General features: G+C 34.3%; 2 protein-coding genes across 4 annotated transcripts; one reads left to right on the top strand and one right to left on the bottom strand.

The window, feature by feature from the left end:
• The first annotated feature begins 22,002 nt into the window (after positions 1-22,002).
• On the top strand, positions 22,003-25,396 carry LOC110666033 (uncharacterized). The gene is made up of 5 exons (XM_021826368.2): positions 22,003-22,451; positions 22,975-23,476; positions 23,580-23,781; positions 24,074-24,568; positions 24,767-25,396. The coding sequence occupies exons 1-5, from the start codon at positions 22,082-22,084 to the stop codon at positions 25,151-25,153; spliced, it is 1,956 nt and encodes a 651-aa protein (XP_021682060.2). The 5' UTR covers positions 22,003-22,081; the 3' UTR covers positions 25,154-25,396.
• Positions 24,189-57,570, bottom strand: LOC110666032 (probable inactive ATP-dependent zinc metalloprotease FTSHI 4, chloroplastic). 3 transcript variants are annotated; one of them, XR_002497087.2, is made up of 16 exons: positions 56,834-57,570; positions 55,688-56,063; positions 52,440-52,698; positions 31,685-31,816; positions 30,449-30,523; positions 30,248-30,373; positions 30,050-30,159; positions 29,892-29,970; positions 29,584-29,721; positions 29,374-29,485; positions 27,708-27,871; positions 27,496-27,601; positions 27,200-27,276; positions 26,604-26,747; positions 26,290-26,494; positions 24,189-24,554 (listed from the first exon to the last, which is right to left on the bottom strand). XR_002497087.2 is itself a non-coding variant. In XM_021826366.2 (15 exons), the coding sequence occupies exons 1-15, from the start codon at positions 57,357-57,359 to the stop codon at positions 26,351-26,353; spliced, it is 2,568 nt and encodes an 855-aa protein (XP_021682058.2). In that variant the 5' UTR covers positions 57,360-57,570; the 3' UTR covers positions 25,645-26,350. The 3 variants fall into 3 exon arrangements, 2 of the variants coding, with proteins under 2 accessions (XP_021682058.2, XP_021682059.2); XM_021826366.2 differs by lacking the exon at positions 24,189-24,554 and having other exon boundaries at positions 25,645-26,494; XM_021826367.2 differs by lacking the exons at positions 24,189-24,554; positions 31,685-31,816 and having other exon boundaries at positions 25,645-26,494.
• Positions 57,571-72,089: the final 14,519 nt, after the last annotated feature.

The following is a 72,089-nucleotide window of genomic DNA, read 5'->3' as shown; positions in this document are numbered from 1 at the left end:
TGGTGGCTGGGCGGAGGAGGAAGGTTGTCCCGGCTCACCTGACAATTACATTACAATTATTTAAGATAATTGACTCAATACAAGTTTAAAAAGAACCAAAGACACCCTAAGTTATGCCGAAAATTCGACAGAGTTCCCTCCTATATTTATGATCTACCCAACCTGCAAAAGGGCTCAAAAATACATTTCTATATCCACAAGTCACATAACCATATCTTAATCACATCACATGGCTCCTCCTAGGCTTATCCAAACAGTCAACAACCACAATTTTAAAAACTTATAATTTAGTCCCTATAACTAATACTTTTTGTAAAAACTACTTAAATGAGCTCTAAAAATTCTAAAATTTTGTCCCGTTGTCCTTAGCAATAATATTAAGCTAATACAAAAGTAATTATAATTTTCTAACTACCCATGAATATTTTTTAGATTTTTAATCTAAACCTGAAACTAAATAATTAAGGAAACTTAGAGTTCGGGCTTACCTATGCTGATCTTGATACTGGAAACATATCCGGGACGTTTGAAAATGGTGGAGTAGCCTATAATCTTGAATCGGTTTTGAAATAGTTTCGGTCGCCTGTCTATACTGCCCGAAAATGTAGACTTGATCGACAGTCGAATTTTCACGAATCAAATGTACTTATGTGAAGCCCATAACATGGGGGTTAGTACATAATTTTTACGAAATTTATTAATCTCATTTAATACCCGAAAAAATACTACGAAATTCTGTGGGACCCATCGAAAAACAGTATCAAAAAATTTTAAAATTTATATTGTCGCGAAGCTCTTATCAAATGGAGAGCATTGGTGGTCTCGAATTTTTGATCCGATGGTTGGATCGCCGGAAAAGTGGTTGAAAAGCTAAAAAAAAGTCGCACTTTCTCTCTCTTTGCCGAAGCCGAAAACGGCCACCAACTCTGGCATCGTGGGTCTCATCTGAAAGTACTTTTCATCAAGAGTCCATAGCAACTTGAATCACTTCAATCGGACATCGGGAATGCTAAATATGAGTATTCAAAGTTTGAGACCCATTTTTCTCTCTCCTCTTTTTGTGTCGCTGGAAAACCATGTGCCGCCGTTCTGGGTTCCTAGAGGTCATCGGAGTTGTGCCTGATTGCTGGTGGTGTCGCCGGCTAGTCACCGAAGAAAGGAAGAAGAAGAAGAGAGGGGAGGAGATGAGAGAGAAATTGGGGTGGGGGGGGGGGGGAATTCCTCTCGATTTTCTTTTGTAAAATTAAATTTGTTTTTTTTTCAACTGACAGTGGAAGTGAGTTCTACTGTCACTCCCACTGCCACACGTAAAGTCACCTCAAATCTCTTTTTTTTTTAAACATATATATTAAATTAAATTATAATATATTATAATATATAAAACTAATACTTTTAACATTTACATACATAATATTTGTTAAACACCTTTATTAAATTCTAGTCAAAATATAATTAAAATATTATTAGTATTTATAATAAACTATTACTTAATAAATTAAAATTAAAATAATAAAGAATATAAAATAAATAATATCAACAATATTGATAACAATGATAATAATCAAATTACTAACAATTAAATCAAATCTTAAAATCAATGTTAGAAATAATATAATGCTATATCTTGTAATTGATTAAATATTAATATTTAAAAGTAATCATTTCAATTAAATTAGACTATTAAATAATTTATAAAATATGTTTAGAAATAATATTAAGAATATATAAATGAGGGTTTTTACAAAAATTATAAATTAGTTAGATACTATTAAAATAATATTCAAATACCATATAAAGAAATATAAAATTTATATTTTTAAAATTCAGATTATTGCAATAATTTTGGTTTAAAGGTAAGTTTGTCTTAAACCATAAAAAAAAATTAATTTAATTTAAAAATATAATTTTGGTTAAACGACAAATTTGTCTCAAACCATTTTAAAATTTTAAAAATAATAATAATCGATTATCCTTGTTTAACAGAAAGCTTTCTTTAAATCATATAAAACTTTATGGTTTAACAAAAAGTTTCCTTTAAATCATTTCTTTGAAATGATAAAAAAAAATAATTTTTTTTTTAATAAAGATAGTGATATATAACTAGGAATTAAAAAATTAATTCTCCTTGAAACCTAGTCCCTCTTCTTAATAAAACTTAATGATGTATAAATTATATGTATAGGCCAAAATATTATTCTTTTATGCAGGAGTAAGGTTATTGAGTACGGCTTTAGGAAATCTCTATTGAAATATTGACAAGTATGTAAGTAATATGTGTGCTTATATTCATTCATTTGTCAATTTAGTCGTTAATCACATCTCATATTATTTGTCATATAAGACTCAGTTCACACATAACACCTTCTGTTATTTGGATATCGATGATGGGATTAGTGATATGCGGTTGAAAGTTTTTACTACTTATTAAAAATCTTTAGAAACTGAATGACATCTTTCTTAGACATAGAGTTCTAATATGAGTAATGGAGGAATCTAATAAAAAGAAGTAATAAGTTACATGCATGACATCCATGTTGAGATCCAAGCTCCATTTTAACAAAATTCATTAATATTTCCTAAAAGCAAACTGATGTGAAGACTTTCATAATAAACATGAAATTTTCAATTTTTTGTTTTTTTTTATCATAGACATTTCAATGAAATGATCAAAGTTATATACTTCATCACAAGTATTAATTTTTTCCTTTTAAATAAAATATGGCTTCTACTTTTGACAATGTGGCAATAAAAAAAGAAAAAATATATCTAATTTAGCAAAAATTTAAATTGTAAGTTTATTTTCCTACCGGCTCTTTTATTTTTAAGTAAAATTAATTTTGAGTAAATTTAATTTTTTTAGCAAAGGACTCAAGGTCCACATTTTATTTTTGCTTATTTTTAATGCAAATTTAATTTTTTTGCAAACGATTTAAGATTTACATTTTAATTACCTTATAGTTTTGGCCTACAAAATTTTTTAAATTAAAATTAAAATTTGTCTGTTGTTAAACTTAAAAGTCTCATTTTTTTAAAAAAGATTTTTTTTTCCTTATTTCAAAATTAATAATTTCAAACTGAGCATTTATTTTCTTTAAAATTTCTTAAAACCTAATTTTTAAAAAAACATTTAAAAAAATAGAGTTAAAATTCACTTTTAGGATCGCTTTACTTACTTTTGTATTTAACATATCCTAATAATGAGACATTTATTAGTTTCTACATCTATGCATTTTATCTTTTATAGAGCAAATATAATGAACTAATATCATAATTTAAACTCAATTTTAAGATTGTTGACATTAATTTATCGAGCACATTATTAAATCTACCTACCTTGTTAAAGGACGATGTGGGGTGTTTAACACCTTCCCAATACGTATACGGACTCTGGACCTTGAATCTTTGGATTAGAAGTGGTAAATAATTTTTCTAAAATTTTAAAAAATAAATAAATATATTTTTTTAATTTTCTACAAAATTAAAGTGGCAACTCCTCACTTTTCATTTCATTGAAAATTACTTGGTAACCATAAAACCCTTGCAATATCAATTCAAGAATCAATTGCAAAATTGGTTGTTATTAGCAACCAAATTATAATTGGATGTTGAATCGATTGCTAATCTATATTAGAAAAACTTTGAATATACGATTATCAATCGATTTTAAAATTGGTTTTTAATGACCTAACTGGGAGGCTATTACCGGTGCTAAGGAACATGTCAGCTTAAGGCTACTGAAATCCGTAGCAAGCTTAAAAACCTGTCAAAACATTACTTTATTCCACATAAATCAAAATCCAAGCAACTCGTAAGCAATTACACTTTAGCATTTTTCATCATAGCATAAAAATATTTCTTTTTTAAAATGGTTTAGATTTTTGAACCTTTTCATAACATTCATAAAGCGCTAAAGTGTAATTCATCTATTCATACATAATTATCAAATAATGCTTAGAGATTAAGGTAAAAATACAAACCAAGCTATTCTTGCATTTTTCATACAGTTTATACACTAAAACCAAGCACAATATCTAACCATTACAATTACATGTCCACTATTAAACCTCAAATCACACTTATGCATCATACTAAACCTTTGCTTGCTACTATCCTTTCTTGTAGAAGTCTCTCATCCTGCAACACTTCACCTGGTGTTAAGGGAAAGGTGTAATACCCACTATTTTTTAATGTCAGAATATATGTCCTCGATGAAATATTCTAGTGAAAAGTAAAAACTTCGCTAACAAGGGAGTGGCGGTAAGATGTTAAAGTATATTTATGTATATGTGATGTGTTCAAAATGTATTTAATAATGAAAAATGTTTTAAAGGTTTTATTTCCAAAAAGTTTTTAAGTAAGGGTTTCTGGCAAAAGAAGTTTCGACAACCGAAGTATGGATTTTCGCAATTGAAGTCCTTTTTCCTACCCACAATCTCTTTTGGAAAGAATAGACTCTAGCAGCAAAAAACTAAGCTTTCAGTAGCTGAAAGTCCCTCGATAGAGAGGGTATAAAAAGGATCCAAAGCTTATTTTGCTGGCAAAATAATTAGGGTTTTCTGCTTTCCTCTATCTCTCAACTTTGGGGTATACAAGGAGCTCTTTGAAGAGATTTTCTTGAGTTTTTGAAGACCTGGAGGTGGATTCTTCTATTTAGAAGTGTGGAAGAGTAGATTCAAGCTTGGAAGCTTTGGTTCTCTCACCTTCAAGCTCCAAGAAAAGAGGTAACCTTTTTTTCTTCTTGATCTAATAGGTAGATCTAAGAAAGTTGATGAGGGATTAGATTTCTATAACTTTAATTTCATGAAAAGTTATTTTAAGTTAAAATTTTGGAGAAATTTATGCATGTCAAGATTAGGGTTTTGTGATCTTCTATTGAAGTTACATGTTTTATGGTTAGAATAGTTATGTTTAAGTATTATGGGCCTTAAATGGCTAGTTTTCCTTGATGGATTTGAAAAAAATCTATGTATATGCTAAGTTAGGTTTGAGGGGAACCTAGGATTTGAGTTTTTAATTAATGTATATGGGTATTAAGAATGTTTTCAAATTATTTTAGGCCCCAAAGATGTATATATGTGACGGGATTATATTTTAGAACTTTGAAATGAGTTTAAGTGTTGATAGGAGAATGAATTTATAGGTTTTTTACTTAAGAATTCTGGAAATTCTCAGGTTTGACTGTCAAAAACTAGAGGTTTAGTAGCCAAAGCATGTAGTTTCTCAAAAAATCTGAAAAATTTCTAGGTTTGATAACCAAAGTCTAGGATTTTAGCAGTTGAAGTTAGCACTGGATAAAAGTGCTGTCCGAAGCCTAAGACTTCGACAGTTGAAGTTCAGGACTTTTGCAGCTGAAGTGAGTTTTGCCTGACTTTTTCTCCTTTCTTTTTTAAGGTTCCAAAACATGGTTCAGGATTCCTAAGAGCTTATAATAGGATGTTTATGATATGTATAGATTTTTAAAACCTTGTATAACACTTTAGGGTCAAATTTTATAGGATCGAGCTTAAAGAACTCAAAAGGGTAAGGATTTGAGGAGAGTTCTCATTCGAGTAACGTGGTTGATAGGCTGCAAGAGGTAAATAACACTAACCTTAATAAAATAAAGACTATTTATAGGTAATTAATGAGCATCTTAATGCATCATGTCATATTTATTTAGGATGTATGCATCTAGAACATGAATATGTTGCGTAATTGCATAATTTGTTGCTGGTGCATTGATGGATGTTGGATGACCCATGGACTTCCCCCATGTTATGACTGTGTAACATATGCCATTCAAGGGAGATCTATAAGTTGGCCTAGGGTACATAACACAGGTCATGTGTTAAAGGAAAGTTTGGAGAGTTACTGATGATAATGTCCATCTTACATGAAATGTTTATAATGTGAAAATCCATGTGAATAATGCATTGCACATGTGTGAATGAATGATATGATTAATGATGATTAGTTTACTCACTAAGCTTGTGTAAGTTTACCCCATTCCCTTAATCCCCAGATGCAGGGTTGTAGGACTAAAAGAGTTCTTTGAAGAGAGAGCATCAGAGGTAGCCTTACTCTTCTTTTATGTATGATGTATGGGTAGATAGACATGTAATTTATGAATGTATAATACTGTGCTGGTGATAAAAGAAAATTGAAAATATGTAATTTTTTTAAGTATGATGATATATATGTTGTCTTAACCCTTTTGAGGGTATGCATGTTGAACCATTATACTTTGGATCTTATGTATGTTAAGATTCGAATTATGAACCATTATTATGTTATGGATGTTTATGCATAGATGAAAAAGACTTTTGAAATATGTTTAAATGGTGAGATACAGGAATGTATATTTGTTTCTCAGGTTTTTAGGCTTACTATGGGTTCTGACAGTCTTAAGTTGACCCAATTCTTAGCACTAGTAATGGGCCCTAATTTGGTTTGTTACAAAGTTAGTATTAGAGCTCCAAATTAAATTAGTGGACCTAAATGCTAATAAAAGTATAGAAGAGAGATGAAAGGAAGTATGTCGACCAGCATAGTTAGGAAAATAAATGTCTAATAGGATTGAATCCCTGTATGTTATGTGATGAATGATTTGTGCATGTTAGGTTTCATGTTATGTTTGATTATTGTTGTGTGTTCATTTGAATGCTCATGAACTTTTTATATGCTCACCACTTCTTATTTGCTTTCAAAAATGCGAGGCTTAAGACGGTCCACCAGGTTGACCGGTGCTCCATTTGAGAATGAGGGTATTGGAGCACTACCCGTTAATCTTGTTGTCACGGAAAGAGCAAGTAGAGGTGGAAGGAAAGAATCTTCAAGAGGTCCTAGAAGGTCCTTTGAAGTTAGCAGGGAGATTGCACAGGCACCTAGAATGTCCATAGATGCATGAAGGAGTTCTTATGGCTTTTCCTAATAACATGAGAATCCCAAGCCTTTTAGTGTGGTTTATGGGCTACCCTTAATATCTTCTTTTTATGCCCTACCCATCTTACCTCCCACCATATGACCCATAGCCCATGTACCCCCCACAATTATACCCCCAAAGTTCTTCCACCACCATGGAAACTCAAAATCCCATGCAGGGAGTTACAAAAAAACAAGTACCACCATCACCCCCTGCAACTCTTGTAGTTCATATAAAAGAGACTAGGACAAATAGTCAAGGTAAAACAAAGATGACAGACTACTTAAAGTTGGATGCTCCTAAGTACAAGGAAGGAAATGATCCTTTCGAGTACATTAGGGTAGTTAAAATGATAGCCAATGAATTGGATGCCAGTGACACTAGAGCCATTCAGATGGCTAGCTTTATCTTAAAATGTAAGAAGGGGAAGGAATAGTACAGGTCCTATGTTATTAACAGGGCTGACAGTATGACCTGATCTTAATTTGTGATAGAGTTTACTAATTGGGCTTTCCCAAAAAGCTTTAGAGAATTGAAGGTGGTGGAGTTTGAGCAATTAAGACAGACTGCGGATATTAGTGTGGACTAGTATACAGACAAGTTTGTTGAGCTTTTGCAATATGTAAGGCAAGAGTATAATATGAATAAGAAGAAGGTGACGGCGTATGTTTAGAGGTTGCACTCCAGATACTTTTCATTGATTTTGGCTGCAGAAACCCACATCTCCCATTCCATAGTAGATGCTATGAGAAAGATGGAGGCTGGGGCTATCATTAAAGGGAGTCTAAAGTTGAAAAGTACAAAAGCTGAGCAATCTACAATTTCTCAGACTACTGATGCAAGAAGGTTTGATCATTTAACTAAGACTATTTCCTCATCTGAATCTAAGAAAGACAAAGGAGTGAAGTTTGACAAAAAATAAAAGAAGAATAAGTTCTAAAACAGAATCAAATCAGGCCTTGGGATGGGAAGCAGATCTAGTTCGGGTTCTGATACTTTGATTGTATTAGATGTGGGAAGCCTTATCGAGGAGTTTGCAAGTTTAGAACTTCCCAATGTTATAGGTGTGGTCAGGAGGGGCATATGTTTAGAAAGTGTCCTAACATGAAAATGGTGGCTTCATAATAGTAGATTTGGTAAGGTAGTGTGGCTCAACTGGCATCAAGATATACTTCTGAGGGTCCCTCATTAGGAATGGGATAAGGTAGAGGCGAGGTTTTTCTTCCTCTATGGTAGGCTCACAAGGGAGAGGTTTAACAGCATAGGTATGGATCTTTACCATAACACAATAGGAAGCCAATACCTTCAATATTGTGGTGTTAGGTAATCTTTGCATTAGAAGTTTCGAGGTGAATGTTTTGATTGATCCTGGTGCATCTCATTCTTTTGTTAAGCTCAAAACAATTCTAAGAATTTATTTAGTAGTTTTGAGTCTGCAATGTCTGTTGCTTATTAGTGGGCCTAAGTGTGATTCTTCAATAACAGAGATGATTTGTTATGCTTGTCTAGTGATGGTGGAGGATAAATGTTTTCTAGCTAACCTAGTGGTCTTAGAATTGATGGATTTTGATGTCATTCTATGGACGGATTGGCTCTTAGCCAATTAAGCCACCTTAGACTGTAGAAACAAAGTAGTAAGGTTCAGAGGATTAGATGGGTTGGAGGTAGTTTTCTAGGGAGATTAGACATTAGTAGTGAAGGTGATGATGTAACACCCCTATATGCATAGTCCTGGGCAAATCACTATTCCGGTGACCGATGTCGGTCTTGTAACGGCCCGGCCCACTAGTGATATTGTCCGCTCTGGGCCGAAGCCCTCACGGTTTTAAAACGCGTCACTAGGAGTTACGAACCACCAACTTATAAACCCAGCATCTCTCCCGTGTTTTGTCGATGTGGGATTTGCCTAGGGTGTTACAATCCACCCCCCTTATGGGACTCAGCGTCCTCGCTGAGGTTTGCCCCACCATCGCTCAAGGTTGCACGCGGAGCGGCTCTGATACCACAAATGTAATGGCCCAACCCACTAGTGATATTGTCCGCTCTGGGCCGAAGCCCTCACGGTTTTAAAACGCGTCACTAGGAGTTACGAACCACCAACTTATAAACCCAGCATCTCTCCCGTGTTTTGTCGATGTGGGATTTGCCTAGGGTGTTACAGGTCTGGACAATTAAGAGGATTAGAATCGTATTTAAGTTACTGAGAAAAGCCTGAATGAAAATAAATAGTGATTACCAGAAGGTCAAGTATAAATAAGAAAAATAAAGCATAAAAAGTTAAATGAGCTGGGGGTCACAACGATGGGTGACCATACCAGAAAATGATTGTGAGATTAGTCAAAACCCTAATTTAGTACAGAGCATTATGACACCGCAGTCCTAGGAAAAATTGTGAAGCTAGGGGAAATGTGAAAATCACAGAAAAAGGTTGAGAACTAGATCAAATAATTAGGTTAAGGTTCCAGAAGAAATATAGTATTATTGGCAAACCGGATCAGACAGGTAAGAGGCAAATTGGTCAATTCACCCCTAAAGGTGACTCATGACCTAATTGTCCAATAAAATCTGAAAAATTAAAATTATGAAATATATAATTAAATTAAAGAAGTGAGGAAAAAGAAAGGAAAAAGAAAAAGAAAAGAAACAAAAAAAAAGAATTATGACATCATCAATCATACATAAGCATGACTACATAATTAATCATCAATTTAAATTATTATTTGACTAAGTCAAATTAAAGGATAAAAAAAAATTAAAAAGCAATTTTTTTCACTCTTCTCCTACCTTGGCCGGCCACTCCTTTCTCACTCTCTCTCATTTTTCATCATTCCTCCATCAAAGCTTCACTTAAGCTTTCTAAACTAAAAAATTTATCCTAATTTTCCCAACTCACTTAATTAAACCTTGCTCTTGCAACTTGAAAAGAAGATTAAAGAAGGAAAAGGAAGAAGAAATTGAAGAAATTGGAGCTTTAGAAATTGAAGGAAGAGGTTAATAGTAAATCACTTAATTTCTCTTTAAATTCATGCTCACATACATGAGTTAACTTAGAAATTGTGTAAAAATCAAACAAAATCAAGCATGTTAGAATCCTAATGAATTTTGGCTGCCATGGTGGTTGTAAGAATTGATGTGTGTTGGTTTGATAAAACATGTATGTAAGCTTAATTAAGTGTGTAAATAGTGTTTATACACTTTAATTGCAAGAATTGAACAAAGTATAAAAAATTAGGGTTCTTGACCCTTAGGGTTTTGGGAGGAAATTTAAGAAATTGGTAAATTGATGTATTTTGACCTCAATGAGACTCAGAATGGTCAATTGAGACAAATTAGGATGTGTTTGAATGGTTAGAAGTAAAACCAAATTCATATAGGTAGGGGTCCAATTCTGGACAGCCTGACCTAGGTCCACTTAGGGGACCAAAATTGTAATTCTGCCAACCCAATTGGTGTGAGGCTAATTGGATATGAAAGTAGAAACATAATGGCATAATTTTTGTGTAGAAACTATGCCTAGAAAATGACTATAAAATAGTGAACAATTAGGTCAAATCTGGGTAATGTGCACTGCCACTGTACCAAAATGACTAAATAAATAATATTAGTTCATTTGGCCATAACTTAGTGTAGGAAGGTCCAAATGACCTGAATTTTATACCGATGGAAACCTGAGACATAGCACTACATGATGAACATAAACCGAAATTCTGACCATAACTCATCCAAAAAGTGAGCTACAGTCAGCACACAAAAACTGCCAGAACTAAGAAAGTGCCCAGAATTCTGGGTTTGGACCAATCTGGCCAGCTTTAGAAAAATAGACATAACTTGGGCTAAAAAACTCCAAATGGAGTGATTCAAGAAGGAAATTAAAGCTAAGACAATAAGGAACAACTTTGATGAAGGACACTTAGCCAAATTCTCACATTAACTAGACCAATGGAACAATAGAAAATAGGGGACTAAAACTGAAAAATTGTAATTTCTCTTAGGAGACTTAGAAATTGAATTTGCAATCAATGCCAACAAAATTGACACCTAAAATGTGATATATGAGTGCAATTAGAACTAATAAACCTATTAAGTATGAAAAAGTCGACATTTTGACTTGAATAGTGTCATGAATAGTGCCACCATACACAAAAATGTGAAAGACCTAAAATTTATAAACCGTAATAGGTAAGATAAGTCTACAAAGAAATTGTTGGAATTTAAGCGTTAGAAATGGATACTGAAGCACTTTAAATTTATATGTTTCAGTTGGAAAGGGATTTTAAGAAAAAATCGAAAGGTGGAGTAAATTAGTCAATAAAGAGGTTTGTGCACAACTAGTATTTTTATTGGTTATGTTTCTTCATATGTCTTTTGATTAAATGATTTTATTTCTTATTGGATTATGTTTTTCAAATATTGAATTTATCTCAACAATTATTGAAATGTGTTATGGTATGAATGAGTTTAGTTTTAGAAAATGAAATTAGTTATGATTTTATTTTGTCATAAATTGAATAAAGTTAGGTTTAGAAAAATTTTGATTGAAATATACTTGACATGGGAAATGAACAAAAATTGTTTTGAATTGTGATGAGCATAAAAATTATTGGATATTGGAATTGACATAGAAGATGGGCCACCTATGCTTGCATTGAAGGAGGAATTTCCTCCATTTGTGCCACTGCTACTGTTGCTCCGATCGATAGGCTACTCGCCGGTGTCACCAGGTGGTGGGACTCCTCGCCAGCCATCGTCACTGGCTAGTGGCTCACTAGCCATGAGAAGAAGAGGGGTGGTGAGAAGTGATGAGAGAGAGAGAGGAGAAAGAGGGAGGGGGAGAGAGAAAAGAAAGAGCTGTAGTTTTTTCTTTTTTTTTTAACTTTTAATTACACATTTAGTCCCTGAACTTTTTTGATATATTCAAATGGGTCCCAAAATTCTTTTCAATTGGGTCCCAAAATACAAATATATGTATAATTAAATAATAAAGAAAATACAAATAATAATATTGATAATAATAATAATAATAATAATCAAATTAATAATAATTAAATTAAATCTTATAACCAAGGTTAATAATAATGTAATAATATATCTTGTTAATTGATTTAATATTAATATTTAAAACTAATCATTTCAATTAAAATTAGACTATTAAATAATTTATAAAATATGTTTAGAAATAATATTAAGAATATATAAATGAGGGCTTTACAAAAATTATAAATTAGTTAGATACTATTAAAATAATATTTAAATACAATATAAAAATATAAAATTTATACTTTTAAAAATCAGGTTATTATATAATTGGCTCCCAAATTTAGCAACTGATTCGTAATTAGTTATAAAAATCAGTTGTTATTAGCAATCAATTTAAGTTGATTACAAAAATTGATTGCTGGTAGTAACTGATTGTGAATTGATTGCAAAATTGAGAGTTTTTCATAGAAGGCTTTAAATTTAGTAATCAATTCGTGAATTGATTGCTCTTATGATCGATTTTTAAAATCAATTGCGAATCGGTTACTAAATTTTAAGGGGAAAATTCTTGATTATTTTTTTTTAATTTACAACTGATTTTTGAAACCGCATGAAATCTATTGCTATTAGCAATTGATCTTGCCCTAAAAATTCTCACATAATTTTTTTTATTATTTATAACCGGTTTGAATTTTTGGAACCGAAAGAAATTAGTAGCTATTGGTAATCGATAGCGAATTAGTAGCAAAATCTTTCCCTAAAAATTTCTGCCTAATTATTTTTTGTCTTTTTTTTATCTGTAAATGATTTGTGAATTGGTTACTAATAGCAACCGATTTTTAGAGTCGAATAAAATCAAGTGCTATTAGCAACTAATTTTACAGTAAAAAACTAAATCGGTTGCAAAATTTTCCCCCCAAATTTTTTTTTCTAATTTTTAAAAATGATTAGCTACCAACTGGATTGCTTGCTGAAATTGATTGCTAATTTGCATGTATAAGCCACTTCTCTTTTTTTTTTTTTTTCACTACTCTTTTTTTTTTCCTCTTTCTTCTCTTTTTTCTCATTTCCTTCGTTATCTTTTTCATTTTCATCTATTTTACTCATCATCTTTTCCTTTCTAATCTATTTTCTTTATTATCTTTTTCTTTCCCATGTATTTTTTTCACTATTCTTTTCTCATCTATTTTCTTCTCCATCATTTTTTTGTTTCTCATCTATTTTCATTATATTTTTTATTTCTCATCGTTTTACTAAATTTTTTTTTTGACATAAAATAAAAATTTTCTACAAATATATTTTTTGTTAGTAAATTATTCGTAATATTAATTTTTAATTAATAAATTTTTATTGCAATATATATATATATATATATATATATATTAGCAATCGACTTTTCAGTTGCTAAATTTGTTTTAAATAGTAGTCTATTTACAAAAATAGTTTCAAAATTCTAAAATTAAAGGCATTGAATTTTTTACAATTTATTATTTTTCAGTTGTTATTAGTAACCGATTTCAGTTGTTAGTAGCAATCGATATATTTTTACCAAAAGTTTTATTTTTTTAAATTTAATTAATTTAACAACCGATTCAGTAGTCTGTTATTTTTTGTTATTAACTTTGTTGCAACTGACTTAATTAATTGCTAAATTGATTAGCAATTGATTCGGTTCGTTGATATATATATATATATATATATATATATATATATATATATATATATATATATATATTATTTTTCATTTGTTAGTAGCAACCGATATATTTTTATCAAAAGTTTTATTTTTTTAAAAATTTAATTAACTTAACAATCGTTTCAGTAGTCTGTTATTTTTTATTATTAACTTTGTTGCAACTGACTTAATTAATTACTAAATTGATTAGCAATTGATTCGGTTCGTTTATATATATATATAAGATGATGCAACTACTTATTGTGGTGTACTTTTTCCATGATAACAAGAACAACAAAGGTCATACATAACAATAACCAAGCTTCAAATCTTAGCTAATATATAGGCCAAAAATAGGTATGCTGTTCTGATTTATTTGGGGAGCATATCAGTAATTATTGTCAATACACTCTCCACGCAAATATAACTATTTAATTTCCGTGATTAATTTACATATGATTTGATGTGAATTTTACGATTTAATAATTACATTTTTATAAAATTATATGTTAAATAGGATGTAAGTAAAGATTAAAATGCTAAATGACTTTTTATGTAAAAATGAATGATTAAATAGTAACGCTTTTATAAAATTTAAAGTATTAAAATGAGATGTAATTAAAAATAAAGTGTCAAAATGATTTTTTCGAATAAAGACGAGGGCTTGCAGCCTTTAAATTTGTATCATGTAGATGTGATCAGAAACGCTTTATCCATACTATTAACAAATAATTATGCTTAAATGGGCATGCATGGGATGACCTTTAAACATTTAAATATATTTATTTAGAGTCAAATACGAAAAATTCAATGCCTGGCTAATTCATGATCGATTAGATTACATAATCTTGGTAATGAAAGAATAGAAAAACCTCAATAACTTTATTTTGTTTATTAAAAAAGTATTTAAAGATTATTTAAAAACTTTTAATAGACTAAATAATTATATAAAAATTTTCACTTAAATGTTATTTTTGAAAAAAAAAATAATATGAATAAGCTGATCTAAAAATAATTGACCATAAATTAAAAAAATTTTTAATAAATAATAAATCATATCTAAAAAATTTCCAATGATAATAATAATTGAGGATTTAAAGTTTGTAACTTAATCCTAAGACTTTTTTTTTTTTGAAATTATGAACCGATATAAAATAAAATTACTTTTAATCAAATCAAAAAGTGGATACAAATACAATGCATGAAATTTTATCTATGTCTTTTTCTGAGTTATATATATATGTAAAACTCAGAAAAGAAGGATTATCTTCTGCTCTAGAAGGGATCTACCATTTTAAGTTGGTAGTATCTCTTAGTATCCCTAGCCGAACTTAGTCCTTTAATGGCCGACCCTTATGGTTTGAGTTATCAGAAAAGCACTGCCATCATCACCTCAGTAGGGTGCCAGTTGTGGCTTGCGATGGCTTTTGATTAAATGGTCTGTGCTTACTTCTGTTCTTTGAAGATTTCCTACCTGTGGCTGAGCTCTTGAACAATGACTGATTTTCATGGCTTCTTTTAGACATCGATGAAGTGGTTTATGCTTGCCTACTCATTGCCAAGAAGAAGCCTTTACCATGCATTTCTGATATGAACCAAACAGAAATTAGAAGAGAACACAGAGAAAGAAAGGAAAACTCAGAGAAAGAGGAGAGAATTTGAAGAGAGATTAGAAAAGAATAATTTAGTCATGTAGTATCTTATTATTCATTAATTGCTCATTACAATCATTTATACTAATAGTTCATGTTCCCTCCCAAAGATCACAAGGAACCTGCCACTCCTAGATACCCGGAGAAGTTGAAGAGACCATTACATCTGAAGCAGAGCTATTAGAACTATCAATTTTCTCGCCTTCTTTAATTTCTCCATTTGTTCCATTGCACAGTGTTTCACTAATCACCATATGCACCCTTTTGTCTAGCTGGTTCATATCAATACTCCCCTCTTGAGTTTCCTTGTCCCCAAGAAAAATGATGGAAATTGCCGTTTTAAACCATTAGCAAATTCCCATATAGCATTCGCAGGTGAAGAATCTTTCTAGTGAACCGACACTTGTGTGGTTGTGGCATTACGTCGTTTAACCATACGACGGTCCATTATAGCTTAAGGAATTGTTGTAGTGCATTGAGACATAGGTGGGAGGTTCTGTGTCACAATAACACAGGTGGGAGTCTTGTGTCGCAATGCAAATGCAGAGGCAGGCTCGAGTAAAGTGACACAAAAAACATTATGGATTTATGCATCCAGAGCAATCCTAGTTCATAAGCCACTTTACCAATCTTCTCAATTACTGGAAATGGCCCAAAATACTTAAGTTATAGCTTAGGAGAACCTATGTGCATGGAGCGCTAAGCATAAGGAACTAGCTTCACAAAAAGCATATCCCCAACTTCAAATGAGCAATCTGCACGATGACTGTCAGCTTGTCATGCGATTCATAGCACAAGTGAGATGTGCTTAAGAAGAGCTATAGAAGCCTCTCTATTTCTGCAGTAAATATCAACAACTTGCATAGAAGAGTCACCCAAAATATACGAAATGTGAATTTATAGAGGTACCCCATATAAAGCTTCGAAGGGTAATTATCGAATAGAAGTGTGATAGCTCGTATTGTACCAAAATTCTACTAATGACAGCCAATCCACCCAGTTGTGAGGTGAATCTCCCACAGCACAACGCAAGTAAGTTTTTATTGCACGGTTCACCACTTTGGATTGACCATCCATTCGAGGGTGGTAAGTCATGGAATATTGGAGGCCCATTCCCTGTAAGGCAAAAATTTATTTCCAAAAAACATTGAGAAAAATAGTATCTCTATCTAATGTGATCGTTTGGGGCATGCCATGCAATTTAAATACCCTTTCCATGAAAGTCTTCGCAACTATAAAAGCGGTGCATGGGTGAGCTAAAGGGAAGAAGTGGGCGTATTTCACGAGACAATCGATAACCACCATAATTTAGGTAACCCAGAAGAACATTCTCGTATTTGAAGTGTTCGCACACTTCACATTCCCTTACAAAATTCTGAAACGATTTCCATGATCCAGGCCAATAAACTACTAAAGCTAGGTGTTGACAATTGTATGAGCACCCGAGGGTCCTCCCATTGAAGAATTAGGGAAAAAGACATGAGTTACTCTTGTAAGACCTGATCATTTCCCACCACCATTGTTCCTTTTCGACACAATTTACCTGAGAAGTAAGAATAAGATGGATGCAAAGTAGGGTCCCTTTGAACATCTTGAATAATCTGACCCAATGAAGGATCAGTTTCCTAACTCTACTTTATCTTTTCCAATAAGTCAGAGGATACAATCATGGTTGTAATAGCACAAAGGTTGTAGTTATGACATCTTAATAGTGCATCTGCTACTATATTTTCCTTTTCCTTCCTGTACCATATCTCATAGTCAAATTGGAGCAATTTAGCAAGCCAAGCTTGCTGTGTTGGAGTAGTCGACCATTGCTCCAAGAGATACTTTAATGGTTGATGATCGGTTTTAATGATGAAGTGCCTAGGTAAGAGGTAGCTCTCCTATTTTTTTAATTGCTAGCAGAATAACTAACATTTCATGATCATAAGTAGACCATTGTTGGTGTTTAGGAGACAATGCCTTGCTTATGTATGCTAGTGGACGTCCATTCTGAACAAGTACTGCTTTAATGCCACCATGAGATGCGTCTGGCTCCACAATAAACACTTTTGTGAATTTAGGTAATGCAAACACAGGGACAGACACCATTGCTTTCTTCAAGGTCTTGAAAGCCATTTGGGCTAAATCGTTCCACGAGAAGGAATCCTTCTTTAATAACTTTGTCAATGGCTGAGCTATGTGCCCATATCCCTTTACAAAACATCGATAATACCCATTGAGCCCTAAAAATCCATGCAATTGTTTGAGTGTAGTGGGTGCAGGCCATTGCGTGATGGCTTCCAACTTTGAAAGATCCTACTGTACTCCTTCTGCTGGTATCACATGACCAAGGTACTCTATTTTTTCACACCCAAAAGAACATTTACTGTGTTCAACAAACAATTGATTCTGACGTTCTGTAACACTTGTTCAAGATGTTGAACATGCTTTTCATGAGAGCTGTTATATATTAGAATGTCATTAAAGAAAACAAGCACAAATCCACGAAGAAAAGGTCTGAAAACATCATTCATCAATGCCTGGAATTCATAATGCCCCTTGTGTGTCTTGAATGCAGTTTTATGAATGTCCTCATCCTCCATTCGTATCTGCCAATATCCAAATTTTGAATCCAATTTAGAGAAGATAGTGGTATTTCCCAACTCATCTAACATCTTTTCTATAATTGGCAGCAGAAATCTTTCTTTGATAGTAAGGGAGTTTAAAGAGCGGGTAGTCAATACATAAACTCCACGAGCCATCTCTTTTTTTTTTATTATTTAAAATAATTGGACTTGCGAATGGGCTTGTTCTATGCCGTATGATGCCAAAATCCAACATTTCCTTAACCGTTGCTTCAATAACATCCTTTTGGAATGTAGGGTACCGATAAGGCCTAACATTAACTGGTTGAGAATCCTCTTTTAATGGAATATGGTGGTCATGTTTGTGTTAATGGGGCCAGCCGTTAGGCTATCAAAGACATCACCATATTACTGAAATAGTTCCTCTAGCTTGGGCCACTATTTTTTAGATTTTGCTTCAATAGCATTAAGTGAGAGTGCTTGTGGTATTATCAACAACATCGAAGCCAATTGAAATGGTTTTTGAACCATTATATGTAGTTGGTTATCATAAATCATCGTCATCCAGTCCATTGATTCACCCTTCAGCTTGTACTGCTTCCTGTCAACATTAAAACTCATCTCTAGTGTTTGAAAATTCTAGGCAATTTCTCCCACAAGGCCAACCATTGAACCCCAAGAATTAAATCATAGTTATCTAAGGGTAAAATAAATACCTCTGCTTTAAAATCTTAGTTCTGCATTTGCCATGAAAATGTCTTTAACATTTACTAGCATTAAAATTTTTGACCGTTCGCTACTTCCACCAAAATCTCATACACTTCCTTTTATTCACGATCCACCTTCTTAAGAATTTTTATGCTGAGAAAATTATGCATGCTGCCCGTGTCCATAAGAATTTGAATCTTCAGTTTGCCACACTTTCCTTTTACACACATAGTTTGATTTCCTTAGGTACCCTGCAGTTTAGAGGACCTGAAATCATCATCCTCCTGTGAAAATTCATCTTCCCCTTCATTAACTTGCAATTGCATCACGAAAACCTGTCGCTTCTTATGCTTGTGACCTGGAGCGAATTTTTCATCGCACCTAAAACACAGGCCCTTCTCATGTTTCTCATTTAGTTCCTTGCTGGTTAATTTTGCAAGAGGTTTAGCATTGTTGGTTGATAGTTCAGGAATGTTTGGGATGGGTTGTATGCCGGTAGATTCATGTGAATACTTATTTTTGGTTATGGCATTTAAGGTAACAACTAGGGTTGAAGGTAAGTTTGATGTGGATTTGGACATGTTGATGGAGGCTGAAGGAAGGTAGAGAATTTATGTGAATTTTGGGTGGGTCTATTTTATAAAGCAGAGACCGTTATCTCTTACTATCTGGTAAGGGAAAATGCTTCAAATAGTGACTGAGGTTTAAACATCCTCGCCGGTATCTGTAATTCATCCACCGGCCTAGACAAGAAAAAGCTTAACGCCTGATCCTCCTTAATCCCAGCCTTCGAATATAGTAAATCAAATGCATCCAAGTACTCTTGCAGCAACCCACTCTGCTTCAGATTCTTCAAATCAACCAATTGATCATTAAAAATTTGAGCTCCAAACCGAGCTCTCAATCCTTGTCTATAACCTTCCCAGTCCACATATGCTCCTGCCCCCTTCATCTTAACATATCCTTGGTGCCACTGTACTGCCTTCTCATCCAAATACAATGTAGCAATTTTGACTCTGTTTTCCAGTGGCGTACCGGTAACTTGAAAATAATATTCAGCCTTAACTAACCAAGCTTCCAACTCATCCCCATTAATACAAGGAAAATCAAGTTTAGGATATGGGGGCCAAGGATCATGCAAATTTCCAATTCTATCATTAGAACTACTAGTGTGACTCTTACCAGAAGCAATCTCATTGTGTTGCAAATTTATAACTGCTAGCAAAGTTTTAAACTCCTAAATCACCTAATTTGCACTCATTTCTGTCTCCCTTCGCAACTCTGTTTACTTTTGTTCTAGACGTTCCTCAAGGTCTTTCAACATAGCATTCATCTCTTGTTTCCATTCTTGTCCACAAGTGCCATTTGCCATTGCGATGCCAAAATCGTGCTCCGATACCAATGATATGAACCAAATAGAAATTAGAAGAGAACATAGAGAAAGAAAGGAAAAATTAGAGAAAGAGGAGAGAATTTGAAGAGAGATTAGAGAAGAACAATTTAGCCATGTAGTATCTTATTTTCATTAATTGCTCATTACAATCATTTATAGTAATAGTTCATGAGTATTACAAAGTTCCCTCCCAAAGATCACAAGGAACTCGCCACTCCTAAATACCCGGAGAAGTTGAAGAGACTGTTACATCTGGAGCGGAGCTATTGGAACTCTTAAATTTCCTGCCTTCCTTAATTTCTCCATTTGTTCCACTGCATAGTGTTTCACTAATCACCGTATGCACCATTTTGTCCAGCTGGTTCGTATCAGTTACTTAGTGTGCGGCGCTGTTGCCTCCTTCAATAGTCATGTCATCTGCTTTCTTGGGTTTACCACTTAGGTCTAGGGTTATTTATGTTTGGGCTTGAGCATTTGTGTTTTTGTACTTGATATAGCTGAGTTTGGTTTTTTTCGGCCATGACCTTGCCTTGTATGCCCTCAGCCTTTCATGGGCTTTTAATGAAAGCTAATATCTTAAAAAAAAAAAAAATTATATAGATAAAAACTCACTCTTATTTGAAATTTAAATGTTTTCTTAATTAAAGAGGTATATCTTATTATGGTTAATTCGGTTTATATCAGTTATCATTGTTACCATGATTTTATTAAAAAATTTGTACCATTTTCATTAAAAAAAAATCGAAAATGTAAATCAAGCATGTGGAAATTTTCTCGACAAGACCCTTGAATTTTATTCCATTTGCTAGAAAGATGGACGCGTACATATGTGGGAATTTGCCTAATATTATTCACTGGCATAGTCAAAACTCAAAACTAAGTGCCAAAATCACAGATTGAATCCCCATGTTATAATAAAATTGAAGCCAGTTTGTGAGAAAAGAGATGCAATTTAATTGGTTGGTTGACATCACTCAGCACCCTCCCAAACGTCGGTTCACTCACTTTTCCCCACACGTCTTCCAAAGCACAAAAACTTCTAAAAAGGTCAAAAACTAACCGGAAACTTCCTATATATATGCAAGCATCCAATGTGCCTTGCAAGGTTTCTTCTATGGGGCACTGCCACAACACACCCTTTGCTTTGCAAGCACCTAGAATATGCTGAGCTTTTTGTTATTATTATTGTTATTATCATTATTATTATTATTATTATTATTATTATTATTATTATTATTTTGAATATATAGGACAAAGAGCAACATTTATTTAATTAAATATCTAAAAATATGAAAAATAATTTTTTATAATTTATTTTATTATCCAAACTGAAATTGGTACCCAATAACATTCTTTAATTTACATTTTTATTTTTGTTAATTTAAATTTCATAATTTTTTAAATTCACTATAAAAAATTGTTAAATTTAATAATAAAAATTTTAATACTAAAAATATAAAAATTATTATATTAAAATTTATAGGAGTAATTATAATCATAATTATTTTACAATAAAATTTAATTACTGTAAAAAAATCTATTAAAAAGAAACAATTATTACTATAAAAAATTTATCAATAGTAATAATAATTATTGCAATATAATATCTTTTTATATTATTAACAGCAATTATTTTATGTTAGTTTTATAGGAAAAAATTAATTTTACTGTAAAATTTTTACTGTTAATTTTAATATTCATTGTAGTCACTTTATTTCTTAATTAATCAATTATTTTTTATCAATAAATTTTGAATAATATACATATAATATTAAAATTATTAAAAAAATTATTATATATACATATTAAAGGGATTTTAATTATTTTGATTATGATATATTATGATATTCATAAAGATATTCTTAATTGTAAAAAATAAAATAAAATTTATTATTTGGTTATTCATTTTGAATTAAATATTATTTTTTCTAAAAAGAAAAGCAAAAGGAGGAAAGGCAATACAATGTCTTGTAATCAGGAGGTGGAAAGGGCCAGTAGAAATCTTACAGCAAAGCCAATTGAATTCATTATTAAATTATAAACATAACAAGAGACTACTGAGCTTCTTGCCGCCTTTTTGGTCAAATCCACAGCACCTTAAACTGTTTTAAATACCCATTTCTCATCTCCATCATTTCCTCACCTTCTTCTACGCAACAATTTTTCTTCTTTCCTTAAATTACCCATTTACAGAAATTGCAAAAAATGGAGCTAGAACAACCTATCATGCCAAGAGAAGAGACCCCAGTTAGACTGAGATCATCATCAACCACAACCAAAGCTAATGCAAGAACTAGCTTAGCTACAGCTGGAGGTACAGGTAGCTCTTCCTCTTCAAATTCCAATGATCTTTGTCATCGCTCCGTATCTTTTCGGACTCTGGAGATGGGTGTGCCCAAGAGTATTTCTTCTGAGAAAAGACTTGCTTGGTTGCGCTCTCAAATCGTGGGCGGTGATGTAGAATTTGATTCTCCCTTTGGAAAACGAAAACTCACCTATGCTGATCATACTGCCTCCGGCCAGTCTCTTCGCTATATTGAGAATTTTATCATTAACAATGTTCTTCCCTTCTATGGTATTTACTCATTAATTCCCTTCTTCTTCTTCTTCTTCTTCTTCTTCTTTTTTTATTTGCATATTTTTGAATTTTTGTTGCTTTGACTTTGTATATGGTTACCAATAAAATTGTTTGAACTTGAAGTATTATATATTGATATGCGGCTTTCATGATCTATCAAACTATGGAAAGGAAATATTCTAACTTTTTAGTTTTATTTTACTCCGTTTAATGTTGAATGGATATATACATATATAAGTATGTTTTATATATAAAATTGATGGGTTCTATGTATAATACGTATTTTTTGACTTCTTGATCTCTAATCAACCGATTTAGATAAAATTTTCTCATGCCATTAAATGTATATTTATTTTGTGTCTTGTTTAAAATTTGACAATAGTTTTCTTTTGGTATATTTGTGTATTATTTGAATTTGAATCTCAATTAAAATTAACAGTACTAAAAAAATATTTTCAAATTTAAAAGAAAATATGTATATTGTTTTTCTGACTGGTAGAAATGTGCTTATTATATATAGGGAACACTCACACTTGCGATAGTTACGTGGGGCATAGAACAACCAAAATGTTACAAGAAGCAATTAAATACATAAAGAAGAGCTTAGGTGGTGGACAACAGGATGCAATTATGTTCTGTGGCTCAGGCACCACAGCAGCTATTAAACGTCTGCAAGAGGTAATGGGCATAGCTGTGCCCTCCATTCTCAGAGACAGGCTAATTAAATGCATTACCAATGAAGAAAGATGGGTAGTCTTTGTTGGCCCTTATGAGCACCACTCCAACCTCCTTTCATGGCGACAAAGCTTAGCTGAAGTTATAGAGATTGGCATAGATGACAATGGCTTAATAGACATGGAATCTCTACAGAAACAACTTCACATTTATAGAAATGCCAATCGTCCAATTTTAGGGTCGTTTTCTGCTTGTAGTAATGTGACTGGGATTGAGTCAGATACTCGAGGAATTGCCAGGCTTCTTCACCAATATGGAGGTTTTGTGTGCTTTGATTTTGCAGCAAGGTACCAACTCATAACTTCATTGTTTAATTATTTTTTTTTATACATTGCTGCTGGATGTTTTGGTGTTGAACATTTTGTTTTGTGTGATTATTTATCTATAAAGTGGGCCTTATGTGGAGATTGACATGAGATCTGGGGAGATTGATGGGTATGATGCAATTTTCCTTAGCCCACATAAATTTCTTGGTGGGCCTGGATCGCCTGGAATTCTTCTGATGAGTAAAGCTCTCTATCAGCTGAGATCTTCTGCACCATCTACTTGTGGAGGTGGAACTGTTTGTTATGTCAATGGCTTCAATGAAAAGGTAAGTCCATTTGTTCTTAGAGGTTTGGTTATGTTGCATCTGGATTTATTGAATTTTAATTGATGAAGAGACAAGAAAAAGAAAAAAAAAAAAAAGAAAAACCTATAATATAACCAATGAGCTTTTACCTTAAAAGTATTAGAGTCCTTTTGTTAAATGTGAGATTTTGAATTCGAATATCAATCGATTGTATAAAAAAGAAAAATAAAATAATATAATTTGAGAATTCTTTGGATAGTAGGAAATGCAACAATTATTGATAAGAAATAGAATATGCAATTAATTTTTGCAGGACACATTATATTTGGAAGAGATAGAGGAAAGAGAAAATGGTGGGACTCCTCAAATAATCCAAACAATCAGAGCAGCATTGGCTATCTGGGTTAAAGAATACATTGGCTACCAAATGATTGAAAAACAAGAAACCTATTACATAAAAAAGGCATTAAATAGGCTTATGTCCAACAAGAACATATGGGTTTTAGGAAACACAAGTGTCAAGAGACAAGCCATATTGTCCTTCCTCGTATCTTATACTACAAACTCTTCCTCGAGTGAAATTGAAGAAGTTGAATCTAGCGAAGGAAAGGAAAGAGATCTTTACATGTGGGCAGAGACAGGGAACAAGAAGGATAAGCCTCTTCATGGAGCTTTTGTTGCATCTTTGCTTAATGATTTGTTTGGCATTCAATCCAGAGGTGGGTGTGCATGTGCTGGACCTTATGGTCATGTTTTGCTCAACATCAGTGAGGCTCGATCCCTTGCTATCAGATCTGCCGTACATAAGGTAAAATATGACAAATGGTTAAATTGATAAAAGGACCCAATAATTAGTAAAATCAAATTTGAGACTTTAATATATATATATATATATATATATATATATATATATATATATATTAAAGTGTGAAAAGCAAATTATTAATTTTAACATAATGGAGAGAATAAATAGTGAATTTTAATTATTATGGAATGGCATTGACAGGGATATCATGGAGTAAAGCCAGGATGGACAAGAGTTAGCTTCCCATACTACATGCCCAATGAGGAATTTGAGTTCATTCTAGCAGCTCTGGAATTTATAGCTATTTATGGGCAGCGATTTCTTCCTTTATATCATTTCAATTTCAAAACTGGAAGCTGGTATTTGAAGAAAAAGGCATTTAAGAACCTAGTTGTAGGAAAACAGAAAAACGCCAACAGCATTAACGACTTGCCGCTTGCTGGTGCTAATGAGGGTGGGATTATCATCAGTAAGCACAAATCGTATTTAGAAATGGCCAACCACATCGCAAGTTTTCTTCCCAAATTCCCTTCTCCGCGTACGCTTCCAGAAAATTTAGACTATGATCTTCTATACTTTCGAGTCTAGTCCCCATTCATATCTTTGTATGATATACTATGTTTTTTTCTGATTGAGTTTATCGAATTTATAGCAAAGTTGTTTATAAGCCCTGAGCACTATTCTTTTCCTAAATAAAATTAAATGTTTGCCTTCCCCTCTTGTATTTTGATGAACCTTCTTTACCCTTTTCTCTCTCTCCATAATGCTGTTTTCGCAACTTGAACCTGTAACCTCCGAATCATAAATAGAGCAATTTTACTATTATACCAAGGCCATCATATTTACAGTTGATAAACTAATAACACAAAATTTGCTGCACAAATAAATGTTTCATTTAATCTGTCATTTGTAATTGGTGCTAAGAAAAATTAAATAATACATTCCCTGATTTACTTTTTTTTTTTTAGCAAGAACTTGTTACTTTAGAGAAACTACAAAACGGATTTCAAGATTTACAAAGATTAATAGTTTTTCTAGATTTAACTAAGCAAGAAAAAGCTGCAATTATTAGATGCTAATTCATATAAAAACCATCTCTCATCTTATAGAAGAATATGAATACAGAAACATAACAGTCATGGCAGCAAGAATGTAGTTATGGTCTCAAAAATATGAAGTTAAAAGCGTTAAAAAGGAGAAAATTAGGAAATAATCACAGGAAGAAAGATAGTTATTTTTACATTAAATTCTTGATCCCTACACCATGCAACATAGACGTTTCCAAACTGAAATTGGGCTGGTCTGAGTGCCCTTGAATTGGATATTTTTACCCAAGCATGGAAGTTTATGGAATGAACACTCGACTCTAAAGGCAAAATAAAAGATTAATCAACAAAAGCAAAGGCAGAAGCTGCTCTTCTAGCAACTATCTGGTATTGTAGCCAATTTTGCAACGAATGAAATGGAGGCCTAACACTACCAATCAAAAAGAGGGATGAGGACTTAGGAAGAAAAATTCAGGAGGAAAATATGTTGCAATCTAGAATTTCAACTCCTATGCATATAGAACAAGTCTATGATAACTCTCTCTTTAAAATTAGGTGGTGGAACCAGGGAAGAAAAGATGAATATATGGTGCCAACACCATATTCTTAGACATTTCTTATATGCCACCAACCACCAATAAACAAAAATAAAATGAGGTTTCAGATGGAACTGCATACAAGATGGGAGGAGAGAGGCAATGGAACTGCATTCTGACCACCAAGAAAAAATGAATTGTCTTCAAAGAAAATGGCTGGCCATCAAAAGTTGTGGCTTCTCATTGTCTTCCTCAATCTCCATTGAAGCTTCAGCTTTTATTTCTTCAATCCTTTTATCCCAAATACCATCTATGAGCTTCCAGGTTTCATCACTGATAATTTGAGTCTGTCATCAACCCATTCGAAAAATAATCAAAAGATGACAGAGTCAGCATCACTAGCATAACAAAATTTAAGTTGGCACAGAAAAATTCACAGAACAAATTTTCACTTACCTCCATGGGGCGGGGAGCACCAAAGGTTGAAAAGCCAACATTTCCAGGTGCAAATGTAACTCTCCCAGGAAGTGTAATCCCATGCATACCCCATCGTCCAGCATAAATTAGGGCTCCATATTCATCAACAGGGCTCACAGCAGGCTGAATAATGAAAAGAATACAAAATCAAGTACACTGCAATCATCACAACTTTCAGCAGGGAAATCTTCTAAACCATTAGTACTTTGCTATCCAGAAACTGTACTACAATGAGCAAACCAAATGGCGAATACCAAGACAGGAGAAAAGTCTCCCATAAACCTTAATTCTTTAAGCTACTTTCCAGAAAACTGAAATGAAGGTAACCTTTGCTAGAACAGTGAACTAGTCAGCAGTACCAAACTATAAAAGTGGAACACTCAATCAAAGCAAGACGCTAGCAGACCACAAAATAGTGTACTTAATATATATATATGCTTCCTGACCTAGCATTTTTAATTGTAACATGTGTTGCAAATAAAAATGTGCATTGTTGCAAATAAAAATGTGCATTGACGCTAGGACAAGAAGCAATTAAGAATAATCATTATTCTCCATGAAGCTCAAGAACTTACTTGAGGTATTCGTGGAGCACTTTTGTATATATCCCAAATTTTGTCAGCTTTTATCTCTCCCTTCTCAAGTAAAATATCTGTGTGAAGGAAAGGCATCAAGCTAGACATATTACTATTTTATACATACAACTAGCTTCTTTATGTCAAACTATAATTTATAAAACACAAGCTTCATTTGTGCATTTAGTCTAACAAAAACACCTCTGTGGTTGGTCTCCCACAAATGTATCATGCAAGGAATGGCTCAAATTCAGTGAACAAGTAAAATGTTAAAAAATAAAGACAACTAAAATGACCTGTAATTGTCTGCACAGCTGAATGGTATTCTCTCAGCACTGATGAACATTTTTCAACAGCATAACGCATGTATTCATCCCGAAGTGCTTCAAGTTTTGCTGCAAGCTGTAGTAAAAATAAAATGATAAATGCAATAAGTTACTTCAAAAGCTCTCATGAACATGCATACCAAGATTGCAACAGATTCAATAATTAGATCTTAAAATTGTACATTGGGGACAAGATCACTATGATTCCTGTAGAATGCTTTCCCAAATGCTGTCATCCCAGTCTGAAGAATCAAACGCTCTGCAAGCCTTGAAGCTTCTAATGTTGCTTTTGCAGAGATCCAACACAAATTGTTTGCCCCAAACATCTCCTCCTCAATTACTCTAGCTACATAATAGAGAAATCAGGGAACCCTATTAAATTCATCAAAAACATCAATGAGAGAGATAATACATAAGCCATGTATTATCATTCAGCAACCTAATTTTACATCTGCCTTGGACTTAAAGAGATAAGTGAGTTTTGGCTTTGCCGTTCCTTCCGAAAATTTGCTATGAAAGCATTTGGTTCATGACATATTTATGACCCCTTTTTGGTGGTAATAAGGTTAGATCTTTATTCTCCATGTTGTTTTGTGTTAGTTATTGAAGTTAATTGATATATGGATAAAAATCATGGATTCAATCTCTTTATTTGATGTAGTTATGCTTATTAGTTAGCATTTCATGGATTCAAGTCCTTGAACATCTTTTCTTTCAGTGCATTTTGCAATTTTTACAATAAGTTTTGTGTAGAGATAGGCAGTAACCATTTTGTTATGACTGAAATGGCCCTGCTTTCATTACACTATCATGATTGAGGAGGTGGCATAATTTAAATATATGGTAATCAATTCGCATGAAAAGATAATAGAGGGGAGGGCCGGTGTGGGTGTGGGTATGGGGGAGGAGGAAATAAGAAGTACCTTTTGAACTTATATCTGCAAAGCAAGGCAACAAAGTAGCTTCAATATGATGACCTTCATATAACAGCTGTTATATAATGTAATAACCTTTGTATGAAACCATGCTCAGTGATTAGAAGATACCAAATGGCAGTTTAGATGTAGAACTCCTATTGCAGTCATGAGGATTTTCCTCCATTGTCCATATTAAAAATTTTTCACCCAATTCTTCTTTCCTTTATCTGTGGCACTTTCTACTCTTATTTCAATTAATAGAAATTAAATAATAATTGGTATATCAATAATTAATCATTCAGAATTTTGATTATTTATTTTGTAGTTCAAATAATTAATCATTGATGATCTTGATTATTTCTTTTGTAGTTCAACTATACCCTAACCCACTGCCCAAGTGATAAATTGACCCAAACTTTAAGCGGACAAAAACAATTTCACTGAAATGGGAAACAAAAAATGGTTTTTGGGCTTGCATCTCTGAGAACCCATAAACAAAATAAAATTGAAACACAAGTTCTTTCTTAAAGAAAAGATATTTTGACTTTCAATTACCTAGGAAAACAGTGCTTCCACTAACAAAATGTGTCTTTCAATTCATAAGACTTTCTCTAAGCCTCTAACTATTCTAAGTTAGAGACAGGCAAACATGCGTACAAACGGAATTATCTTCATCAGAACCAAATTCTATGAAAGCTATATCTAACTGTCAAAATTCCAATTCACCAAAAAATAAAATATCCAGATGTTACGCAAAAATGCTAACTAAATTCTAAGACCTATACCAAACAATTCATCTGAACGTCTCTCCATCTGTGGTAGGAAGAATATGTCTAAACCAAAACTAAGGACAATAAAAAGTAAAAACATTACCCCTAAATGTAATTGAAGATAATGCTGTAAAATATAAGTTTAGAATTATGTAACTTACGAGAGCATGCACGCACTATAGCATTCACATAATCTGATTTCCTTGCAAAAACCCTGCCGGCAGTTTCTGCATAGTGCATGTTTGGCTGGCTATGGATAGAATTTATATGTGTCTGCAGAAGATACACTTAAAAATGTAATTGACGTGCATTTCACCACTTAAACAAACATAATACATCATGAGAGAATCCAAACATATCCTTTCAATGACCTCTGTAAAAGGGTGATAGGGATCAGGAAAATAGCACGCAAGAACAGCAACAGCTGCTTCCCGATATGCCAATCTTAATTTTAATTCCTGTGGAATTTCAGTACTATCTTCCTGGCCTGTTTCAAAAGTTCCTTTTTGCTGCATAATCAGTAACAAATGCATAAAGAAAATGAGTGTGTTGGAATAAAAAATGAGTTTCACAATAAACAAAATTAAATAAAATTAAAAAATTAAAAAAAAAAAAAGGAAATTTGTCCACAGATACACTAACGGGAGTAGGGGAGGAGTTAAGATAAGGCAACACAAACCCTCTTCAAAGCCTCTAGAAGTTCTTCTCGTCCAATGGAATCTAAATCCTTCCTGGCTGTTAAAATTCCAGCTTCATTCCTACAATCAGTTCAGGAAACATTAACCTCTTTATACTGATAAAACAATAAAAAAGGATTATCCATCAGGCAACAAATACAGTATATTCTGCAGCTCTGCTCCTGTAAAATCTTCTGTCAACTCCGCAATTTCCAGAAGTAAAGCCTCCTTTTCCTGCTCTGAACGGAAAAATTTATTTCTGGCATGCACCTGCACAAGTTTGATCTCAGTGATGATTATAGTGTCAATCTGAACAACATTTTTGAAATGCCAATTACACTTAAAAGAATATATATACCTTTAAAATTGCCAATCTGCCATCTTTAGATGGCAAACCAACTCTTATAATCTTGTCAAAACGACCCTTTCTCAAGAGAGCAGGATCAAGAATGTCAAGTCTATTTGTTGCACCTATAACTAGCACCTGACAAGCCCAAGTTTAGCAATGAATGAAAAATATATATAATCTCCAATCCACAAGAAATATAACACAGCACACCTGAGATGTAAATTCTTTAAATCCATCCATCTCCGTCAGTATCTGAAGGAGGCCTTGCTCTCTCTCAGCACCACCCTATACAAAAATTCCATGTTAAAGTCATATGCATTGAATCAGGCGAGAGAAACTATCATTTGTAGAAAACAATGACATGTTCAAGATATATGTATTGACTAACTGTCATTATTATTTGATATTTAAAACTAATATTTCATGCATCCCTTTAATTATCACATCTCTTGCATGTAAAATAGATTAATCACACCTTATCTTTAAATTATTATTTTTCTCACCACTTTTGGTAAATTTAAAAAAGTTAAACGTATATTTTCAAACACATGGCATATTTCCATTTATCTCCATCTAAATTTACAAATGACATTACTTCATATTTTTATTAGGTACTTGCAATATTTATATATAGAGATATCTGTCACACACACACACCATTTTTTTTTTTTCTCATTGGTGACTCAAACTCTCTCTCTCAAGGAATGCACCACATATAGAATTACTTTGCCCACCTTTCATCACCATTACCTCATACTCTCTAATGTAAGCAATGAATATGTGTACCATTGCCATCCTACTTTCGCATACTGTCATGCAACAACTAAACCCTCCTAAGACTACCCAATCCTCCTCCCGCACCCTCTCTAAAGTTTACTTATCACTTCTGCGATGCATTGCTGCTTCCCATAATCATTTAGGAACCTCACCTACAAAATAAATATCACAGTTTATATCAAGTCAATAGCATATAAATGAAGATTGCCAAAAGGTCAATTGCTATGCTTGATCATCAACCTTCCCAACAACACAAAAGAATTCAAACAAATCAAACAAACAATACCTTAGGTATTTTAAAGACTAAACTCACTACAGTACATATCATTTCTTTTTTCATATTTATTTATTTACTTAGTTTCAAATATTAATAAAAAGAGGCAACATGATGAAGATATTAGTCAAATAATTTGTTCCTTTTGCGCCACAATATTCTTCTCATAGTATGCAATCTCTTCACAGATTCAAACAAGAAATAACCAATGATACAACTTCAAATGACAAAATTGCCTAGAAATAGCACTACACTTGGCTTTGTGGCTTCTTGTTCCATTGGATTTCATTCACTTTAAACAACTATCAAAGCTACTTTTCTATTCAAGCGCCTTTATATAATCATTTAACTTAGTACAAGTTGATAGATACAAGCAACAACATATATCATCTTACCCCACCAATATCAGGTCCTCCACGCTTGCTGCCAATAGCATCAATTTCATCAATAAAGATGATGGATGGGGCAAATGATCTGGCACTGGAAAAAAGATCCTTGACACGAGAAGCTGCCACACCTACAAACATCTAGAAAGTCAACTTTTTAAGTTAGCAGATTTCATTGGAGAATAAAACTAGGAGTATAGGATTTTCAAAGGCTGATTGCTTCCTCCGCAATTATTATGGAATAGATCATATTTTTAGCTTGCTTGTCGCATTCTGCATATGGACATTTTAAAGAGGTGCCTTGGTCAATATTCAAGGCAATTCGAGAGTTCTGACTCTAAATGCTTTTTACTATCCAGAGAGGCCCTCTTTCTTGTAAGTCTTCTTTCCATTCCTCTGTATATGTGTGATTGTGTGTGTGTGTGTGTGCCTGTTTGTTGTTTATATATTCTGCAAGGATGAGAGAAGCAAGCAGAGAAATTCCAACACCTGTACATGTGCAGCAAGCATGTATGATATAAAGAGGAAAATTTTGAACAAACAAAACAATAGATGGATTTTGAGTTTTTAACCAGAAGGAATAGTCCCATCCTTGTTCAATGTAAATAGAGGAGACGAATAATTCAAATGCTGAGGCACTGAATGCCATCTCAAATCTATGGGATTACAGTCACTAGTTTGTGAATGGCTGTGTATATTTGCCCATAGAATACCCTGAAATAGCATTGAAGACAAGAAGTCCCAAGGAAACTGTTGAGATACTTGCCAGATTTGTAGTGATTATAGACCAGATTTGTATTGATTATGTGCATAATCAGGGTTAGAATCTTGTACAGTAATTATGGCTGTAATTAAGGGCTGTAATATTTATTTCTTCCTTTTTAGTTTCTTGTACACAAGTATACATACCCCAATCAGCTTGAAGGGAATAATCAACTCTACAATTCTCCAATTATCTTCTTTTTTGCTATTCTTTTCTTCTTATCCAGTATGGTATCAGAGCCTTAAAAAAGGAAAAAGATGTGCTCTTCTTTCTCGTGCTCAGTCCCCGTAAGAAACTGAAACTGTTATTCAAGTGTGACAAGTTCTTGGAAGCAGTGAGCTTCACCACCCCTCTAGAAGGCCTTGCCATCCCCCAATCGGCTTGTCACCTGAGTTTCATCGCCAGAATTCTCCCTGGTGACTCCTATGCGCCTTCACAGGTTCTCCAAGCTTGCTACATGCATCGGCGCGTGAAGATAGCTCCGACCCCCTTTCCTGCCAAAATCAACTCCGGCCACCTCGCCAAAAGCCGGCAACTCATCCCTGTACCAACACCCCTTCTAGGTCCTTCATCTTCTCACTTCTAAAGGGGAAGCAATGATTCGGTCTTTCCTGTTCACTAACCTGTGATATTTTTTTTTCAACATTTTTTTATCTCTGTGATCTATTCAACATGTCCGACAAAGCAGAGTCATCAGACATGGGTGCATTCAAACCTTTCTTCTCTTCTATTTCTAACTCTCCACTATTACAACCTTTAAGTTACAAGGAAGTAACAATTGTGTCTTGAGCTGCATCAATAGAGTTAAGGTTCATGGGGCAAGGATATGATGACCATCTAAGTAAAAATGCGACTGATATTGCTCTAACAAAACGTATAAGTTGGACTAAAATTGATGCTCAACTATGTAGTCACTCATGGCACTCATTAGACCCCAAATTACTCACTCTTTTTCAGTCTTGTAAAACCTATTGCTAGGTCTAGATGAAGGCCAAAACTTTATATACTAATGATGTGCAACGTATCTATAAGGTTGTGTCAGATATAGTCGATTTACAACAAAATCATCAGGATATGGCCAATTATTTGGGACAAGTTGAAACACTACTCAATTCAACTAAGCCTTTATCCCAAAAATTTATTGGGGTCGGCTATATAGATTATCTTTTTCCACTCTAAACGATTTTGGGTTAAATCCTCAGAAATGTATAATACTTTTAGGTCATATTGTACTACTCTGCACCAAGTCAGTTTAGGTCTACCCCTTCTTTTCTTTGTATCCTCTAACCCAATGTGCTCCACTTGTCTAACTGGAACTCCGTATGTCTACGCTTCACATAACCAAACCACCTCAATCTCCCTTCTCTCAACTTATCCATAATTGATACCACTCCTACCTTTTCTCTAATACTCTCATTACGGACTTTATCTAGTCTAGTATGACCACTCGTCTACCTTAACATTCTCATCTCCGCAACTCTCATCTTAGACACATACGGCTCCTTCATTGCCCAACACTCACTACTATATAACATGGCCGGTCATATGGCTGCACGATAAAATTTTCCTTTCAACTTATTGGAAATCCTGCGATCACATAAAACTCTCGTGGCACGTCTCCACTTCAATCATCCGACTTTAATCCTATGATTAACATCCTCCTCACATCCCCCATCTACTTAAAGGATTGAGCCAAGATATTTAAAGTGATTACTTTAGGGCAATATCACTCCATCCAAACTAACTCCTTCCTTATCACCAGTTCGGACTTCACTGAACTTGCAATGCATGTATTCTATCTTCGTTCTACTTAACTTAAAACCCTTTGACTCAAGTGTACTTCTCCAAAGCTCTAGCTTTCTATTGACCCCTTCTCGCGTCTTATCTATCAGAACTATATCATTCGCAAACATCATGCACCAAAGGACACTCTCTTGTATATGTTTCGTCAATTCATCTGTGTAGAAAGAGATGATTCTCCTTAATTTCAATTAATCTGTGTGTATATATATATATATATATATAATGCATGTATTCTATCTTCGTTCTACTTAACTTAAAACCCTTTGACTCAAGTGTACTTCTCCAAAGCTCTAGCTTTCTATTGACCCCTTCTCGTGTCTCAACTATCAGAACTATATCATCCGCAAACATCATGCACCAAAGGATACTCTCTTGTATATGTTTCGTCAATTCATCTGTGTAGAAAGAGATGATTCTCCTTAATTTCAATTAATCTGTGTATATATATATATATATATATATATATATATATATATATATATATATATATATATATATATATATATATATATATACACAATTGATCCCTATAATTGTGTTCTACTAATTAGGAAGAAATCCTAAATAAGAAATCCTAAATAGAAATATAGAATACAGAATATACAGAGAAATAATATAATGATTGACTTTCCATAACACTCCCCCTCAAGTTAAAGCATAGATGTTAATCATGCACAACTTGTTACAAATGTAGTCAATCCTAACTCTATTTAGAGCTTTTGTGAAAATATCTCCTAACTGCTCTCTAGTTTTGATGTGTCATGTTGAGATGATCTATTGTTGAATCTTTTCACGAACAAAGTGACAATCAATCTCAATATGCTTGGTCCGCTCATGAAACACCGGATTAGAAGCAATATTGAGTGCAGCTTGATTATCACACCACAATTTCGCAGTAAGGGAAGTCTTAAAACTTGTCTCATCTAGTAATTGAAGTATCCACATTACCTCATATACTGATTGTGACATGGCTCTGCACTCCGATTCAGCACTAGATCGAGAAACTACACTCTGCTTCTCGCTTCTCTAAAACACCAAATTTCCTCCAACAAAAACGCAATATCCAGTAGTTGACCTCCTGTCAACCTTAGATCCAGCCCAGTCGGCATCTGAAAAACATTCAACATTCAAATGTCCATGATTACCATATAACAAATCTCTTTCTGGAGCGTCCTTCAGATAACACAAGATTTGTCCCAAGGCTTCTTAATGAGCAATAGTTGGAAAAGACATAAACTAACTTACCACACTAACGGCATAAGCAATGTCAGGACGAGTGACTGTAAGGTAGTTCAATTTTCCTACCAATCTCCTGTATCTCTCTGGATCTTCTAACAACTCACTATCCCCTGCTAACAGTTGTTGTAAATTTGGAGTCATTGGTGCACTGCAAGACTTAGCACCTAATTTTCCTGTCTCTGTCAATAGATCGAGGACATATTTTCTTTAAGACAAGAAAATACCCTTTTTACTTCTCATAACTTCAATACCCAAGAAATACTTTAACAATTCCAAGTCTTTGGTCTGAAACTGGGTTTGGAAGAAGGTTTTAAGAGATGAAATACCTGTAGAGTCACTCCCAGTGATGACAATGTCATCCACATAGACTACCAAAAGAATTAGACCAATCTCAGATTGCCTATAAAATACTGCGTGATCACACTTATTCTTTTGCAAACCAAATTCCTGTACTGCTTCATTGAATCTCCCAAACCAGGCCCTAGGACTTTGTTTCAAGCCATAAAGAGACTTTCGAAGCCTACAAACTTTACCCAACTCCCCCTGAGCAACAAACCCAGGTAGTTGCTCCATATACACCTCCTCCTGAAGATCACCATGAAGGAAAGCATTCTTGATATCCAATTGGTGCAGCAGCCAATCATATGTAGCTGCTAAAGAGATAAACAAGCGAACATAAGTTTAGCTACAGGAGAAAAAATGTCAGAGTAATCAACCCCATATGTCTGAACATATTCTTTTGCCACAAGGCGTGCTTTTAACCTTGCCACAGAACCATCAGGATTTACCTTTACTGTAAATACCCATTTGCAACCAATAGCTTTCTTACCAGTGGGTCAAGGCAACAGTTCCCATGTACCATTAGCATCTAAAGCCTCCATTTTCTCTTTCATAGCAGCACACCAGCCAAGATGAGACAGTGCCTCACCAACAGTATTAAAGATAGGAACAGAGTCTAAAGAAGTAACAAAACACCGAGAACAAGAAGACAATTGATTATAAGAAACAAAAGAAGAGATAGGGTAAGTGCATGAATGCTTACCTTTACGAAGAGCAATGGGTAAGTTTAAGTCAGAATCATGATCAGTATGAGGTACAGAATCTCCCAATGAAGTAGCTGGTGGAGGATCTGAGTCAGGAATCTCCAATCTCTTGGAATAAATATGAACAACGGCAGGTCGAGTAGGTCTAGAGACAAAAGGAACAGGCTGTGGGAGATGACTAAACATTGGTTCGACAGTATATATTAAGAGATCATCCTCCTCCCCCTGACTCTCATACGCAGATGATTGAGGAAAGAATGGAGTGGGCTAAAAAAATGTGACATCTGCAGAAACAAGATAATGATTAAGAGTAAGAGAGAAACAGCAGTACCCTTTTTGGAGCCTAGAGTACCAAAGGAAGACACATTTGAGAGAATTCGGATCTAATTTAGTAACCTATGGACAAACATCACGCACAAAACAGGTATAACAAAATATACGGGGTTCAACAAGAAACAAAGATTTTGTAGGAAACAAAGCAGTATAAGAAATATCCCATTAAGGACAGAAGACAGCATACGATTGATAAAAAAACATGCCGTAGAAACTTCATCCATCCAAAAGTGTTTAGGAACTTTCATATGAAAAAGAAGAGCACGAGTTACCTTAAGAAGATGCCGGTTTTTTCTTTTGGCCACGCCATTTTGGGATGGGATATCAATACAGGAAAACTGATAAAGAATGTCATTTTGTGTCATATAAAACTGAAATTGAGCTGAAAAATATTTTTTGGCATTGTCACTTCTTAATATGCGCACAAAAATATTAAATTGAGTTTTGATTTTATTACAAAAGGCACAAAAGATAGAAAACAACTCAAAACGATTCTTCATTAAATATAACCAGGTAACACGAGAGTAATCATTAACAAAAATAGCAAAACAACGAAATCCAGTTTTAGAAGTAACAGAACAAGGACCCCAAACATCAGAATGAACTAATTCAAAAGGGGATGAAACCCATTTATTGACTCTAGACACAGAAGGCAAACGATGATGTTTTGCAAACTGACACGACTCATATTCTAGTACTGATAAAGACTGAAACTGAGGACACAGCTTCTTCATGGTAGACAAAGAAAGATGGCCCAATCTACAATGAGCTTTAAGAGGTGTTAAGGTACTGGAGCAAACAAGCAACCGCGGTACATGATTTTCCAGAATGTAGAGACCACCTGCCTCACATCCTCTACCAATAATCTGCTTCATCGTAAGATCCTGAAACAAACACTGGTCAGGAAAAAAATAAAACAGAACAATTTAAGAACAAGTAAGTTTACTAACAGAAAGTAGATTAAAAGAGAATTTTGGTAGACACAAAACAGATGATAAAGAAATTGACGAAGTCGGATTCGCAGTTCCAGAACCCATGACACAAGAAGTAAAACTATCAGCTAAAGCAACAGTAGAGGAAGTGAGATTAGACTAAAAAGCAGATTGAAGACTAAAATTACCTGTCATGTGATCTGTCGCACCAGAATCAATAACCCATTTGGATGAGGAAGACACAAGGCATGTAGTGGATTTACCTGACTCAATGATCGCAGTGACAGAATAACTGGTAGGCTTTGGAGATGCCTGATACTGAGAAAACTGAGCAAAATCCTCTGCAGTTACCAAAACAATTTTCTCAGAGGAAGATACTGTAGAATCCTCTGCTGCCATATTTGTCATATGTGATCGCTGATTTTTCCTCTGAAGTTACGGATAATTATATTTTATATGGCCAGGCTCATGGCAATAATAACAAATGACTCCTCTTGATTCCTTATTAGAACTAGCCTCTCCATTACGCTGATTACCTCTATGACCTGTAATTCCTCCTCTACTTCCTCTTCTATTACCCTGTTGTCCATTTGGATTACGACTAATAAGAGCACTACTGGCAGGCTGTGAAGATTGGGTACTCTCTGTACGAAGAACCCGTGTAAACGTTTCATGCAAAGAGAGAATCTCAGAACTGGAGAGAATCTGAGATTTAGCAGTCTCATACTCTGAAGGAAGGCCTGCAAGAAAACTCATAACAGCCAGTTGCTCCCATTGGGCCTGCTGAACTTTCACATCAGGACTAAAAAGCAACAATACATTAAGTTCCTCATATACCCGTTTAAAATCTATAAAATAAGCCGTGAGAGACTTATCCTCTTTCTCAGCACGGTAGAATGCCTTACAAATATCATAAATACAGGAGATATTCCCTTTACCAGAATACAGAAAATCTAAGTAATCCATCAATTCCTTAACAAATTCACAGTGATTAATTAAACTAATTACCTCACTGTGAATCGAGTTCCAAAGCTACAAAAACAACCGAGCATCCTCCCTTAGCCAAGTTTGTCGTGTATCATCAGTAGATGGATCTTTAGTAAGGTGATTATCCTTATCAATGCTACGCAAATAGACCCTAACAGTCTTACTCCACTCCAAGTAATTCGAACCATTAAGTTTTTGTTTCATAATCTTAGTCATCACCAGAATCTCATCAAAAATAACATTCTTATTGTCTGCCATTTATTGAGACAAAAAAAACTAACTAAAACGCTAATCCAAAGTGCTTATAGCAGCAAAATAACCCAAATCACAAATCAAGCAAAAACCGAAATAGGATCTGAGAGCCAAACTACAGAAGTCCTTCAATGGTGTACTGGATCAGACAACAGCACACAGTGGTGAAATGAAGGGGTTGAGGCGACGCCGGCGATGTTGATTGGAGTCGAAACAGCCGATCAGCAGCCAAGGTCTCTCCTGAGCTGGGTGGTGAGAACAAATAGTCACCCTAGATAGATGACCTGCTCTGATACCATGTAGAAAGAGATGATTCTCCTTAATTTTAATTAATCTGTATATGGGTATATATATACAATTGATTCTTATAATTATGTTCTACTAATTAGGAAGAAATCTTAAATAAGAAATCCAAAATAGAAATACAGAATATAGAATATACAGAGAAATAATATAGTGATTGACTTTCCATAACAGGCACTGAAAGAGTCGTATGCGTCTAAGATAAGAGTTGCAGAGATAAGAATGTTAAGGTGGATGAGTGGCCAATACTAGACTAGATAAAATCCGTAATGAGAGTATTAGAGAAAATGTAGGAGTGGTGCCAATTGAAAATAAGTTGAGAGAAGGGAGATTGAGGTGGTTTGGTCATGTGAAGCGTAGACATACGGAGGCTCCAGTTAGACAAGTAGAACACATTAGGTTAAAGGATAGAAAGAAAAAAAGGGATAGACCTAAATTGACTTGGAGGACAGTAGTACAACATAGCCTAGAAACATTACACATTTCTGAGGATTTAACCCTAAATCGTTTAGAGTGGAGAAAGCGAATCCATATAGCCAACCCCAAATTTTTTGGATAAAGGCTTAGTTGAGTTGAGTATTGTTTCTCCTTCTAGTACTAGCTTTGCAAGTATAATTTTATCTCCTACTCTTTTCACAGCTATTACGGCATCTTTCAATGTCCTGTCTATGATCATGCTCACTCCATTCTTGTTCCTCTTCTTTCTCATAAACCACATTTTATATCCTGAATTACCCACTTCTTTACTTTTCTCTCCTACCCATTTAGTCTCCTGAATACAAGCAATTATCACCATTCTCCTTTCTAAGGTATCCATAAGCTCCATTAATTTTCCTTTAATTTTCCTATAAGTGATCCAACATTTCAAGTACCAACCCTGATTCTTCTCCTATCATGTTCCTTCTTAATTGATCTCCTTCTATGATATCTTCTATTATTCTCTATGTCTATCTTGTGTTCTGTTCCACTATCTATTCTATGGACTAATTTTTTTACCCACACCAGTTCATGATGTTGAAACCCTTGCTCATTTAACACCACACCTGAGCGTCGGCATGGCGCATCGCTTTCAGTGAACACCCTACACCCTTGCATATTTCTCACTACACCTAGGCTCCGATGCAGCGTGTCATAAGTAGAGGACGCCCCAACATTTATATCATAAGAATCCATATCATGAGGTGTGACAAAATTTTTAAACTGGTTATCACTTACCGCAACCCTCTTCCTTTATCTGGGCTTGGGACCAGTTAAGCACAAACTACTCAGGGGGAGTTGACAAGTTGAAACACTAAAAGATGAATTTAATTCACTTATGCCCTTTACTAATAGTGTTACTGAACAACAGCGGGACAAGTTTTTTATGGTTTTGGCATTGATTGGACTTCGTTCTAATCTTGGTTCTGTGAGTGACCAAATATTGACTAGTTCAGTTATTCCTACTTTGGAGGATATATCTGCTAGACTTCTTCGCATTTCTCTGAGTAAAAATAACCCAACAGAAATTGAGTCTTCAGTATTGGCAGTACAACATGGAAATCAACAAGGACAGGGCGGCTATCGAAAAGGCAAAGGAAGGAGACCTCATTGCACCTGCTGTGATAAAGGTGGTCACACTCGTGATACCTGTTGGCCACTTCATGGTTGACCACCACATGCCAATCAGTCTAACAATGGTGTTCGATAAACTACACATATAGTCCAATCTAGTGGTGATTGTTTGCTTTCATTACCTGATGCAAAGGATGGTGCAACTAATTCAATCACCATAACTGGAGCAGACTATGAGGAATATCTACAGTATCAAACAACTAAGCAATTGTCTCCTTTAGCCAACATCTCTCACTTTGGTAAGTCCTTTGCTTATCTAAGTCTTCATCCACTAGTCCATGGATCCTAGACTCTGCTGCCTCTGATCATATATATCTGGTAATAACAATCTTTTCTCCACTCTTATTTCTCCTTCCATACTACCCAAAGTCACCTTAGCTAATGGCTCACAAACAGTGGTTAAAGGAATAAGAGAAGTAAATCTTCTTCCTTCTATTCCCTTAAATACATTTTTATTCGCCCCTGAATGTCCATATAACTTAATCTCCATTAGTAAGTTGACAAAAAACCTTAATTGTTTTGTCACCTTTACCGCAAACTCTGTTGTTGTGCTGGACCGAGATTTTGGGAAGATGAATGGAGTAGGACATGAGTCACAACGATTGTACCATCTCTCTACTCAAAATCCTCCAGCTGCTTTTGCTTCCACTACTTCTCCTAATCTTATTCATAGTCGTTTGAGCCATCCAAGTCTTGGCAAGTTACAAAAAATAGTTCCTAGCTTTTCTACTTTGTCTTATTCAGAATGCGAGTCATGTCAACTTAGGAAATAAACTCGTGCTTGACTTCCCAAGCTAGTCAATAATAGGGCTACCTCTATGTTTGACATTTTTTATTCAGATATTTAGGGCCCAAGTTGTGTCAGTTCAATTTTGGGATTTTATTATTTTATTACATTTATTGATGATTATTCTCGTTGCACTTGATTATTTTTAATGAAAAATCATTCTAAATTATTCTCCATCTTTCAAAATTTTTGTGCTAAAATTCATAATCAGTTTGGTGTTTCAATAAAAGTTTTATGCAGTGACAATGCCACTGAATATCTCTCCTTTCTTTACTCATTTCTTGTCTTCTCAAGGCATTTCTCATCAAACTTCCTATGCTTATAGCCCTCAACAAGATGGGGTCGCCGAGTGGAAAAATAGGCATCTCATTGAAACTGCTTGAACCTTACTCATACACCATAATGTTCCCCTACGTTTTTAGGGGAATCCTGATCTTACTGCTTGTTATTTGATTAACAGAATGCCCTCTTCTATTTTGCAACATCAGAGTCCTTATTCAGTCTTATTTCCAAACCAAAATTCCCATCAATTGACTCTGCGTGTGTTTGCATGTGTATGTTTTGTTCATGATCACACTTCTGGCAAAGACAAACTCCAACCTAAATTAGTAAAGTGTGTCTTTTAGAATATTCCTGTCTTCAAAAAGGATACAAATACTATGATCCAACTACAAACAGATATTTTGTCTCAACATATGTAACCTACTTTGAAATGTCTCCTTACTTTTCATCCAACACAACAAACAGAAATCTCATTCCTGATGTCTTGCTAGTTCCTACTATTCCAACACCTTGAGTGAACCCACCTCCTTTCCAAGTCTACTCTCGTTGTCCTCATCCTTCTGCTAATATCTCTAATATTCCTATTGTGAAAGTATTTTCTCATATTTCTCAACGAAGGATTTTGGAATCCCTTAATTAGTGCATTAGCCATAAATTAGAATGTGTTAAAATATCTTAATTAGTGCATTAGTTGTAAATTAGAATGTAAATTAGTGATATTAAGGATATTTGTATTTCTTAGCTTTTATTTTATTTCCTATTAAGGCTATAGCCTGTGTATAAATTTTAATCATTGTAACACTGTGAAATACATTAAGAAATTCTTCAATTCTCTCTAATCTCAACATGGTATCAGAGCCTTAGCCATTTTATCTGAAAATTTTTTTTTTTTTTTTTTTTTGGCATAGAGAAAACAGTGAGAAATAGTTAGGGTTTGTGTGGGTAAGCCTTGAAAGCGGGTAGTTGTCACCGCCCCTTTAGGAAGGCATAGAACCTCGTCGCCGATCCTCGCCTGGATTCTCGCCACCATCTGGTAAGGTGCATGATCCCACGCGCCGACAGAAGGTTTTCGCCTCGTGTACACATGCCGGGGAGTGAGCCTGTTCCTGGTCAAATTTTCCGGCTGCACTTTTTTTTTCGATCGCACTTTTTTTTTTCGACGACATCCCTAGTGTACCGCACCTCTACCCAACCCATTCCCATCTCTTGGTTTGCAATTTTGTTTTTGGGTATTTGTCTTCTGCCTACTGTTTCTTTTAATCAATTCTCTGAATCATGTCTGATGTAAAAAATTCAGTTGTTGAAAGGAAAATGACTACTACAATTAAAAATCCCTCATTAATTATTAGCCCCATAAAGCTTGATGGGACAAATTACCTTGCATGGTCTAGATCGTGTCTCCTTTTTATTCAAGCTAGAGAGTTGCAGGGTTATCTTACTGGAGATAAGCAAAAACCAGAAAATTCTACTTCTACCTATAGTTAATGGGAGTCAGAAAATTCTCTTATCATGTCATGGCTTATCAATTCCATGCAATCACATACAGCTCGTGGGTATTTACTGTTGAATAATGCAGTTGCCATTTGGAGTACAGTTTCTCAGACCTATTCTCAAGTTGAGAACGATGCACAAGTGTATGAGCTTCGAAACAAGGTTCATGGTATGAAACAGGGTAAGCTAACTATTGCTCAATATTATGCAGAATCGAGTGGTCTATGACAGGAACTGGACTTTTACCAGGACTTTCAGGCCTCATGTCCCTGAAGATGCTGTTAAATTTTAGAAGTTGGTTGAGAAAGAGTGGATCTATGATTTTTTTGTTGGGCTGAATATGGAATATGATCAAATTAGGGTCCAAGTGCTTGGGAAGAATCCTTTACCTACCTTAAGACAGACATACTCTTATGTTTAGCAGGATGAGAGCAGGAGGAGTGCCATGATTCATTCTATATCTGTTGATAAGGCAGGACTAGTTGCTAATTCCTCATGTAAACAGTCACATGGTTCAGCAGATAAGGATCAACTACATTGTGACTATTGTGGAAAAAATCAGCATACTAAGAAACACTGTTGAAAATTGCATGGACGCCCCACTAAAGGGCATGGAGGAAAAAGGATGAGCCTTACTAGACCAAAAGCTAATGTATCTTAGGCTGTGAATCTGTCCGAAGATACTACCACCACTGAGATGTTTTCCAATGAAGAGGTACAAACTCTAAGGCGTTTGCTATCACAACTTGAATCGCAATCCACCACAATTGCCTCTTCTAACTTCGTTAACTCAGGTAATGCTTTTTTTGTTAATCTTAATAATTCTTTTTGGGTTATAGATTCTGGAGCAAACAAGCATATGACAGGCTCTTCAAATAAATTCATATCCTATTCTCCATGTTCAGGAAAAGAAAAAGTCCGCACTGCGGATGAATCCTTATCTACTGTTTTCTGAAACAGGTTCTGTTAAATACACCCCTAATATAAGTCTTAGTTCTGTTTTACATGTGCTTAGCTTTTCTATTAACCTCTTCTCTGTCAGTTCAATAAAAAAAGCTCTAAACTGCAAAATTGAATTTTTCCCAACTCACTGTGTATTTCAGGAATTGACGACAGCGAGAACGATTGGCAGTGGTAGAATGCAAGATGGGCTATAGCTCTTGAATGATTATGTTGGCCAGGCCATGTTGGGGCAATCTATGTGTGCTCAGGAACAAATTATCATGTGGCATAGGAGACTAGGACATCTTTCATTTACTGTGTTAGAAAAAGTTTATCCTTTTCTGTTTAAACAATGCAAAACTGAATTGTTAGTATGTGATGCTTGTGAGTTTGCTAAACATACTAGACAATCTTATCCTGCAATAAATAATAAGTCTTCAGTTCCTTTTATGATTACCCATTCTGATGTATGGAGACCTACTCAAACTGTGTCTTTATCGAGTTACGGATAGTTTGTGACCTTTATTGATTGTTGCAGTAGGTTAACTTAGGTATATTTGATGAAAGGGAAAAATGAAGTTTTCTCTTGCTTTCAGTAGTTTCATAAAATGATTAGTACACAGTTTGATGCTCATGTTAAAATATTGAGAACTGATAATGGTACAGAATATATGAATGGAGTCTTTCAGGAGTATTTGAAGGCACATGGGATTTTACATCAGACTTGTGTTAATACTAGTTCACAAAATGGGGTATCTAAGAGAAAAAATACACTTACTTAGGGTTGCTAGGTCTCTTATATTTATCATGAATGTTTCTAAACCTTACTGGGGGGATGCTATTCTTTCTGCTACATATCTTATTAACAGGATGCCTCTTCGGACATTGGAGTTTAAGAGTCCTTTAGAGGTTTTACAGGGTAAAAATTTATATACCGTTCCTCCAAAAGTATTTGGTTGTATTTGTTTTGTTCATAAGCTTAATAGTGGAAAATTAGAACCCTGAGCCCTGAAATGTGTTTTTATTGGTTATTCTAGCACTCATAAGGGATATAGGTGTTATCATCCTCCTTCATGAAAATATTGTGCGAGTATAGTGGGAAATTAGAACCCTGAGCCCTGAAATGTATTTTTGTTGGTTATTCTAGCACTCAGAAGGGATATAGGTGTTATCATCCTCCTTCATGAAAATATTGTATGTCTTTTTACATGGTGATTTGGAAGAAGAAGTGTATATGAAAATTCCTCCAGGATTTGAGGATGAGAAGACCAGAGAGAAAGTTTGCAGATTGAAAAAGGCTTTGTATGGTCTAAAACAGTCACCTAGAGCATGGTTTGATAGGTTCAGTAAAGCGATGATCTCCTTTGGATACTGCCAAAGCAATGCTGATCATACCTTGTTTATGAGGCATCGTAGAGGCAAAATCACACTACTTATTGTCTATGTGGATGATATTATGGTAACTAGTGACGATAAGGAAGAAATGGCTCTTTTAAAGGAGCGCCTAGCACAGGAGTTTGAGATCAAAGATTTGGGAAGGCTCAAGTACTTTCTTGGAATAGAGGTTGTCAGATCATATAAAGGAATCTTTATTTCTCAAAGAAAGTATATCTTGGATCTGTTGGAAGAAACAGGAATGCTGGGCTGTAAACCGGCAGAGTCTCATATTGAGGCCAATCATAAATTGCAAGCTAGAGTTGAAAAATCAGTGGATTTAGGGAGATATCAGAGGTTGGTTGGCAAACTAATTTATCTTTCGCACACTAAACAGGACATAACATATGCAGTTGGTCTAGTGAGCCAGTATATGCATGATCCTCATGAATCTCATTTGGAAGTTGTTTTCTGCTTCTTGCGATACATAAAATCTACACCTGGGAAAGGACTTCTTTTCTCAAAGCATGGTCACTTTCAGATTAAAGCCTTTACAGATGTAGATTGGGCTGGGTCTCTTGATGATAGGAGATCAACATCAGGATACTGTACCTTCGTTGGTGGTAATCTAGTCACCTGGAGAAGTAAGATGCAAAATGTGACAGCTAGATCCAGTGCAGAAGCCGAATTCAGGGCAATAGCTCAAGGTATCTATGAGTTATTGTGGTTACGGAAGTTGATGGAAGAATTAAAATTGTTTGAAACTAATGGTTTGTTTTTATTTTGTAATAACAAAGCTACAATCAGTATAGTTCATAATCCAGTTCAGCATAAGCGGACCAAGCATATAGAGATTGATAGACACTTCATAAAAAAAAAAAAAAAAATGTGGATAGTTCCTCAAGTGTCTCTTACGTAAGTTCGAAAGATCAATTAGATGATGTGTTCACTAAAGGGTTAGGTTGTAAGGTGTTTCATACCCTAGTTTGCAAGTTGGGCATGTGCAACATACATGAACCAACTTGAGGGAGAGTGTTGAAATTCCTTAATTAGTGCATTAGCTGTAAATTAGAATGTAAATTAGTGATATTATGGATATTTATATTTATTAGCTTTTATTTTCTTTCCTATTAAGGCTATAACCTTTGTATATAAATTTGAATCATTGTAACACTGTGAAATACATCAAGAAATTCTTCAATTCTCTCTAATCACAACAAAGGATTACAATATATTTATACAATTGTGATCCTAACTAAGAAGGAAAGTAATCATATAATTAAGAAAATACATATATGCAATGCTATAAGTTAGGGATACAAATAAATATACAAAGTTGACATTCCATAACAATCCCGCTCAAGCTGGAGTATAGATGTTAATCATGCACAACTTGCTACAAACGTAGTCAACTCGAGCTTCATTTAGAGCTTTTGTAAAAATATCTCTCAATTGCTCTCCTGTTTTGACATGCCCTGTTGAGACGACCTTCTGTTGAATCTTCTCTCAAATAAAGTGACAATCAATCTTGATCTATTTAGTTTGCACATGATACACAGGATTAGAAGCAATATGGAGAGCTGCTTGATTATAACACCATAATTTTACCGATGATGGCACCTTAAGACCAATCTCATCCAATAACTGAAGCACCCACATAACTTCACAACTGATTGTGCTATAGCCCGATATTCTAATTCAGCACTTGAATGAGAAACTACTCTCTGCTTCTTACTCCTCCACGACACCAGGTTTCCTCTAACAAAAATACAATACCCTGTTGTTGATCTCCTGTCAATCTTTGATCCTACCCACTCTGAATTTGAAAAACACTCAATATTTAAATGCCCATTTTTGCTATACGAAAGGCCACGACCTGAAGCACCTTTCAAATAGCACAATATCTGTCCCAAAGCTTCCCAATGAGTAAATAGTAGGGGAAGACATAAACTGACTAAGAGGCATTGTGTGCTATTATTACCATGAGCCAGGGCATACAAAAAGAACATGCCCACAACTTCAGAATAAGAATAAGCGGATTCAGATGACAAATATAGTAGCCAAGGAGTCTACCATAGCTCCTCCTTCTGAAAAAACTATTTTAGTTTCCACTGAAGAATATGCACAATTCTTTCAGTATCAAGCATCACTAAAGCCCACTAATTCACCAGCCGCTACTATTGTTGAGTCAGGTAATTCCACTACATGTCTTGTGTCATCTTCTTCAAAGTGGGTCATTGATTCTGGGGCTACAGACCACATGACAAGTAACTGTAATCTTTTGTCTTAATTTGAACCTCATTACTCCTCTTCTTCTGTCACTTTAGCTAATGAGCCCAAATCTTGTGTCATGGGTACTGGTGTAGCCAACATATCACCCTCAATCTTTGTGTCTTCAGTTTTACGCTTATCTAAATTTGCTTTTAACTTACTCACTGTTAGTCAACTTACTTGTACGCTTAATTGTTGTCTTATTTTTTTCCAATCATTGTTTCTTTCAGGATCTTACGACGAAGCAGATTATTGATAAAGGGTATGAGTCTGGAGGCCTGTACATCATTGATAAGCAGTTGCCGAGATCTCTTGTGTGCTCTAGTGCCTTAAGTCCTCTCGAAGTTCATTGTCGGTTGGGCCATCCTTCCCTATCTGTCATGAAGAAGCTATGTCCACAGTTTCAATCTTTCTCAATTTTAAATTGTGTAATGTCAATTTGCCAAACATCATCGTTTACCTACAGTGTCTTGAGTTAATAAACGAGCTTCGTATCCTTTTGAGTTAGTTCATTCTAATGTATGAGGTCCATGTTCTATCATTTCTGAAACTGGATTTAAGTATTTTGTTACCTTTATTGATGACTACTCTCGTGTTAGTTATTTTTAATGAAAAATCGTTCAGAGTTATTTTCTATCTTTTGTGCCTTTTGTGCTGAAATCAAAATACATTTTAATGCATGTGTTCGTACCTTGAGAAGTGATAATGCAAAAGAATACCTTTCCAACAGACCTCTTGTATTGATACTCCTTTTCAAAATAGAGTTGCCGAAAGAAAGAATCATCACCTTCTAGAGGTAGCTAGAGCACTTCTTTTCCAAATGAAGGTACCTAAACATTTTTGGGCTGATGCAATCTCCATGGCTTGTTTTCTGATTAACTGTATGCCATCATCTATCCTTCACAGTGACATTCCTTATAATGTGTTGTTTTCCTCTAAGTCTCTGTTTCTCATTGAACCTCGTATCTTCGAGTACACTTGTTTTGTTCGTAATGTTCGTCCACAGGTTACCAAATCAGATCCCAAGTCTCTCAAGTATGTCTTTCTTGGGTACTCTCGTCTTTAAAAGGGGTATCGGTGTTTTTCTCCTACTCTCAATAAATATCTTGTATCTGCTGATGTTATATTTTTTGAGTTTACCCTATTTTTTCCTCAATCATCTGTGTATAAGAGTCAGAGAGAGAAAGATAATCTCTTAATATGTACTATGTCTAGTCCTCTCCCATCATTTGATCCTTCAGCCTCAATACCAGTTCAGCCTAAACCACCAGTTCATCATGTTTATTCCAGGACCTTTCCCAGGATGATGGAAGAGATCCAAGACTCAAACTCAAACTCTCTACCGGCTTCTTCGTTGGGAGATCCAGCTCCTGCTTCTGGTTCTGATTCCGACCTTGATTTACCAATTGCTCTTCGTAAAGGTAAACGCATATGTACTTATCCTATTTCATCTTTTGTTTCTTATAATCAATTATTTTCTTGTTCTCGTTGTTTTGTTACTTCTTTAGACTCTACCCATATTCCCAAAACTGTTAGTGAGGCATTATCCCATCCCGACTGGTGTGATGCTATGAGAGAGGAGATGGAGGCTCTGGAAACTAATGGTACATGGGACTTGGTATCTCTGCCCACTGGTAAGAAGGCTGTAGGTTGTAAATGGGTGTTCACAGTGAAAGTGAATCCCGATGGATCTATGGTTCGGTTAAAAGCTCATCTTGTGGCAAAAGGATATGCTCAGACCTATAGAGTTAATTACTCTGATACCATATTGTGAATATACTTTCTCATATTTCTCAAAGAAGAATTACAACGTACTTATACAATTGTGATCCTTACTAAGAAGGAAAGTGATCAGCAAATACATATCTGCAATGCTATAGGGATACAAATAAATATACAAAGTTGACATTCCATAACAATTCCTCCATATGATACAGGTACAGAAGCAGTTCCTGGGGACATCTCCGATTCCACCACTACCAACACTAGTCATGCCACCAGTAGAAATAGCCACTCCCCCTATTGCAATTCGAAAAGGTATTAGATTATCTCGTAATCCTCATCCAATTTATAATTTTTTGAGTTATCACCATTTGTCCCCCTCCTACTATACTTTTATCTCCAATGTGTCTGATATACCTATCCCAAAGACTGTTAGAGAAGCATTGAACCATCCACGATGGTGTGCTGCAATGGTAGAGGAAATGATTGCTCTCCATAATAACGGAACTTGGGATTTGGTGCCACTACCACAGGAAAAATCTACCGCTGGATGTAGATGGGTTTATATAGTTAAGGTGGGACCTAAAGGAAAAATTGACAGGCTTAAAGCTCGATTAGTTGCTAAAGGGTACACACAGATATATGAGCTTGATTATAGTGATACCTTCTCTCCAGTAGCCAAGATTGCATCTGTTCATCTACTAGACCCTTTATCAACTAGACATTAAGAATACTTTCTTACATGGCAAACTAGCCGAAGAAGTATACATGGAGCAACCACTAGGATTTATTGCTCATAAGGAGTCTAACTTGGTATGTCACCTTAAATGGCCTCTATATCGTCTTAAGCAGTCTCTAAGAGCATTGTTTGGTCGGTTTAACACTATGGTTAAAAGATTTGGAACGACTCGGAGTGAAACCGATCATTTAGTATTTTTCCGACATGATGGTCATGGCAAATGCATTTGTTTAGTGGTCTATGTTGATGATATTGTCATCACAGGAAATGAACATGATGGAATTTTCCAACTCAAATAGCATTTGTTCAGTAACTTTCAGACTAAAGACTTGGGGAAGTTGAAATATTTTTGGGGGATAGAAGTGGCACAATCAAAGTCGGGTATTGATATTTCTCAAAGGAAGTATGCTTTGAATATATTGGAGGAGACTAGGATGTTAGACTGTAGACATGTAGAAACTCCTACAGACCCGAATGTCAAACTTGTTCCTGAACAGGGAGAGCCATTAGAAAATTTGAAAGATATAGAAGACTAGTCGGTAAACTCAACTTTCTTACAATCACATGACCAGACATTTCTTTTGCTGTGAGTGTGGTTCTCCAAGCACCATATAGTAGCCACTGGGATGCAGTTATTCGTATTCGCTGGTACATCAAAGGAGCTCCAAGACAAGGTTTGTTATTTGAAGATAAAGGTCACTCACAAATTATTAGATATTCAGATGTAGATTGGGCAGGTTCACCATTAGATAGACGATCTACTTCAGGATATTGCGTAATGATTGGCAGAAATTTAATATCCTGGAAAAGTAAAAAACATGATGCAGTTGCCAGGTTAAGTGCAGAAGCAGAATATCGGGCTATGGCATTAGCTATATGTGAACTTATCTGGTTGAAGCAACTCCTTCAAGAATTGAAGTATGGGAAGGTTAAACAAATGAAATTGATATGTGACAATCAAGCTGCCCTACACATCGCCTCTAATCCAATTTTCCATGAAAGAACTAAACATATAGAGGTGGATTATCACTTTATCATACGGAAGATCGAGTTTGGATGTATTGTCACCAGTTTTGTCAATTCAAATGATCAGTAGGCAAATCTCCTAACTAAATCGCTCCAACTAGAGGGGTAGTGTTGAGATACTTGCCAGATTTGTAGTGATTATATACCAGATTTATAGTGATTATAGACCACATTTGTAGTGATTATGTGCATAATCAGGGTTAGAATCTTGTACAGTAATTATGGTTGTAATTAAGGGCATTTGTTTCTCCCTTTTTAGTTTCTTGTACACAAGTATATATACCCCAATCAGCTTGAAGGGAATAATCAAGCTCTACAAGTCTCCAATTGTCTTCTTTTTTCTATTCTTCTCTTCTTATTCAATGGAAACAACAATATTTACATGTGAATTATAATATTTGATTTTAACAATGAATGTGTATGTTTGCTCATAGAATAATCATCAAATATAAACACAAATGTGAACATAATAATTCTTTGTTTCTTCATGATGCTACATATCTTGTGGCTAAATAACAAGAATGCTTAGTGTATAGGACATGAGAGTATGCCAGTCATGTCTTTTTACATGTCCGATACACTATATTTTAATATATGAAACGTATGTAGGTCAATTTCTTGTGAGATTGCTCCACACCCTTCAATCACTCAATTATGGGGGAAAAGGTGTGCTTTAATTCACTTATATCCATTAGAAAATAAACATATGGCCATTCCTAAAATGCTGATCCATGACCTTTAAAATTAGAAGAAATTATAATTCAAGGAAACACATTATATGAAGTATGGAAGCAACCAATGTTCTAATATCATTTGTGATAATTTTTGTCTTAGCTAATCTTTCAAAGGCAACTCATTCCTCACCTCTACAAAATCGGTGCCATTTGCTGCAAAGAAAGGCAGTCCTGCTTCACCAGCAATAGCTTTAGCTAGCAAAGTTTTACCAGTTCCTGGGGGCCCATGGAGAAGTACACCTTTTGGACAATAGATTCCCTTGTCTTGGAACTCCTCCTCATTCTTCAAAATTCGTACAATCTCCTGTAGTTCCCTCTTTATGTACTCCTGGCCAGCAAAATCATCAAAGGTAACACCAGTAGTTTCTTCTGCTGATATAAACTTTGCCCTGAGGGAAAGAAATTCCAAAATTAGACTCCAGAGGCATGTTATTGCAGAAAAAAAAAAAAAAAAAAAAAAAAAGTTATCGTGATCCAATTGCAGAATACTAACAACATCAAAACATAAACCATCAAATTAAAATCCCTATAATAATTCCAAAACAATAAAATTTCAATATACTAATTCTCAAGATATTGAAATCAGCATGCATGAATAACAATTTTAAGGTAAATGGAACAAAAATAAAGTTGAATCATTTACTACAAGCAGAACAATTTTATTAATTTGGTTCACAAGTTAATGATTTTGTTTCAATTGTATCCAATGTATCTGGAGCATCTGCCCACGCTAATATTTTGCTGAAAGGCAAGACAAGCATCGATATAACTTGTTAATTTGGAGGAAATGGACCAAACCTCAAGCCATAAGTGCTGTCAAACATGGTTTAAATTGCAGCCACGGCCACGTTGGCGGTTGCGATAATGAGTAATGAAAACAGGCCTGTAACAGCCATAATGTAACGGCGGTCTAGCGCTACACAAATTTCTTTAAAATTTTTGAAAAGTTCATGAAATGAGTAAATATTGATAGATACAACTAAAATTAAGATATAAAACTATATAATAAGCATAAATACATCAAATTAGATGTTATTTTATAATTAATAATGTATTTTAATAATATTAATTCTGAAAATTTGTTCAAAATTAGAAAAGAAAAACATATAAACCTATAGATCGAGCAAACTAATGCTTCATACCATAAAGTTAACAACAAATCTAACATCAAACACAAATTTCTTCAACAAATATGTAAAGTAAAAAACAGAAAATAACACTCGGTTACTCACCTTTTGCAAGAAGTAGTTGTGGAGAATATAAATATTTAAGATGATCTTAGCTTCAAAAAGAATAAGGGAGAGATTTGTAGAAAATAGGAGAACTTTGGGTGAAATTTTGAGAGAAAATGTGATAGAAACAATAGCTGAAAGCCTAAAACACACAGAGAATAAAAAAATAAAAAAAATAAAAAAAAAAACTAAAGAAAATACTATTTGCATTTGCTTTTTATTTGTTGAATTATTGAGGTAATGACCATTACCGTTAAGTAACGATGGTAACGATCGTTATTTATTATATAACAGCCGTTATTTAAAACCATGTCGTGAAATAAATTTTGTAAAATTGAAGCTACTTAAAATGCTTTTTGGAATTTATATTTTGCAAAACACCATCATTTCGTGGTTCTTAGGGCTTAGGAGAAGCCCCATAATCTAAATTGGTCATTTTTTTTCATGTGACATCAGCACAAACACAAGCCCTAGACTCGTTGCATACACTTAAAATTAAACTACTAATTTGTGAACCAAATTGATAAATTTAAATGCATAAGAAATAATTGAAAAAACACACAATGCTCAAGACTTTCAAACCATTAAGCAGGAAAAAAAATAAATAAATGTAGAAATTGATGTGAAAAATATACCTGCAATCACAAAATAATCGGAACACAAAGTTTAAGTGGTTCGGCAATTTTTTCTACTCCGTGAAACAATCCACTAGTAAATAATAATAATAATAATAATAATAATAATAATAATAATACAGCTACTAATTAATTTCACGCACTCACAAATCCATCAACCCAATTATACCCATCAGTGTTACCGTTACTAAGTAGTGATCTCACTTGCACCCTCACAAAATACACTCTTATATGAAATAAGTACTCTCACATGCAAGCAAGCAGCTTGCTCCACTACAGCACACACCTCACAATCTCTCAAATTTGTGGCCACCCAAAAAAAGAGCTCAAAGCTCCTCATATAGGCATGAATGTTGGTCAAAACTTGCCCAAGTTATGCACCTACTGCAGCTTACTTTGGCACAAGTCCAAGCATGTGTTGTGGAACGAAGTAACCAGCCAAGAAGACATAGCAAACAAAGCTAATGCATGTGATTTCTAGTTATGACATAGAAGCCAAGGTCCCAATAATGTCGACAAAAAGTATCAGAGGTAATACACATAATCAAGAAGTACAAGAAAAGCATGCTGTCTGAAGTTTCATAAAAATTGACAATTCTAACCACTCTTTAGTTTCTTGACCTCTCTATGGTAGAAAAATGTGAACCACTCATTTTCTTTTCAATAATTAGATGAAAGTTCAAGACGCAGTGAATTGTCAAGCACAATTACTCATATAAGATGATAAGGTAATATGTACTTGTGAAAATATGCAGTTGCAATTATCAATTACCATTAGTGAACTTCTAAACAATGCCATACATGGTTATCTCAAGGGAGCAAACTACTAAATACCGGCCATATTATTGTTAACTCTAGAAGAAAGAGGTTTTTAGTAAGTTTAAGAAATTCTTTTTAATAAGCAAAATAAAAGAAAATAATGAAGCATAAATGATGACACTTATATGTTGCACAGTAATCTAATCTAATTGACCAACATCAGCTTATATATATATATATATATATATATATAATTACATATGTGTGTGTGTGTGTGTGTGTGTGTGTGTGTGTGTGTGTGTATTGTCCTCTCTTGTAGAATGGCACACATTATTGTTCGTTTAAAGTTTGCCTCCTTCAAAGTGCTTTAATCCAACTGGCTAACATATGCTTATTCATAATGCTGACTTTGATAATAAAATGGGAAACGTATTTGGCCAACCCTACAAGCAATTCGGTAAATGTAGCTAAAGAATTAAGAATGAGTAAAAGAACAAAATTTTTCTACTATAGGTTCACAAAAACGATAAGCATAAGAAAGGAAAAAGGAAAATATGGCTCTTAAGTATTAACCAAGCAAAGTGGAGGAAAAGCACCAATGTAGATAACCCCCAACTAGGTTAAGATAAAGGCTGAGTTATTTTGAGGGATTAATTCATGCAAACAATCACAAAAAGAAAGGACATTAACAATTTCACCTTACAGTAAAAGTATGGAACAGCATTTCACCTATCAATCAGCCTTCCACTTACCGACTCTTGCCTAGTGACCCAAGTGCACGGCGTTTGAGTGGCTGCCTAATAGTTTGACTAGGCTTTCCCAAATCACAAGGTATTAACTTTGCATAAATTGGTCTCATCATATTATCAATCCAAACATATAATGCAACAGATAAAGCAAGCCGCATAGACCAAATTACTGCAGTTGCAACAGTAGAGTAGACTTCTGCAGGAACTGTATCCACATTAATGACTTCGACATTCACTATTTGCTGATGCAGCTTTTTCCAGACATCATTCCAACAATCAATTGGCATACGGTCAACCACATGCCGCTGAAAAATAATTTCCTTCTTCGAATTCTTTCCTTCTCCCTGCATTTTTCCATCCTTGTAGTATGGCAGAATCACTGCAGTAATAAGCAATAATTTTCAGCAGAAGATGTCAAAGAAAAAAAAATCCATCAAGTTTTATGATTCTGCCAGAATGTGCTCCATCAGTAAAGACACAAATCAAAAAATATTCTTTCAGGTTAAGCCAATTGAAAATAAATACCAATGACTTGCTCAAGTAACAATAATAAACCACTTTGATAATGCAATACCATAGATAATGGAGAAAATAGTAATTGTAACAAATCATCACTGCATTGTTACAATAACTCATTACTATTTTTCTCAAAAAAAAAAAAAAGAAAAAGATAAAGTTCATTACTGCATTACTATCTAATTAGTTTCCAGCGGTGGCAGCAGTGGAGTCATTGGAAAAAAAAAGACTGATTTAAAAGATTTAATCCCCCCCCCCCCCTTATTCTCTTTTAATAATTACGTCTGCACAAGCAATTACACAACCAATTCCAGCATTTCACATGCTGAAGAGTTTTAAGTTTTCGAAGTATTAAACCTTTTGGGACTTCAATCAGATGTTTTGGTCTTATACATTGCCAAATCTTGTTGACAATTCCACATATAGACACCAAATTTCAATAATTTCTACTCAATTCATTTAGGGGGTAAATGAAATCCTAAGCAGTTGTTGTAATTGAAAATTAGAACCTTCAGGTGCACAACAAAATCTTCCAAAACCAAAATACAGGCATATGGACTTTTCAAACAGTTCAGCGAAGTAATTTCATCCAACTAAATAACAAACCAACAAAGAAATAAACCAAATGCATACCTGACACAGTCTGCCCATAATTTGAGTACTCCATAAACTGAACATTATTTGAATTAAGAAGACTCCAGAATTGACTAAAATCAATTCTATGAGAGTTCTCAGGATCCCACTCCGTTCCCTTCAACTTTCCACGCATAGTTAACAATGCCCTGCTCCAGTTGGATGCCATTACAAGCTGCCTCTCCAATTGCACATCCGCTTTCCTCTCTAATTCTTCCAACTCATTTACTCTCTGCCTCTCGGCCTCTTTCAATTTCACGAACAGCTGGGCGGACTCGGCGTCTTCTTCTTCTGAGTTAGGCGACTCCATAACCGAGTTAGAGCTGGAAGCAGCATCTGCAAAAGTGCTAATTGAGAGTCTTTTACGTTGAATGAAGAGAATTAGGGGACTTTGGGAGCCTAATTTTTTAGGTTTAAAGACATGTCTGTGAGATGTGAGATTAGCGAGAGAACAGTGGAATCGGATAATAACGGGTTTTGGGAGCTGAATGGAATTAAGAGGAGGTTTTGTAATGACGGATTTCATTTTCTACCTCCGTATTTTACCACGAAAGCAGAGGAAAAGAAAAGAAAAGAAAAAAAAAATCTTCTTTCTTTCTTTCTTTCTTTCTTTCTTACTTCCTTACTTCCCAGTGCTGGAAATTTGGATTCTGCAGCACCTCGAGGTTTTGATGACGACGATGATGAATAGATAGATACTTACGGTGCCGTTTTTTGGGTTTGAGCTTTGTCGTTTGGCCAAATAAACTTTTTCCCTAGCAGACCCCTATGTCAAAAAAAAAAAAAAAAAAAGCAAAATATTGAATTTAACATTATTGAGAAAGTTTAAATTAATTTATTTGTTATTTTTTATTTAATTTAAATTAAAAATTTAAATTTAATTTAATTTAAAAACTAAAATTATAGACTAAATTTTTTAATTTAATAAAAGAAAATTTAATTTTATAATTTTAGATCTAAAATTTTTAATTTATTAATTTAAACTTAAATATCAAGAAATATAATTTTTTAATTTTTATGATTTTTGAATTTAAATTTAAATTAAAATTTATGTGTTAAATTGAATATAGAGTAAATTAAATTAAATTTTTTCGATAAATATAAAAATTTAATTGAGTTTTAAGCCGAAAAAGTTAACACTAATTGAGCTTTCAGCGAAAAAGTTAACACTTGATTTTATACATGGGCCCGAAGGTGTAACACACGTATCTAGGCTAGCAAGTCTCTGTCAAATAGACAATAAAAAGCTGTGTTGGCAAAATTAGCCGAAGGAGACAATTTAGAGTCCAAAAAACAGCTACAAGAGGAAAATATTTAAATATATATTCTCTCAAATTTAATTTATTTATATTATATATAAATACATAAAGGATGAGGAAATATTAATTTTACTTAAATTATTTTTTATGTTTAAAATTTATTATTATTATATTTTTATTTTTTAAATTAATTTTAAAATTTATATAAATTTAAAATTTTTAATTTTAAAGTTTATATAAATTTAAAATTCTTAATTTTACTTATATTTAACTTCAATTAAGTATAAAATTTTATAGAAAGTAATTAATTAAATAAAAAATTAATAAATAATAAATAAATAATATTATTAATCTATCTATTTTTTATAAAAATATAAAAAAATGTAATTGTAACAAAAAAATTAATTTATTGCCGATAATACATATTAAAGATAATAACATGTAGTTAATTATATAAATTCGTTGTTAATACTATTTAGAGACAACAAAATGCGTTGCTAATAATTTTAACAATTAGCGCCTTCCAAACATATTATTACTAATCTTTTAGCGATAGAAATTTTGTTGCTAAATCTTTTTTTTATGTCAAATCTATAATTTTTATATTATTACTAATAATTTTTAGCGATAAAATATTTATCACTAAATATTTAATAATTTTTTTAATATAAAAATATTAATATAAATTAAAATTTCAATATTATTTTAATAATAATTCTCCTTATGCTGAAAATTATATTATAATTCTTAATATAATAATTCTATAATTATAATTCTATAAGTATTATTAATTTATTAAAAATTACTTAATTTATTTTCATAAAATTAATATATATATATATATATAATTAAATAAAAATTTAACGTCAACTACATAACTAAAATCTTAAAAATTTTTAATAATTTTATACTTAAAAACATATATAATTCAATTTTTTTATTAGCAAATTCATTTAATTTTTTTTCATTTCTTTGTAACTAAATCATATATATATATATATATATATATATATATATATATATATATATATATATATATATATATATATATGTATATATCTTCAAATTTTTCTACAATTTATAAATATATGGAATTTTTCTATATTAAAAGAATACACAATAAATTTGGTATAAAAAGTAATATATTTTAGTAATAAAAATTTCATAAAATTAAATAAAGAAAATTAAAAAAAAAACTTCTATGGTATTATGAACTTAATAAATTTTTATATATTATATCATATATAAAAAATTTAAATCACAAATTTATATAGCAGATAAAATAATGTGCAATGCATGCCAAAAAATTTTATTTTTATACATAAATAAATTTTAATTATTATATTTTTATTAAAAATAAAATAAATAATTTTATATTCTCAAATTATTACTCAATATAATAAATTAAAAAATAATTTTTATTGAGAACTTTAATGAAATTATTATAATTGTATTTTAATTTTGGCTAATTTAGATAAATAGAATAAAATTAACACTAATTTTACAATTTTAATAACATCAGCTAAAATTTTAAATAAAATTTAAAAAGTGTTTAGAATATTTTTTATTAATTAATCATATTTTCAATTTAATTTTATTCTTTACATCAATAAAATATTGTAATTTATAAATATGTTAAAAAATTTTAAAAAATACTATTCATAAAAATTATTTAGACTTTATTTAGATAATTTGTAACCCCTCACTGTAGCAATTCCGTACATTCTACTGTTCCAGTGACCCGTGTCGATCCCGACAGCTAGATCGTCTGGAAAAATATTTATATTAGAGTGAGGAGCCATAAATAACTCAAATAATAATAAGAAAAATTTAGGAAAAATTGTAGAAATAAAATACAACCAAGTTAAATGAGCCGGTGCCCTAGCAATAGGTAACCCAGTGGGAAGTTGCGGTCTTCGCAGCTAGAAGCTCTAAACCTGGGAGAAAATTTATGAAATAATTTTTGGGATTCCAGAGAAGAGTCATTGAGGTTTATATGGCATTAGAATGCTAAGAAAATGTTTAGAAAAATTTTTAGATCAGTACAGACAATTTTAGTCTGTTAAGCAAAACGAATGGCATTTTGGTCATTTCGCATTCAGAGACGATTTTTGACCAACTTGTCTATTTAAATAAATAAATTATATGAAATAAAATATTAATAAATATTGCTAAAAATTTAATTAAAAATGAGTAGAAAAGAAAATGAAAGAAAAATGAAAGAAATTGGGAATTATGACATCATATGATATCATTAAAAAGCCCTCCACCAATCACCATTAGACAACTACTTAATAAACTAATAAAAAGGAGATAAATGAGACAAATTGGCAAACAAATCTGCATCTTCACCATGGGCAGCCGAACAAAAGAGAAAAAGAGAAAGAGAGAAGAGAGAAACCTCCATTGGAGCACACTTCAAGCTTGTGTTCTACCCCCAAAACCCTAGCTTCCCTTCATAAAAACTCATCCTCACACCTAGAGCAAGCTTTGGACAACAAAAAAAAAGGAAAAAAGTGAAGTTTTGAAGTCTTAGAAGTGACTCCATTCAAGGTTAGTGCTAAATCTCTTACTTTTCTCCTTATATTTTTTATTTGAACTTTGAGTTAAGTTAGAAAATGGAGAAAAATTGAAGAAAATATGCATGTTAGGAACATTCTAATTTGTGGCAGCCATGGGGAAAGGTTGAGAATTGTTGATTTGATTGAATTAAGTTGCTTGGGAATGATGTTTGATAACTATATTAGAGTTAGATGTTGATTTATGTATACTAGATGAAGTGATGGATTGTTAGGGTTAGGGTTTGTGATGAATTGAGGGTTATTGTCTTTTAATATTAAGTGGAGTTTTAATAGTCAATTAGTGACCATTTGGCTGAGTATAATGAGGAATTAAAGTGAATTGTAGCTTTGGATTTGAGGTTGGGTGTGCTGATTTGAGTGCCCTGCAGGTCTGGATATGAGTCCAACATGTTTGGGCAACTATAACTTGGGTTATATAGGTTCAATTGGTGCAAGGCCAATTGGACATGAAATTAGATACATAATGACACAACTTTGATGAAGGAAACCTGTTCAGAAAACAAACTTAGGATGTTCTAAAAATTGACCAAATCCGGGTAGCACCAATTCTGCCTGGGCAAAATGACCAAATGAACAGTTTTCATTCATTTGGTCATAACTCAACGTAGAAAGGTCTAATTAACCTGAAATTTATATCAATGAAAAGCTTAGGCAAATTAGAACAACTTTCATGCAGAACACAAACTCAAATTATGGACTTAACTAAATGAAATTGCTAGCCAAAATTCACCTACCAAATCTGGCAGAACCAGAATTGCCCAGAAATTCTGGATAGAGACCAATCCGGCCAGTTACGATAATTTGGCCATAACTTGAGCTACAAAACTCCAAATAGAGTGATTCAAAAAGGGAATTAAAGAAGACACAATAAGGAACAACTTCGATGAAGAAAAGTTAGCCCAGTTTTCCCTGTAAAATTGTCCAATGGAACAGTAAACTTAGGTAATCAACATTGAAAATTTAGAAATGCATTTAGGGGACTTTAAATTGCAATTGGCAATTAATACTAACAAATGCAAAACTCAAAATGTGGGATCTTGGTGTAATTAGAATTAATGTAATACCCCTATTTGTATAGCCTGGTATATTTTACTGTTTCGGTGACCGGTGTCGGTCTGGATAATTAAGGGGTTTAGAACCACTCTTAAGACAACTAGATAAGCCTTAAACCCTAATAATTAGTAATTGCCAATTAGTTAAGTATAAATAAGAAAAATAGAACATAAGAAGTTAAACGAGCCAAGAGTCACAGCGATGGGTTACCTTCTTGGGAAGGACTGCGAAGTCATTTTAAACTCAAATTTCGAACCGTAAAATGTGACGCAGCGGTCCTTAGGACCATTATAAACACAGTGGAAAAGAGAAAATCATGAAAAGAATTGTTAAGCCAGTCAAATAATTAGGTCAGGGAGCCTGAAGAAATATTGAATTATTTGCAAACCGGGTTGAATCGGCGAGGGGCAATTTAGTCAATTGACCCCGAGAGCTGACTCCTGACCTGACTGTCAAATAAAATCGGAGAAAAGAAAATTTCGGAATCGAGAATTAAATTAAAGAACTAATAGAAAAATTAAAAAAAAAAAAAGAGAAGAGAAAATGAAAAAGTGAAGAAAGGTGACATCATGCATGACATCATCCATGATGTCATAAATCCTATAATTAATAAATTTAAGTAAATTGATTTGTTGGGTCTTCCATAAGACAAAATAAATAAAAGAAAAGAAAAGAAAAAAAAATTTCATTGTCTTCTCTCCCAAACAAGCCGGCCTCTCTCTCTCCCAAAGCTCTCTCTCTCTCAAACTCTATTAGAGCTCTAAATTCAAGCTTCATATACACCCTAAATTAACCATAAATTCCCCTAAAGTCCTTAATTAAATCTTAACCTAGACCTTTGATTTAGCTATTGCCTACAAAAAGAAGAAGAAAGGAGGAGAAATAAGAAGAGAAAAAAGACACCTAAAAAGGTTAGTGACATAAGATGCAAAATTAGTTTATTTGTTATGTATATAGCTTGATTTACTTAGAAATAAACTTAAAATGAAATGAAACAAATTATTGAGGGACCAAGCTGAATTTCGGCCAGCATGTGTATGAGGGTATTACTATATGGTTTGATTGATTTAAATGAGTATATGAACCTCAATTAGTTGAGTGATTATAGTTAAAAGCATTGAATTGGTTAAATGCAACAATTAGTGTGAATTAGGGTTTTGGACATTAGGGTTTAGAGACAAAAATATGAGAAACTTGCAAATGATATCTTTGACCTAGTTTAAGGAGAGAAATGGTCAATTGTGACCTAATGAGGTGTGTTAGGAGTGTTTGAATCAAAAGCAAATTCGGATTGAGTGTGGTCATGCTGCTGGCAGCATGACCAAGTTACCTTTGAGGGACCAAAAATAAAAATTTACAAGTCCAATTGGTATGAGACCAATTAGAAATGAAAATAGACACTAAATGACACAATTTTCATTTAGGAAGTATGCCCAAAAAGTGACCAAAACCTAGTGAACAAATTGACCAAACTTGGAAAATCTCAGTTTGCCCTGTACAAACTGACCAAATGAACAGTGTTTGTTCATTTGGCCATAACTTGAACTAGGCAGGTCTAAATGACCTGAAATTTGACCAGTGGACAGCTAAGATGTAGACCTAAAACTTTCATGAAGAACACAAACCCAAATTATGCCATTAACCAAGTCATTTGGCCACCCCAATTTGGTGACCTAAAACTGCCAAAACCAAAATTTGCTCAGAAAATCTGGGTTAAGTCCAATCCGGCAACCATAGTTCAAATGGCTATAACTTGAGCTACAAAACTTCAATTGGAGTGATTCAAAAAGGAGAATAAACTTAAGACAATAGGGAACATTTTCTATGAAGGAAGTTTTTATCAAATTCTAACAAAAAAATGCCCAATGGAACAGTGCAACCTTAGACACCAAAACTGAAAATTTATCAAATTTGCCTAAAAGACTTAGAATTTGAATAAACAACCAAAACCAACAAATGTAGTGATCAAAATGTGGTATGTGGGTGAAGTTGGAATTCTCATATCTATTAAGCTTTAAAAAGTCAACAATTTGACTTGAATAGTGTAGTGAATAGTAACCCCGAAACACAAAATTTCAAGAACGTCGAGTTTAGCACATTAGAGCTAGGTAAAAGTGAAGTTAAATTTATTTTTGGATTTATGTTAAGTTATGATACTGAAACACTATGAAATTATGTATTTCAGTTGAAAAGAACACTGGGAAAGAACCCGAGGAATCGAGTCAAGGCCAAGAGGCGACTCGTTTAAGGTTTGTGCACAACGTATAATTTCTGTAAATTATTTGCTGCATATTGTTTTGAATGATTTGAAAAAGTGAATTGTGACATTATTTATGATGCTTTGGTCTAAATTGTTGAAAGTTATTGTGTATGTTTGAAATGGCAATGTTTAGCAAATTGTTAAGATAAGTTTTGAAACCACAGTGTCATAACCATATATTTGAACACCTCACTAGCATGACTAATGGGGGTAATCAGTTTCAAATTTCGATTCCCTCTCTGGAGAAGTGTTGAGGTGTGCCAGTAGAAGAGGATTTGAATGGATATCCATATATTTGAGCTAGCTAGCTAGCTTTGTGATTTCTCATAAGCCTCTATAAAGTTTGTAATAAAATTTAGTTGAATTTCTTTTGATGTAAATTTTCTTTGCAATGGTGTATATAAATTACTTTATCATTAATGAAATATGAATAGTAGCATCTATTTTGAATTGAATAAAATTCATTAATGATATTTGATGATTGTGGATGTTGGAAATAGTGGATTTGAATTTTGGAAGTTGATAAATGTGTTGAAATTGTTTGAAGTAATTGTGAATTTGAAGAAGTTGTTGAGGAAAATTATTGAAAGTGTTTTTTTCAGGTATTGAAGAACTGTTTTCTCAAAATATAAACGGAACTCTGTCAAAATTTTTATAAAATTTGTGAAAAAATAAAATAGGCAAAAAATATTGATTACTTTTAATTTTAATTAAATACCTATTAGAAAATGCTCACCACTTATCAAAAATAAGAAAATTATTTTAAAATCCCTTGTAGGGTACTTAATGAGTTATCGGTAGGTGAAGTTTGGTAGTTCATTAGGTATTCTACGGGATCATATTATGCCTTACAGAGGGGTAAGATGTGACATGTTTTAGTGGTATAAGAGCAAAATTTTTGAAGTATGTTTTAACTTGAGAATTTGTGTCTTTCCTTGTTAAGTACAACTGCTCAATGTCCATATTTGTTTCATACAGTGCATTACATCATAAATATGAACTAACAGAGGGAAATCTCCTTGTGTTACTTGTTCAGGAGATACCCTAACTTCAAACTGAGATGGAAGAAGGGGATCTCTCGGTTGAGCAATCTGTTGAAGCTGAGGCACAAGGGGAAGCCCCAGCTTTACAGAATGTTAGTGGATCAATAGCACCAGCCCCGCAAATGCCGCAGTTTCCTGCACAATTTGCATAGCAGATGGCTGCAATGTCTCAACAAATGGCTGGGGGTATGCCTGCTCAAGCTCCACCCCAAACATCTGTGGCACAACCACTGCCTCCAGCCAGACAGTATGATAAATTATTGAAGTATGGGGCTGCAGAATTTAAGGGTACAGTGGACCCTTTAGAGGCAGAGCAATGGCTTAAAAGAATGGACAGAGTATTTAAGAAGCTGCACTGCCAAGATGAACTGAAGTTTGAATACTCTGTGTCTCTACTGCAAGGGGATGTGTATGATTGGTAGAAGACCATCCCCCACAGCTTAGCTGAACCACCAGTATTGACCTAGGATGACTTCATCAGAGAATTCAAACAGAAATACATCCTAGATGCATATGTTGATCAGAAATTGCAAGAATTTTTGAGTTTGAAACAAGGGAACCGATCAGTGGCAGAGTATGAGAGGGAGTTCTCCCGCTTAAGTCATTATGATGGGAGTCTCCTTTCTACCAGCAAGGTAAGATGTAAGAGATTTGAGACTGGTTTGAAGCCCAGTTTGAGAATGCAAGTTATGGGATTCAAGCACAGCAATTTTTCAGAGCTCATGTCTCAAGCACTTGAGCTAGAAATGATTGAATCAGAAGCAACCCCAACAAAAGAAAAGTCAGAAAAAGTTGAAAAATCAAAGAAAAACAAGGGGGAAAAATCAGTTGAACAGAGTTTTGGTGCTACCTTTGGAAAGAAGAAGAAGTTTAGTGGACCCAACAGGGGTCGAGGTGAAAGATTTGGTAGGGGCAGATTTTCTGAACAGAGACCCCCTAGGTCTGGTTAGCAGTCGAGCAGGGGTTCACATTCTACCCGCCCCTGTGAGACTTGTGGCAAGATTCATGGGGGGGAATGCTATTGGGCCACTGGAGCCTGTTTTAACTGTAGAGGCAAGGGCCATATAGCTAAAGACTGCACTAGTGCTCCGAGATATGGTCCAACTCCTACTACTGCTGAGGGATTTATTCAGAGTCCTGCTCCCAGAGGTTCATAATTAGTTGGTAGAGGAAGAGGCAGAGGTAGAGGCACTGCTTCTGGCAGTCAGGGCACAGTTGGTCAGTCAGCACAAGGGAGTACGTCAGCCAGAGTCTATACAATGAGACAGTGAGAAGAGACTGAGACTTCTGATATTGTAGCTGGTACATTCTCTATCTCTGATCAAGATGTACTTGTGTTATTTGATCCGGGTTCAACCCATTCATATGTTAGTGCTAGCATAGTCAGTTCACTTGCTGTTCCATGTGTCCAAATGGGTTTTGAAGTGCTAGTAACTAGTCCGTTAGGACAAGAAGTCCGGGTTAACAGAATTTATAGAAACTATCCTTTGGTGATCCAAGGACATGTTTTTTTGTCGGATTTGATTGAAATGTCCTTCAGAGATTATGATATTATCTTGGGCATGGATTGGTTAGCCAGGCATCATGCCATGATTGACTGTAGACTGAAGATAGTCACTTTTGGTCTCCCTTTGTACGGTGATGTGGTAATACATTGGGAGAGATATTTACTGCCATCAAACATCATTTCGGCTGCACTTGCCAGAAGAATGATTAGAAAGGGTTGTGAAGCATACTTGGCACATGTGATAGACACCCAAGTGGGGAGTCCAGCACTGAGGGACATCCCTACTGTATGTGATTTTCCGGATGTGTTTCCTGATGAATTACCAGGATTACCTCCAGAAAGAGAGGTGCAGTTTGAGATTGATGTTATGCCTGGTGTGGACCCAATCTCCATAACGCCATATAAAATGGCACCTGCAGAATTGAAAGAGTTGAAAGTGTAGTTGCAAGAATTGCTTGACAAGGGCTTTATCCGCCCTAATGTGTCACCTTGGGGAGCGTCGGTTTTGTTTGTAAAGAAGAAGGATGGCACTCTCTTCTTGTGTATTGATTATCGGCAGTTGAATAAGGTGACAATAAAGAATAGATATCTATTGTCCCGCATTGATGACTTGTTTAATCAGTTAAGGGGTGCAGCTGTATTCTCCAAAATTGACCTAAGATCAGGTTATTATCAGCTGAAAGTACAAGAGCAAAGTATTTCTGAAACTGCCTTCAGAACCTGCTATGGCCATTATGAGTTCTTGGTCATGCCATTCAGGTTAACTAATGCTCCGGCTGCTTTTGTGGATCTGATGAACACTATCTTCAGACCATACCTCGACCAGTTTGTTGTGGTATTCATAGATGATATATTGGTCTATTCGAGGAATGCAGAAGAGCATGATAGACACCTGCAGATTGTACTGCAGACTTTGAGGGAGAAACAACTCTATGCCAAATTGTTGAAGTGTGAATTTTGGCTGAAGGAAATATCTTTCTTGGGGTATGTAGTATCAGAAGAGGGCATCAAGGTAGATCCAAGTAAGATAGAAGCTGTCCTTAATTGGAGGCCACCCAGAAACATCACAGAGATTCGTAGTTTTTTGGGTTTAGCTGGATACTACTGTAGATTTGTAAAGGGATTCTCCATGTTGGCATCTCCATTGACCAAGCTGCTTAGAAAAGATGTGAAATTTCAGTGGACGGATAAATGCCAACAGAGTTTTGATGAATTGAAGAAATGTTTGACTGAAGCTCCAGTCCTTACTTTACCTACTCTGGGTAAAGAATACACAGTTTATAGTGATGCTTCTCACAATGGGTTAGGCTGTGTATTGATGCAAGATCGGAATGTCATTACCTATGCATCACGCTAGCTGAAACCGCATGAGAGGAATTATCCAACACATGACTTAGAGCTTGCAGCTATTGTGTTTGCTCTTAAGATCTGGAGACACTATTTTTATGGGAAAAGTCTTACATCTATGCATATCATAAGAGTTTGAAGTATTTGGGCACTCAGAAGGAGTTGAATTTGAGACAGAGGAGATGGTTAGAGTTGATAAAAGACTATGATTGTCTGATAGACTATCAGCCAGGGAAAGCCAATGTTGTGGCTGATGCCTTAAGTCGCAAAACTATGGTAAGTCTACGGGTTACTCCTTTGTCTTTAGTACATGAGTTGAGATCATTGCATGCCAGCTTAGAGATTAATGATGATGGGCAAACAGCAGTTGCATGGCATGTACAGCCAGTGTTGATTGATCAAATCAGAATGGGTACTCAGAATGATGAAAGGTATCAGAAGCTGTTGGAAGAAGTTCGACAGGGCAAGAAACCAGAATTCTCAATCAGAGATGATGGTCTACTGCTACATCAGGGTAGATTGTGTGTTCCTAATGATGTTGATTTGAGGCAGATCATTTTGAAGGAAGCACATGAGTCTCCTTTTGCCATGCACCCTGGTGGCACAAAAATGTATAGAGGGCTAAAGGAGCATTACTGGTGGATGGGTATGAAAAGGGATGTGGCAGAGTTTGTATCCAAATGCCTAACTTATCAGTAAGTGAAGGCAGAGCATCAAGTACCCGCTGGGTTGTTACATCCACTACCAGTACCAGAATGGAAATGGGAGAGAATAACGATGGATTTTGTGATGGGACTTCCGAGGACATAGAAGAGTCATGATGCAGTATGGGTCATTGTTGACAGACTGACCAAGTTTGCTCATTTTTTGCCTGTTCGAATGGACTACAGTCTAGAAAGATTGGCCAAGTTATACATTGATGAGATTGTGAGACTGCATGGAGTGCCAGTATCCATCGTATCAGACAGAGATCCTAGGTTCACTTCTAGATTTTGGGGTAGTCTTCAGAGAGCCCTAGGAACTAGATTAAACTTCAGTACGGCATTCTATCCATAGACAGATGGTCAGTCTAAAAGGGTAATTCAGATCTTAGAGGACATGCTACGAGCTTGTGTGATTGAGTTTGAGGGCAGTTGGGATACACACTTGCCTTTGATTGAGTTTGCTTACAACAACAACTACCAATCAAGCATTGGGATGCCTCCATATGAAGCTTTGTATGGAAAAAAATATAGAACCCCATTGTGTTGGGATGATGTGGGTGAAAGAAAGATGATTGGACCTGAAATTGTTCAGCAAACCGAAGAGAAAATCAAGGTGATCAGAGATCGACTTAAGACTGCATCAGACCGTCAGAAGTCCTAAATTGATCTGAAAAGAAGGGATTTTGAGTATGCAGTAGGTGAGAAAGTATTCCTCAAGATTTCCCCTTAGAAGAGAATTATGAGATTCGGCAGAAAGGGGAAATTGAGTCCTCGTTTCATTGGACCATATGAGGTTCTAAAAAGAGTGGGTCCTTTGGCATATCGTTTGGCACTACCTCCAGAGTTAGAGAAGATACATAATGTCTTCCATGTGTCTATGTTGAGGAGGTATTGATCAGACCCATCTCATGTACTACCAGTGGAAGAAATTAAAGTGAATCCAGACCTCACATATGAGGAAGAACCCATAGTGATTTTGGCTTATAAGGTGAAGCAACTACGGAACAAGCAGATACCGTTGGTAAAAGTGCTGTGGAACCATCATTCGGGCCAGGAGGCTACTTGGGAACGAGAGGAGGACATGAGGAGACAGCACCCACAGCTGTTCAGAGATTGATACCAGGTAAAATTTCGAGACGAAATTTATTTTAAGGGGAGGAGAATTGTAACACCCCTATTTGTATAGCCTGGTATATTTCACTGTTCCGGTGACCGGTGTCGGTCTGGACAATTAAGGGGTTTAGAACCACTCTTAAGACAACTAGATAAGCCTTAAACCTAAATAATTAGTAATTGCCAGTTACTTAAGTATAAATAAGAAAAATAGAACGTAAGAAGTTAAACGAGCCGAGAGTCACAGTGATGGGTGACCTTCTCGGGAAGGACTGCGAAGTCATTTTAAACTCAAATTTCGAACCGTAAAATGTGACGCAGCGGTCCTTAGGACCATTATAAACACAGTGGAAAAGAGAAAATCACGAAAAAGAATTGTTAAGCCAGTCAAATAATTAGGTCAGAGAGCCGGAAGAAATATTGAATTATTTGCAAACCGGGTTGAATCGGCGAGGTGCAATTTAGTCAATTGATCCCGAGAGCTGACTCCTGACCTGACTGTCAAATAAAATCAGAGAAAAGAAAAATTCAGAATCGAGAATTAAATTAAAGAATTAATAGAAAAAAAAAGATAAGAGAAAATGAAAAAGTGAAGAAAGGTGACATCATGCATGATGCCATAAATCCTATAATTAATAAATTTAAGTAAATTGATTTTTTGGGTCTTCCATAAGACAAAATAAAAGAAAAGAAAAGAAAAGAAAAAAAATTTCATTGTCTTCTCTCCCAAACCAGCCGGCCTCTCTCTCTCCCAAAGCTCTCTCTCTCTCAAACTCCATTAGAGCTCTAAATTCAAGCTTCATATACACCCTAAATTAACCATAAATTCCCCTAAAGTCCTTAAGTAAATCTTAACCTAGACCTTTGATTTAGCTATTGCCTACAAAAAGAAGAAGAAAGGAGGAGAAATAAGAAGAGGAAAAAGACACCTAAAAAGGTTAGTGACTTAAGATGCAAAATTAGTTTATTTGTTGTGTATATAGCTTGATTTACTTAGAAATAAACTTAAAATAAAATGAAACAAATTGTTGAGGGACCAAGCTGAATTTCAGTCAGCATGTGTATGAGGGTATTGTTGCATGGTTTGATTGATTTAAATGAGTATATGAACCTCAATTAGTTGAGTGATTATAGTTAAAAGCATTGAATTGATTAAATGCAACAATTAGTGTATATTAGGGTTTTGGACATTAGGGTTTAGAGACAAAAATGTGAGAAACTTATAAATGATGTCTTTGACCTAGTTTAAGGAGAGAAATGGTCAATTATGACCTAATGAGGTGTGTTAGGAGTGTTTGAATCAAAAGCAAATTCAGATTGAGTGTGGTCATGCTGCTGGCAGCATGACTAAGTTACCTTTGAGGGATCAAAAATGAAAATTTACAAGTCCAATTGGTATGAGACCAATTGGGAATGAAAATAGACACTAAATGACACAATTTTCATTTAGAAAGTATGCCCAAAAAGTGACCAAAACCTAGTGAACAAATTGACCAAACTTGGAAAATCTCAGTTTGCCCTGTACAAACTGACTAAATGAACAGTGTTTGTTCATTTAGCCATAACTTGAGCTAGGCAGCTCTAAACGACCTGAAATTTGACCAGTAGATAGTTGAGATATAGACCTAAAACTTTTATGAAGAACACAAACCCAAATTATGCCATTAACCAAGTCATTTGGCCACCCCAAGTTGGTGATCTAAAACTGCCAAAACCAAAATTTGCCCAGAAAATCTGAGTTAAGTCTAATCCGGTAGCTATGGTTCAAATGGCTATAACTTGAGCTACAAAACTCCAATTGGAGTGATTCAGAAAGGAGAATAAACTTAAGACAATAGGGAACATTTTCTATGAAGGAAGTTTTGCCAAATTCTAATAGAAAAATGACCAATGGAACAGTGCAACCTTAGACACTAAAATTGAAAATTTATCGAATTTGCCTAAAAGACTTAGAATTTGAATAAACAACTAAAACCAACAAATTTAGTGACCAAAATTTGGTATGTGGTATGTGGGTGAAGTTGGAATTCCCATGCCTATTAAGCTTTAAAAAGTCAACAATTTGACTTGAATAGTGTAGTGAATAGTAACCCCAAAACACAAAATTTCAAGAATGTCGAGTTTAGCACATTAGAGCTAGGTAAAAGTGAAGTTAAATTTATTTTTGGATTTATGTTAAGTTATGATACTGAAACACTGTGAAATTGTATGTTTCAGTTGAAAAGAACACCGGGAAAGAACCCGAGGAATCGAGTCAAGGCCAAGAGGCGACTCGTTTAAGGTTTGTGCACAACGTATAATTTTTGTAAATTATTTGCTGCATATTCTTTTGAATGATTTGAAAAAGTGAATTGTGACATTATTTATGATGCTTTGATCTAAATTGTT

This window comes from Hevea brasiliensis, chromosome 10, assembly GCF_030052815.1.
Source record: "Hevea brasiliensis isolate MT/VB/25A 57/8 chromosome 10, ASM3005281v1, whole genome shotgun sequence".
NCBI classification, from domain to species: domain Eukaryota; kingdom Viridiplantae; phylum Streptophyta; class Magnoliopsida; order Malpighiales; family Euphorbiaceae; genus Hevea; species Hevea brasiliensis.
This window is presented reverse-complemented; position numbering and strand designations above follow the sequence as displayed.

Excerpts from the sequence above, each read along its gene's own strand:
- LOC110666033 (XM_021826368.2), top strand. The coding sequence starts at position 22,082 with ATGGAGCTAGAACAACCTATCATGCCAAGAGAAGAGACCCCAGTTAGA. Across the intron at positions 22,452-22,974 it reads CAATGTTCTTCCCTTCTATG|GGAACACTCACACTTGCGAT; the intron begins GTATTTACTCAT and ends TATTATATATAG. Across the intron at positions 23,782-24,073 it reads TCAATGGCTTCAATGAAAAG|GACACATTATATTTGGAAGA; the intron begins GTAAGTCCATTT and ends TAATTTTTGCAG.
- LOC110666032 (XM_021826366.2), bottom strand. The coding sequence starts at position 57,359 with ATGAAATCCGTCATTACAAAACCTCCTCTTAATTCCATTCAGCTCCCA. Across the intron at positions 56,064-56,833 it reads TTATGGGCAGACTGTGTCAG|TGATTCTGCCATACTACAAG; the intron begins GTATGCATTTGG and ends TTATTACTGCAG. Across the intron at positions 52,699-55,687 it reads GGGTCACTAGGCAAGAGTCG|GGCAAAGTTTATATCAGCAG; the intron begins GTAAGTGGAAGG and ends TCTTTCCCTCAG.